The 70,275-nt window shown below is 49.7% G+C and overlaps 3 protein-coding genes across 7 annotated transcripts in view; 1 reads left to right on the top strand and 2 right to left on the bottom strand.

The window, feature by feature from the left end:
• The window catches only part of Capn9 (calpain 9), a 39,709-nt gene extending 38,888 nt beyond the window's left edge, over nucleotides 1-821 (bottom strand). For 3 of the 4 annotated variants that reach the window (XM_028767746.1, XM_028767745.1, XM_028767744.1), the window contains exon 1: nucleotides 578-790. In XM_028767746.1, coding sequence (XP_028623579.1) covers nucleotides 578-790 — 213 coding nt within the window. Of the gene's footprint in view, nucleotides 1-577 lie in introns of all 4 variants that reach the window. The other variant, XM_028767743.1, reaches the window with a different exon arrangement.
• An 8,770-nt stretch (nucleotides 822-9,591) lies between these two features.
• Agt (angiotensinogen) lies at nucleotides 9,592-23,255 on the top strand. Of its 2 annotated transcripts, none has more exons than XM_028767748.1 (5): nucleotides 9,592-9,755; nucleotides 15,070-15,919; nucleotides 20,300-20,567; nucleotides 21,924-22,068; nucleotides 22,703-23,255. In XM_028767748.1, the coding sequence occupies exons 2-5, from the start codon at nucleotides 15,100-15,102 to the stop codon at nucleotides 22,892-22,894; spliced, it is 1,425 nt and encodes a 474-aa protein (XP_028623581.1). In that variant the 5' UTR covers nucleotides 9,592-9,755; nucleotides 15,070-15,099; the 3' UTR covers nucleotides 22,895-23,255. The 2 variants fall into 2 exon arrangements, with proteins under 2 accessions (XP_028623581.1, XP_028623582.1); XM_028767749.1 differs by lacking the exon at nucleotides 9,592-9,755 and adding an exon at nucleotides 9,854-9,972.
• Nucleotides 23,256-25,968: 2,713 nt separating this feature from the next.
• Cog2 (component of oligomeric golgi complex 2) lies at nucleotides 25,969-53,579 on the bottom strand. The gene is made up of 18 exons (XM_028767755.1): nucleotides 53,402-53,579; nucleotides 48,708-48,869; nucleotides 47,492-47,557; nucleotides 45,414-45,494; nucleotides 44,491-44,594; nucleotides 42,060-42,168; nucleotides 41,195-41,374; nucleotides 39,251-39,375; nucleotides 37,859-37,985; nucleotides 36,854-36,993; nucleotides 34,895-34,956; nucleotides 33,471-33,622; nucleotides 32,344-32,517; nucleotides 31,611-31,683; nucleotides 31,211-31,353; nucleotides 29,112-29,251; nucleotides 27,605-27,785; nucleotides 25,969-26,576 (listed from the first exon to the last, which is right to left on the bottom strand). Exons 1-18 carry the CDS (start codon nucleotides 53,471-53,473, stop codon nucleotides 26,475-26,477), a joined length of 2,193 nt encoding a protein of 730 aa, XP_028623588.1. The 5' UTR covers nucleotides 53,474-53,579; the 3' UTR covers nucleotides 25,969-26,474.
• Nucleotides 53,580-70,275: the final 16,696 nt, after the last annotated feature.

Here is a 70,275-nt window from a genome sequence, read left to right on the forward strand (position 1 = left end):
TCTACCTAGGGCCCAGACATCACACACTGCCTGAGAACTTGTGCTAACATCAAGTACCCATAGTGCCCCCTCAGTTCTCCACCAAAAGCCTCAGAGTAAGGCTGGCTGGCCTCTGGGTACACCACACGCATCTTGTCACCCCATCACCTGCCATCTTGGCTAGTTTGCCTTTGTGTTCTGATGGAGCAAGTGGCCAGAGATTTATGCTTCGGTTAGAGCTCTGATCCTGCTCACAAGTCATAGGTGAGAGAATGTCTCTCCCTATGTCTGTAAACTCAGTGGAACTCAGAGCTTCTGAAAGGCCAGGAGGCTATGGCCAGATACACTGGGGACCATGTGAAGGTGTATCTAGCTAGCACATTACCAGAAACCCTCCTATAAAAAATGGGCTTACATGTGATTGGTTCTTCCCTTCCACCCTCTCCAGACTGAGCGCTCTCTCTCTCTCTCTCTCTCTCTCTCTCTCTCTCTCTCTCTCTCCCTCCTCCTCTCTCTCCCCCTCCCTCCCTCCTCCCTCTCCCCATCCCTATCTCTATCCCCCCTCCCTGTTTCTTTTCCTCCTCTACCCCCTACTTACCCCTGGCCTTTTCCACACAAAGGGGACCTGGGGCCTCTCGCTGTAGAACAGGGAGCCATTGCTGGCAGGGAAGTCAGCATCCTCGAACAAGCTGCCAGATTGCAGGCAGCCCTGCCGTAGCTGCTCAAAGCTCTGACCTGAGGAGTGGATAGTCCTGGCATCCCTGGGGACTGGCTGTGGCTGTGGCCTCAGGGACCGATGGAGGTAAGGCATGACTGCTTCTCGACAGTCAAGTAGAGGAAAAAGATGTGAGAGGCAAGGTGAGGGTAGCCAGTAGAGAGCCCTGACCTCCACCCGATTGCTGGGCACCTCCCTGGGAAATGAGATAGGGCCCTCCCGGATGGCAAATACTGAGTGAGACCTCTGCCCACTTAGGGCTCCAAGGAACCAGAGGCACCTCTGGAACATGGCTGAGTCTGATCAGAGGGAGGAGGTTCCTCTGTCAATGCACAGTGGAGTCCCTGAAGGACAGGCAGGGTGACTTCGTAGGGAAGGATAGCAACCAAATTGGTTCAGGAGGCGTTTGTGGTGTCTGAAGTCAGAGCAGAGCTTTGTAGTTTGAGGGAGCTAGGTGTATCACAATGTAACACTGAAGGCAGTGCTCCCTGGGATCTTTGAACCAAACCCCATCCTGATTTACATCAGGGCTCAGCACTCCGTCCTGTGACAGGCCTTTATGTCCCTGGACCACACCGTCTGTGTTCTAGCCACATACTCGAGTGACTGTCACAGTTACCAAAGCAACTGCGTGGACACAAAGATGAGGCTACATCCCCGCCAAGCCTTCAGACTGGGGAATCGGCTCAGGTGGGAAAGCGTTTACTGTACACTCATGAGGAAAGACCCAAGTTTTAACCTCCAGGATCTGCATAAAAAGCTAGGCATAGTGGCATCCACTTATAATGCCAGCACTGAGAAAGTGGATCTCTTTGAGCTAGCTCTGGGTCAATGAGAGATGCTGCCTCAAACGAATAAGGTAGCCAGGCTGTGACGGTACACGCCTTTAATCCCAGAGCTCAGGCAGAAGCAGGCAGATCTCTGGGAGTTCCAGGCCAGCCTGGTCTACAAAATGAGTTCCAGGACAGCCAGCCAAGGTTGTTACACAGATAAACTGTATCTCCAAAAATAAAATATAAACCCAAAACAAAAAACAAAAGAAAAACAAAAAGAACAATGTATGAGGATGGAGAGATGGCTCAGCAGCTAAGAGCACTGACTGTTCTTCCAGAGGTCCTGAGTTCAAATCCCAGCACCCAGTTGGTATCGCACAACCATCTGTAACTTCAGTTCCAGGGAATCCAATGCTCTCTTCCAGCTTCTGTAAGCATTACATACGTGTGGCACATATACATATATGAAGACAAAACATTCATACAGATAAAGCAACAACAACAGGGAATATGATATAGCACTGGACACACACACACACACACCCCCCCAAAAAAAGAAGAAAGGGGTCCTGGTCGTTTGGCTCTGAGTCAGGTGAGCTCAAGGACAGCTATAAGTCCCCCTCCAGGCCTCACCACAGCCCTCTCTGTAGGACCCCAAAGGGCTCCCATGCCCTGGCTGAGACTTTCCGTGTGCTGCTGTTTGCCAAGTAACATTCTGCAGTTTTCCTAAGAACAAAACATCCTGTTGAAGGTGTGACGCCCCAGCAGGGACTTTCCACCATACAAACCATTGCCCCCCAGTGGAGTTCCTGTTTGTGTTTTTCCTTCCCCAGTTTGGTGTAAATATTGAACCTGCTTAGTAAAAGCTTCGGAATTCTCTTATAACGAATGACCAGAGTCTGTGTCTTCCTTTAATCCCCCAGGCCTACGCCCGAGTTCAGTACCGTGGCAGCACTGGTGCTGTCACCTCTCCACATCAAACTCCCCAGCAGAATCTTACAGGCTCTTGGTGGCTTAGGCCTTGTCTGGCCCAGCCTGTCTTCCTGAAGCCAGGACAATGATACCTGAGAAGCTGACAGAGAGTCTGCGGCAGGGTTTCCAGGTCTAAGGTAGCCACTGGGAAATGCCAACTGGGTAGCTGGTTGAGCTGGAGATGACCTCTAACTTCACAGTGTCCTCGAGGGACCCCATCAAACCAATTTGCAAGAAATAGGGCGGAAACTATAGTTCCATCAACAGAGCATATGTCTAGCATGTGGGACACTCTGAGTTTGATTCTCAACACCACAGAAACAGGCATGGTGGTACACATCTGTGATGTCAGCACCCAGGTGGTAGAGGCAGCAGAAGCAGACGTCTAAAGTCATCCTTGGCTACGTAGCCAGGGCTGGAGACTCTGTAGAAAGTGGGATCAGGGTGGAAGGCGTGAAGAAAAGAGGAGAGAGAGAAAGAGGAAAAGGAAATTGTGTAAACCCCTCCTCATCTGAACTTCACGGTCGAGTTCTCCAGAACAAAGAGTCCCTTGGGAACCTTCTGTTTCCACCCACCAAGGATGACTTTTTTTGGTGTGCCTTACTGAGTTGCAGCCAATGAGACAATCTTCAGGAAGTGGGAAGACGAGAATGTATTGCCGACTATGGAAATCTGCCTTGTAGCCGAGGGTTGGCAGTGGGATTTCCTTCCGTGGGGATAGTTTCATGTTATGTGCTAATAACATCGAATTGAAACAGGGCTGTGCCGTAGGACAAGACAGGAGTGGGGCAAGGAGGTGGTCACAGAACTTTGTGCAATCATTCCGCATAGTGGGGACCACAAGCATTCCACTGTGTGGGGGACAGATGTGAGCTCAGTGTGTTGGACCAGGGGTCAGGAGACAGGCGTTGTGACCACAGAGAGGAGGAAGAGCGTGGCCTGCAAGGGGTTGCACACTAACTGGGAAGGCAGCCTCAGGAAAGCCGCTCTCTGGGAGTGCTTCGACGGAAGTTTGACCAGAAGGAAGAACTCACTCACTTCTGGTGGTGTAGCCCGGACAGGTAGAGAGGGCTGAACTCTGGAGTCATGAGAGCACCTGACCACCAGAGGGCACTGTTGGAACGAGACCTGAAATCAAGCCCAGCTTCCAGGCTTCCAAGGCAGCAGGTAAGTCTCTGCTCACCAAGGACCAGATGATGCAGGGCAAGCTTCTGGCCCTCCTACTGGACGGCTTGGTGCCTTGGGGCAGATGCCTTCCACAGAAGTGTGTCCCCTGTCCCCTCTATCTGTGTCTCCAGAGATGGTCCAGGACCCTAAGGAGCATTTCTGGTTCCTACAACGGGCTAAGCCTGCCTAGTCCTTGAAGAGATTTTGCGTACCTACAGGAGAAAGGTCCCATCATGACAGGCTGCACACTGTCACCCCCTCATGAAAAGGGAAATGGACTCTTCTCCAGTCTTCAATAGGAAGGGTTACAGCCTTATTTTTAATCTAGTACTTGTCTTGACCTGACAGCATTCACGAGGGGTTAATGTTGCTGCCTGGAGCTGGGGGAGGGAGACAGGAGGCTATGGTCCCCAGGCTCTGGCTTGGGTGAGTTTGGATGAAAACGGAGGTGTCAAAGGGCAGAGTGGGAGGGAGGTTACCTCAGCCACAGGGTCAGGTCACCTTTGCTCTTTAAAACAATACAAAAACTCAAGCATTTACTTGAGGGGGTGTGGTGTGTGTGTGTGTGTGTGTGTGGTGTGTGGTGTGTGGTGTGTGGTGTGTGTGTGTGTGAGGTGTGTGTGTGTGTGTGTGTGTAGTGTGTGTGGTGTGTGTGTGTGTGTGATCGGGAAGACCTACTAGGGAGTCAGTTCTCTCTACCCTGCGGAAGGCCGGGACTGAGGTCAGGGTGTAAGGCTTGGCTCCAGTCCTTTACCTGCTGAACTTTTCTTGCTGACTCACCTTTGTGCTTTAATTGAGTGAGGCTAATAGTTATAGCCTGTGTGGACACGCCTAATGACAGATGGCCTCTCTCAAGTAAGATCAGCCCACTCACGGCCACCACGTTCCAAACTCTCTCTTTTCTTCCAATTGTTTGTGTGTGAGTAGGTGCACACATGTGTGTGTGGTGGTGCATGTATGTGTGCGTGCATGTGTGTGTGAGTTGCATGTGTGTGTGCAAGTGTGTGTGTGTGTGCATGTATGTGCGGAGGTGCATGTGTGTTGGGGTAGCATTGTGTGAGTTCATGTATGTGTGGGGATGCGTGTGTGTGTGTGTGTGTGTGCGCATGTGTGTGTGTGCAAGTGTGTGTGTGTATGTATGTGTGGAGGTGCATGTGTGTTGGGGTAGCATTGTGTAAGTTCATGTATGTGTGGGGATGCGTGTGTGTGTGTGTGTGTGTGCATGTGTGTGTGTGTGTGTGCATGTGTATGAGGAAGTGCACGAGTGTTGGAGGGGGAGATATTGGGGCTGAACGTGCACACTAGAGGTCAGAAGTTCAGAAATAAACCATTGTAGTTAAGGAGCCCCAGAAAACAGTGTTGCCTGGCAGTCCTCCAGTGACAGCCTTTGCTCTACCCTCCTCCTCTTCCTCTTCCTCTTCCTCTTCCTCCTCTTCCTCCTCCTCCTCTCTTCTTTCTCCTCCTCCTCCTCCTCCTCCTCTTCCTCTCTTTCTCTTTCTCCTCCTCCTCCTCTTCCTCCTCTCTTCTTTCTCCTTCTCCTCCTCCTCCTCCTCCTTCTCCTCCTCCTCCTCCTCCTCCTCCTCCTTCTCCTTCACAGAGTCTTACTCTGTAGTCCAGCCTGGTCATGTCCTCCTGGCTCTATCTCCCTAGGACTGGAATTGCAGCTTGCTCCACTGTGCCCAGTATCCGCTCTGCCTCGCCCCCTCTCTCCCTTGTCTGCAGTGGAAAGACACTAGTATTTGTGTTTCCAAATTTCTTTGCTATGTTTTCCGTAGAAGAACTGACCATTAAGTAAATATTATTTCTAGAGCTCAGCTTTCGCAAGAGACAGCCTGCTGGACCCACAGGACAGCTCTTTGACCATCACTTGGAGCTCTGGTGACAAGAGGGTGATGACATTTTTCCATAGGAAGGGCCATGACTTATCTAAACTGACAGCCGGGGCAGAAGCACCCTTCCGTAGACTTTCCTAGTACCCGAGCCAAAGCAAACATGGAGTTTGGACGAGCAGCTCGTGGCTGTGTCTGTGGGTATGCAGGTGCTAACGAGCTAGACTGGAGAAAAGGTTAGGAAACCGAATTTCTGTCTGCTCTGTGGCCTCATTTGGCTCTGACGGAAATAGTACTTCATGTGCCAAAGGACCCACAAGGCACCCTGAGGACATCCCCAGAATCTGCCACTTTCAATATGAGACTCAGATTCAACATGTGTGACTGCTGAGGGATTTTTATTGACAAATACTTCCTGGAATAGACTCCATTAAGCTGCCTGAGAATAGCTCAGTGGGTAGAGGACTTCCTGGCATGACTGAGGCCCTGTGTTCACTCTCCATAAACCAGGCATGGACATGCATGTCTGTAACCCCAGCACTTGGGGAACAGAGACAGGAGGATCAGGAGTTCGAGTCATCCTCAGCTACACTACGAATCTGAGGCCAGCCTGGGATACATGAGATGCTGCCTTAAAAATAAAAAAGCCACTAAAGTGGTTTTCCTTAACTGTAGTGGGTGATGTTTAAATCTCCAACCTGAATAGGACCAGTCAATGAAAACACAACTCAGTAATTATGAATATATTCTGTAAGCCTAGATTGGGCAGATACCCTTACACTACTCTGTTCCCCAGCTATGAGACCCTTATAACTTGAGAGTTTTCCAGACCCTGCGTTTGTCCTTCTACCTCCTGCTTCCCTGTTGTCATCCTCTGTTGTCTTCTCTCTCCTCTATTCTCCCCAGTGGTCCTCTCTCTCTTCTCTCCCCAGTCTCCATGGTCTTCCTCCTCCATTGTCTTCCTCCAGTCCTCCTCCAGTTGTCCTCCCCCTGCTCTCTTCCCACCAACCTTTATATCTCCACCTCCCCTTCCTCTGCCCAATCACTGGCTCCAGCATTTATTTTACAAATTAAGATGGGCAGAGGGTTCACTAGAAATCACCTGTGTAATGACTCACACCTCCTCTGCAGCCCTTCCCAGGAAAGGGGAATTAGTATCAAAATACAAGGTCAGGGCTATCCACAACACTTAAGCAGTTTATATATTTTAACAATATTTTTTTCTAATTGACAAAGCATCTTTTGTTTTTATTTCTATCTGGACATCAGGTCTATGGTGGGAGCTGGGAGGCTGGCATAGTCCCATGGTACCTACCCAAATCCACCCCAACACCATAAAGAAAAAGCCCAAACAGGCAGAAGAAGCAAAGGACAATACATCCCTGACCTCCAAGCCCCTGGATAGCATCTATCCTTGTCATACACAAACATGCATACATGCATAAACAACACACACATGCAAACCACCACACGGATATGCATGTATAAACAACATATACATGCAAGCCACATGGATACGATACACACACAAACTAAGCAAGGAATGCAGGTATGCACAAGCCACACAGACAAGAAAATATCGGAAGTGCATGCTTGCACCAATCATACATAAATGCTTGTGGGTACAAACCACATACATGCACACACAAGCACACAGACAAACAGCATACGCATATATGCACAGCTTTTTCTTCCTTTCTTTCTTTCTTTTTTTTTTTTTGTTTTTTTTGTTTTTTCGAGACAGGGTTTCTCTGTGTAGCCCTGGCTGTCCTGGAACTCACTCTGAAGACCAGGCTGGCCTTGAACTCAGAAATCCGCCTGCCTCTGCCTCCCAAGTGCTGGGATTAAAGGCGTGTGCCACCACTGCCCGGCTGCACAGCTTTTTCTTAAAGACAAAAAAAAAAAATTCCCACTCAGTCCCCTTCTGGTGTAAGTCTCTCAACTGTATGCGCACTGACCTTGGAATTCAGGAAGGTCCGACAGTTGAGTGCAGGAATGCGTGTGAGCCTGTGTGTTCTGAGCATGAGCGCGTGGTTCCATAGACGTAGTGAACCATAGTGAGACCCTGGAGCTAGGAGAGCCGCCGTACCTGGCAGGCATGGTGTGAGGCAGGTAGCTGGCAGCTGTGAGGGGTCTACTGGGGAACACAATCCAATGGACAATCCTACCTGTGGACACAAGTTTTAGAGTAACTCCTGGTCATAAAGAGGTCTGGAAGACACCGTGGAGGAGTGAGAGAGACACTTGGTGTGAGCTGCCACATGCTTGTGTGGTGAGGGAAGCCAACCATGGAGGTCCTAGGATGCAGACGGAGAAAACTGCATCTCTCTCTCACACTGTTTCCTAGAGAGTGAAGGAACCGGGGACCGTGGGGACATCAGGCCACTCAGTTAACCCCCTCAGAACAGACAGAGTCTACACAGCCAAGAGCCCTGTTGTCTGACTTGCCACTACAGGGGTACTTGCTCAGGTGGATTAAACGAGCCTCTTATCTGTGTTAACTGGGATGGAGTGATGACCAGCCAGTAAAGACTGGCACAGAGGAGGCTCATGTTCACACAGCCTTCGTAGCAAGGGCTACCCACGCTCAGTACAGCATGGTTATACATCAGACTTGTCCCTGACTTCCTCACACTGGACAATTGGCTAGAACGGCTCCAGCACTCAGTTTGCCTCGGCTGCCTGGTTTCTTATGACACCCACAGAAATAGCCAGCTAAGGTGGTACACGGTGCAAGAGGCAGAGTGAGTACACAGGACCTCATCAGATGGAAAGTACATCTTCATTCCTGGCTGTGTTCTTCGGCTTGGGAGTTCTCCAAGGCAAAGGGTCTTTACTGAGGCTCCCCTGCGTACGTGACTGGCTAGCTCCATCTCCACCCTTCCCTCTTTGTAGAGGGCTGAGGCTGGAAATTCCTTTTGATCACATAGTCAGACTCTCTGGTCACTAGCCCTATCCTGAGCTGACCTTGAGGCCTTCACACAGAGGACAAGAAACTGTTCAGTGAGCTGAAGAATCCAGTCTTCTGGACTCAGAAACAGAGGAAAAAGTGAGAGTTCCTATCACTATATTCAGGAACTCTACTCTTGTGTCCCTAGCCCAGGGTTCCCTGCTGAACCCAGAAGCTACTAAGGCATCTACACACTCCTCAGGGAAATCTGTGCACCACTGGCCTTTCCTGAGCCCTTACTCCCTGCATACCCCCATGGGCTGCTGGTGTCCTCTTTAGTCCTGGGTGCAGACCCTCATGGCTGCAGCTGCCTTACATCCTACAACTGGGCTCCCACTGAGATCTTCCGGCAGGTATTTTACATCACCGCCCAGAGAAGGTCGCTTTCCAGAGCTCAGCTTAGACACCGTCAAGTTCTGCATGGTGCATCTGTCTTCTAAGCCAGGGACTGCTCTGCCCACCCTCTCTTCCCGCCTTCACTTTCCTGTGCCACTTTAGGGCGGAGGCAAGTTGTGCCTGTGTCAACTCCATTGCCAAGAGATTGCTTGATGTTCTGGATGCAATGCAAGTTGCCACTCATGGTGGACTGCGGGGGTGGGGACCATCTGCTCCTGCTGCCTTCTCAGCTCCCACCCTTCCTTGGTGACCATCAGTCTCATCCCCTAAACCTTCATGACTATTCTCCACACTCAGGGACAGCGCTCCAAAACCTCCAGCCTCCAAAACGGCCACCTTTCATCCACAAGCTCAGAACATTTTGTTTTAATATGACTTCGCCACAGTTGGAATTTCCCGGGCCTAATCAGCTGTGCCAGAAATTTCCAGAAGGTGCTTCCTTCCAGAAGGTGATATGTATCCACAGCCCACTGGAAGCCCCGTGCAGAACAGGCAACTAACGTAATTACAGCTGGTCGATGTTGCTCTCATCCATCCTGAAAGCAGCTGATGACGTGAGGGTCATTACCTGCAGGTGGGACCCTTCCCGGCATGTCCTGAGAGGCTTACGAGTGCATCACGAGGGGCTTACATCCCAAAGCCAACACGGCTGGCTTCCGGTTGTCACAACCCAGCCAGTCCTGTGACTGTGGTCCCAGCTCCAGGGAACTGGGGTAAATGTGTAACTCAACGCCAGCCCATTTTTGCACAGAGCTCATCTGCCATTGGGGCTTCCTGGAAGGGGTCCAGAGGAACATCGCCCTGGCCTTGCTCCATCTTGGCCAAGCCTGGATTCCCATGGTCCCCCGACCTGGGTCCTCCCTAAGCCTTTGTACAGAGTAGCCCGGGAATAGATCCATCTCCACCCCTCGAGTATAAATAAGCCTGTTTTGCTCACTAGGGGATAGCTGTGCTTGTCTAGGCTGGAGTTGAAGGTAAGCAGAGCCCTCTTGGTTCCTTTCTGCTCCTTCATGGGAACTGGCTGGGCAGGAGCTGAGCTGTGTACAGCAGAGAAGGCAGGGCTGGGCAGAGACACTGGAAAGGGTTGGATGGCTTTTGTTCTGAGTGAGGAGCCAGAAGTCTGTGGTAGCTGGTGCTTCACGAGACGTGACCACTGACTGCTTCTCCTCTCCCAAAAGGCTAGATGTCCAGGTACGCTGTCCCCTGCGGGTCACTACTCTGGGCTCACTGGGAATTGCTTGTCTTCTGGTAGGGGATAGCCAGGCCATCTGCTTCCTGTGAGCCCAGATGGGTCCTCAAAGGCAGGGAGACTTTCACAGGATCAGCACTAGGGTGGCCAAGTCCACTGGACCTCTCCCAGCTTGAAAGGAGAACAAGGCTTCACTGTTCAGACTGCAAGCAGCAAGAAGGGATCAGTCCTGTGGTCATCTCAAGTAGCATCTCTATCCAGGCTCGATGCTGGGGTCTGTGTCTTGTAGGTCCTCACCATGTCCTGTAGAGCCTCAACTTACCCCCCTGTAAACAGGCTTCCTCATGGTTCTAAGATTCTCTAGGGCTGGGACTAAGTTTGGAGCACCTGGTAACATGGAAGTACTTTGATATGTGTCAGGCTAAGCAAAAAGGTAGCTCCTTCTTTATTTTTGTGTGGTGTGTGTGTGTGTGTGTGAATGTTTATGTGTGTATATGTGATGTGTGTGTGCTGTGTACTGTATGTGCATATTATTTATTTATTTATTTTTATTTTTTGAGATATGGTTTCTCTGCTGTAGCCTTTGCTGTCCTAGAACTCACTCTATAGAGTGTGCTGGCCTCAGATTCAGAGATCTATCTGCCTCTGCCTCCTGAGTGCTGGAATTAAAGGCTTTTTTTTTCTCTAGAAGACAGAGTCATACTGTGTAGCTCTGGTTGTTGTTTCACCATCCCAGCCCAAAGTATGTGTGTATTTATGTGAATGTGGCATGTGTGTGTATGATGTGTATGTATGCATTGTGTGTATGTATGTATTGTGTGTATGTATGTATGCATGTGTATATGTGTATGAATGTATTGTGTGTATGTGTATATGTGTATGAATGTATTGTGTGTATGTATGTGTATATGTGTATGACTGTATTGTGTGTGTGTATGTATGTATGTATGTATGTAAGTATATAAGTGTTTGTATATGTGAAGTGTGAGAGAGGATCATGGAGACACGGAGCCATGAACACAGATAGAGACCAGAAGAGGACACCAGGTGTCCTGCCAGCTACTGTCCTTCTTAGTCCCTTGAGACAGGGTCCCTTACTGAAGCTGGGGTTGGTTGGCAGCCAGGAAGCCCTGGAGATCACCCTGTCTACTTCCTCCACATCTCTAGAGTTGGGGGAGTATGTGGTCGTGACTGTTTTTTCACAAGGGGTCAGGGGACATGAACCCAGACTTTCATATTTGTGCAACAAAAGTGATCTTCCGTGCGGAACCTGCCCCAGGCTCCTCAGTTCCGTGTTTCTTTCAAGAGGCAATGTACGTTGTGTCTAGCTGCCACTCGAGGAATCAAGCGTCAGGTCTGTGTCCCAGCTGTGTGACCTGGTGCAGGTCACAAGACTTGTCTGTTCCTCTACCAATGGCACTGATGACTCTATCCACGGCTGTCCCAGGATGACCTTAGGAAGGTGGGCTAACCTGTGGTACTCAGGTTCCTGTGGAAGGCAGACCAGTGGGACACATAGTAAATACACTGCTACAGGGTACAGGGTGCTTCTGGTGGCTGCTAGGTCCAGAAGAGGTGAGGGAGGGGTGTGGGGAGCCTGGGGTAGACTATGAGTGGTGAAGATGGTCTGGTGGCAGGAGAGAGCCCTGGAAATGCACCCCGATAATGACAGGACAGGCAACATAGCCCCGAGGGAACACAAGACAGGGACACAGAGAAATGGCTGGTTGAGAGGGGATGGTAAGGAGAGAGATCTCCTCTGTTCTCCTGCTGCAATCTCACTTCGGGTGAACTTGACAGGCAGAAGCTTACAGCTGAGAGCAAACAGTCACTTGTGCCTGAGGACAGTGGTGACGTACTTCCTGGGACAGCAGCCATGGCACAGCCCCCGGGACAGAGGCACCGGGACAGGAACAGCAATGTGGGAAGCGCTGTACCCACCCCCATGGCTCACCCTGCTGCACAGGCACCCGGGGCAGGTCCTGACCCTACTGTGCCTTGGTTTATAACAGCACAAGTGGGCAGCACACAGCCACTCCTCTGCCTAGGAAGGGCCAGGGGTAACAGGCAGAGTGTTCTACTCTGCTTTTCCAAACCAAAAAACTTTCTTTGAGATTGGTGGGTGGAGCCAGATGTGTAAGCCAGGAGGATGAAGTACTGGGTGGTCAGAAGCCAGAGGTGACCAGCGGGATGACCAGAGCAGAACAAAAAAGTACCTTGTCTGTCTGTGGAGGATATTCTCTGTGGAGCCCAGGCAAGTGCCACGACCCGGTGTGGGAGGCCAGGGTGACCTCGGAGCTTTGCAACACCATAGTGACATTCTGAGATCATTAACTTATAAAGAAGAAAGGTTTGTCTTGGCTTGTGGTGCTGGAGTTACAGGTCAAATTTAGACAGACTTGTTGCTCGGGGCCTGCTGGGGTGTCAGCTGGTGATGGCAACGGCATTTGGCCAAACAAGCTGCTTCCCCATACATCTAGGAACCAAAATCAATGAAGAAGGAAAGACACAGGTCCTGCCACCCGTCTTAATGGCATACCGCCAGTGGCCTTGGGACCCCCACTAGGACCTATACCCTAAATGTCCACAGCACTTTCAATGGAACAATGCTGGGCGTTAAGAGTTTCACTTAGGGACCTTGTGGGTGGTTTGTTGAGCACAACAGAAGGTGGAAGTTGTAAGTGTGAAGCAGCAGAGAGGAAGGGTCAAGGTGACCTTTAGCCAGGGTTGAGGTACCAACACCCAGCAGTAGTGGCCATGGTGAGGTAAGGGGTAGGAAGCCCCATGTCAGGCTGATTCCTTCTATAGAAGCAAGAACACGTGGTCCACTTGGTCAGAACTGAAAGATGGATAGAACTCGCCTTCCCACATCAGGACTGGGGAAGTAAGAGGTAGGTTTTGCAGAGTCAGCTCAGGAACCTTCTTCCTCTGAGATCCCAGGCTAACTATGTACTTACTGTGTGTGGTAGCTGAGGCTGGAGCAGGGCTGAGGTTCAAGGGAAAAGGCTATCCAGCTCAGTGGGCCACCCCATCCCCTGGTTCATGACTGGCCAGAGTCCCAAGCTCTTCCTGTGCCTTGTAGGGAAGTTGGCAAATCAATTCCTGGCCTACCAGAGATCACTGAAGCCAACTTAGGGTGAGCAGGCCGGGGAGACAGGTCAGTTATGGAGTCTTCTTTAGCTGCTGTGTAGGATCCAGCCTCCCTGGAGTAAATCACAGGTATGAAGGACCTAGGCTTGGGCAAGACCTTTGGCTCCTAATTCTAGCTGCAGGCTAGGATCTCATGGACACTAAAATCAACCCTAGGATACACCCACGTGAATACAAGGGCTCCACAAAGACCAGTGGGCAGTCCACATGTCCTTCTCCAGAGATGAACTCATAGCCTTTGTCACTTGCATGCCTGGCTCTACCAAGACTGTGCCATAGCCTAGTATGATAACAAGTGGACTTCCAGAAATCCAAAGCAAAGCATGGTCAGAGCCACGTTCTCCTGGGGCCTCTCTCTGCCTTTGGCTTGCGGATTCCCTCCTCTCCCTGCGACTCTAATAGATTTCTCTGTTCCTGTGTCCTGATATCCTCGTGTGTGTGTGTGTGTGTGTATATGTGTGTGTGTGCATGTACAAGTGTGTTCACATGTGTATAGAGACTGGATAACAACCTTTCATGTCATGTCAAAATGGTGTCCATCTCCTTTGAGACAGGGTCTCTGATTGACCTAGAACTCACCTATTAGCCTAGACTATCTTGCCAGAGAACTGTAGGGAGTCAAACCCCAGGAATCTACCTGTCTCCAGTGCCTGAGTGCTGAGGTTACAGGCATATGCTACCATACCTGGTATTTTCACATGGGTTCTGGGGAGCCAGGTCACATCCTCAAGCTTGCAATAGAAGCACTTCACCAACTTATCTGTAGCCCTGTCTCTTGCTGCCCTCTGTGTATAAGAATGTCACTCAATCTGCATCTGAGCCCACTGGCAGGGTGCTCATTTTACCTTGTCTTCAAAGGCCCTATCTTGCCAGGCAGTGGTGGCACACGCCTTTAATCCCAGCACTTGGGAGGCAGAGGCAGGCGGATTTCTGAGTTCGAGGCCAGCCTGGTCTACAGAGTGAGCTTCAGGACAGCCAGGGCTGCACAGAGAAGCCCTATCTTAAAAAAAAAAAAAAGGCCCTATCTCCAAATACAATTACAATCTGATGATTGAGGTGGAACAGGCCTGTAATCCCAGCTACGCAGGCGGCTGAAGCGGGAGGGTCACAAGCTCAACACTGCCTAGAATACAGAATGACTACAAGGTTAGCCAGGGTGACTTACTGAACCTTAGAGACACGGCTCGTTGGTAGAATGCTTTCCAAGCATGCGCGAGGGCCTGGGTTGATCCCCACCTCCTTACAAACTACAAGTGGTGGGGTGCACCTGTAATGCCGGAGGTGGAGGCAGGAGGATCAGAACTTCCAAATCATCCTAATCTGTACATAGTGAGTTCAAGGCCAGCCGAGGCTGCATGAAACCTTGTCTACGGTGAGCTGTAACCGTACAGCACCTGCCTAGCAACTCAAGAGGCCCTGGATTCTGTCCCCAAACAGTCACACTCCAGGGCTCTGGAGGTGGGAATGTAAACATGTAGATCGGGGAACAACTCAGCGGATGGCTTTCCATATGGATCGTCCTGGGTTCCCAGGGATCTCTGACTGCTCTCCTCCTGACTGACCCGAGCTGCAGGTGCCTTCTCCTGGGCTGTCTATGGCAGCCTTGCTTTTGGCTTTGAGTGAGTTCTTAAGTATATATCAAACAAAAGCAGAAACAGATAGCAAGGGATGGATAGAAACACCAGGCACACGACAAACTTCCGATCAGTCTCTCAAGACACCCAGGGGAGTCACCTGGACAAACACGCTTGCACACCCTGGAATGGGGGTGAGGGAAAGTCAGCCCTACTTCCAAAGCCAGTAGCTCAGAGAGTGGGAACAGCACATGGCAGTTTAGCTATAGAATGCAAATTACACACAGCTGCTGGGAACTACCAGGGCAACTAAAGGTTTGGTTGGCTTCAGGGCTCCAAATAACCACTTGTCACTCTCACAAAATGTTACTCCAGGGCACACAGAAGCAAGCATACAGATCAGCGATGACTCCCACGGGGGCAGGCCTGAAGGCCACCATCTTTTGCATCCTGACCTGGGTCAGCCTGACTGCTGGGGACCGCGTATACATCCACCCCTTCTCTCTCCTGTACTACAGCAAGAGCACCTGCGCCCAGCTGGAGAACCCCAGTGCAGACACACTCCCAGAGCCAACCTTTGAGCCTGTGCCCATTCAGGCTAAGACCTCCCCCGTGGATGAGAAGACCCTGTGTGACCAGCTGGTGCTGGCCACTGAGAAGCTAGGGGCTGAGGATCGGCAGCGGGCTGCCCAGGTCGCAATGATTGCCAACTTCATGGGCTTCCGCATGTACAAGATGTTGAGAGAGGCAGGAGGTGTGGCCATTCTCTCTCCACCGGCCCTCTTTGGCACCCTGGTCTCTTTCTACCTTGGATCCTTGGATCCCACGGCCAGCCAGCTGCAGGCACTGCTGGGTGTCCCTGTGAAGGAGGGAGACTGCACCTCCCGACTGGATGGACACAAGGTCCTCACTGCCCTGCAGGCCGTTCAGGGCTTGCTGGTCACCCAGGGTGGGAGCAGCAGCCAGACGCCTCTGCTACAGTCTACCGTGGTGGGCCTATTCACTGCCCCAGGCCTGCGCCTAAAGCAGCCATTTGTTCAGAGTCTGGCTCCCTTTGCTCCTGCCCTCTTCCCACGCTCTCTGGACTTATCCACTGACCCAGCTCTTGCCACTGAGAAGATCAACAGGTTCGTGCAGGCTGTGACAGGGTGGAAGATGAACTTGCCACTGGAGGGGGTCAGCACAGACAGCACCCTACTTTTCAACACCTACGTTCACTTCCAAGGTGAGGCAAACGCTTGGGTCACTGGCCCTGGCTTGTACCAGAGGTGGCACTGGGTTTCCATGGCATCCCTGTGGTTTATGTGTGAGACGGGCAGAGATGACAGGTTCCTGCCTCTGTGTCACTGGTGAAGCCCTGGAGGCTAAGAAAAGCAAACCTGGCTCAAGATGGCACAGCCTCTGCCGCCCTACCCAATTGTCCTTCTGGGCCGAGCCATGCTCCTGAGACTAGGGTGGCTGACCCCCCGCAGGAACACCCAGCTTACTCGCTCACATGGAGAGATGCCCACACATCCCAGTCCAGGAAGTTGTCCATCCATTTGATCATCTCCAACTACTTTTAAGACTGGGCAGGGGTCTTTGAGGGACAGAGATTCTGACCCTCCAGGTTTCTTATTAAACATCAGCAAGTATGGAGACCCCCCCCCCCCGGGCAAATGCCTGAGGCAGCACTGCATGGAGCAGCGCTAACTGTGAGGGGGAAAGGAGTGAGTTGTAACAGGCTGGAAAAGGCCAAGGGCAAGCATCGTGCAACGCTTCGGGAGATCAGGGTGGGAGTGTGGAGGGGCTGGGCTCAGAGAGGGCACACCCTGGGAGGATGCTCTTTCTCCTGTGGGCTGAACAGGACAGTTTTATTCCTAGGAGGTCGGACCTTGGCAGGTGACAGTACTGCAGGAGTGTGTGCGGGGGGTTGGGGGGGACGGGAGGGCACTATACCACCCAAAGGTGTGCAGTGGTCCAGGAACACCATCCTGGGAACATTTGTCGGGGTCCCAGATCTTTTGAATTGATGGTTACTAGGGGAGGGGTGCGTCGATGAGGGCCAGCAGGAAGACATCCCAGCATGGGGTAGAGGTAGAGGGATTAGGGATGACTTGGGCACTGTGACAATATCTTTGCAGTCTATAAATTCACATGGGGAAAGACCTTGGCCTGCCTTGAGACTGGGAAAGGGGGAGACCAGAATGTTGAGGGAAAGGGCCAGCCCTGAGGCTGGTGAAGGGTGGCTACACCTGTGTAAGTTGGAAAGGAGTCTAGAACTGAGCTATAGTCCTTATGAGAGACCCTGGGAAGACTATCACTGAGAAAGAAGCACTTCTAAAGGGTGACACTGTGGGTGATGGCTTGCCGTAGAGGATGCCTGATTTCACATACCCAGACTGCAGAGCCAGCCGTGAGAGAACAGAGGAAGGTGAAGGGAAGGAATGGGAGGAGGGAGGGGGGAGGGGGGGGGGGGGTAGAAGGAGGAGGAAAAAGAGGAGGAATGGGAGGATGGTGGGGAGGAAGGAGAGGAGGAGAAAGAGGAGGAGGACTTGGAGGAGGGAAGGGAGGAGGAAGAAGAGGAGGTAGAGGGAGAAGGGTAGGAGGAGGAATGGGAAGGAGGAGGAAAAAGAGGAGGAATGGGAGGAAGAAGGGGAGGAGGAAAAAGAAGAATGGGAGGAGGAATAGCAGGAGGAAGGGAGGAGGAGGAAAGGGAAGAGGAAGTGGATGATGAAGGGGAGGAGGAGGAAAAGGAGGTTGAGGAAAAAGAAGAGGGGGAAATGGAGGAAGATGAAGAGAGGGGGAAGAAAAAGAAGATGAGGAAGGGGAAGAGGAGAACGGAGGGGGTGGGGAGAAGGAAAAAGATGAGCTGCGTCAGCACTCAGAGGCCTGGATGCTCACCTGTGCTCTGTCCTGACCTCACTGCTGCCTCCCTTTTCCTGCCCATCTCCACCCGCTAGAGGCCTACCCTCTTCCTCACACCCGTGAGGTTGCAGATTGCCTCGGAAACTCCAGGTTCCCTTAGCAATAGCCTTGGGGACAGTTAAGTATGTGTATCTAGTGAAGCCTCGTGGCCTTGGGTTCATGGTCTCTCCAGTGTTCTTTGCCTAGTACTTGATGTCCCCAGAGCTTGAATGGCCCTGGCAGGTTCCATGAGACTAGGGGACATGACTGGGGTAAGTTTACTCAGCCCAGAGTGGTGCTGGTGAGCAGGGAGGGGTTTGGGGAGCATGAGGAGAATGGGGGACAGACAGCTTCGGTCTCTCTCAAAGCCTTGTCCTGTTTCTCATTTCTCTTTTTGCTAGAGATAAAAATTCAGTGCTTTTTCCTCTAAACTGCATAACCCCAAGGTTCCTGAGGTGATTGTCAGCTTCTCTCTCCCGTGAGCTGCGTGTGTATGACAGGGTCTCACTGAGTACCTCAGACTGGCTCGAACTCTCTGTGATACTTCTTACCTCAGTGTTCTGAGTGCTGGGATCCCAGGTGTGAGCCGCTCTCCCGGCCTTTAGGGGAACGGCTCTACTTTCACTCAGTCTGACCCCAGGTGGAGCCAAACTGTTCTCAACCCCTTCTTGCTGGAGTCACACTGGGGAGCCCTGACTTCATACAGCAGGACACACGCTCTGTGGGCATCCTCTGGAGAACTGGGCCTGCACCTCAATCTCAGCCCTATCTCCTTGAACTCCTAAACGCCCCTTTCATGGTAAATGGGAGGACTGGGGGCATGTGTGAGCCTGAAGTCAGGGTTAGGACAATTATAAGGAGACTCCAACAGCGTCTGAGTGCAGTGCAGGCTGAGCCTGTGGCGTCTGCCTGGGGTGGCTCAGCTTGGAGTGTGCTTCCTTCCTATCCTGTCCCTAGTTCACTCCTGCCCTCAGCAGTTGAGAGAAAAAGGGAAAGAGGGAAGGGGGGGGGGGGGGGGGGGGGGGGGGGGGGGAGGGGGGGAGAGAGAGGGAGAGAGAGAGAGAGAGAGAGAGAGAGAGAGAGGAGAGACTCATCCCTGCCCCTAAGCCCTGTGCTCTGATGCATTGGTCATAGTAGAGTTACACCTGTCTCTAGGGCAAGGGGTGCTGGACAGTGGAGTCTTGGTCCAGGAGTGTTAATGATAACATTTAAAACGGCGTGGCCCACTCTAGCTTGTTGTTATGGGGGTCGCCAAGCCATCTTCCCGACTAGGCAAGGCCTAAGGCCATGAGCGGTGGTGTGCTCCCGCTGCTGCTCAACTTTGACCACAGCTCATGCCGGCCAAAAGCACTGGTCCTGCCAGCCCATGAGATGCCAGCATGGGAGATGGCTCTGCCAATCTACCACGATGTATCCACAAGGCTGGGCTGAGCCCAGACCATCCTTCCATCCGCGGTACCCGGGAGAAATGAGACTCTAATGGTTAAAGATTATCTAATAGCGTTATATATTTGGTAATGCTCAATAACAAGATGCCCACACGATTGGAAGTGTTAACCAATTAACTAACCTAGATATAAGTTGTTACCCAGGACTGCTCTCCATAGGTGCGTGTTCCTCCACGGTTCCTACATCTCTCCTCTAAGCTCCTCCTCTTCCTCTCCTCACTCCGCCTACCTCTCATACGAGCCCAATCGCTGAGCTTTATACAAAAGTAGTGGGATGGTATCCCGCTACACAGGAGCTTGGGCAGCTGCAATCAAATACGTTGTATATGAGGCAAGGCCCAAAGTCTCTTAACAGGCTGCTGTAGCTAGGCAGAGAGAAAAGGCTCTGATGATGTCTCAGGGTTGGGAGAGGTCATGGCAGGTTTGTCCAATTTAGCTGAGTGTCCAATCAGAGCAGGCGCCATGTGAACCAAGGGCTCTGGGGGCAGATGGGGTGTCTGTGATGGCTCATTGACGGCTTCAAAAGGACTCCATGGTGAGACAGCCAGAGCGCGGGACTCAGGAAGCAGAACCAGCTGCTCCGTGTTGGTGGGAATCAAATGCTACTCTAAAAATATCTACTTTTTTTTTTTTTGTATGTGTGTGGTGTTTGTGTATGATGCCCTGTGCATAGAGGAACAGGTTGGGTGTCTTTTATTATTTTTCTCCTTTATTTATATATTTTTTGAGACAGTGTTTCTTACCAAACCTGGGACTTACCATTTTTGCTAGGCTGGCCTGTGAGCTCCAAGGGTCCCTCTATCTCTCCATCCCCAGTGTTGGTATTATGGACCTGCACAGTCATGCTCAGCCGTTACAAGGGACTGGGGGCTCTAGGCACAGGTCATCTGTCCCAGAGAACAAGTAGTTACCCATGGAGCCATCTCTCCAGACCATAATGTCTACGGTTTTAAAAAGTGAGTTTGCAAACCAGATCGGGTCTGGGTTGAGCTTGCCTGGTCAGGGAGGAGCAGACCAAGCCCCTCAGGTGTCAGTTGTGAGATCCTCATAGGCTGTGTCTTCTGTTGCTCTTGGGCAGTCTCTGTCGGGAACTCAAGTATCTGCAATTTGCAAAAGTGTCAGAGAGCCGCTGAGAGTGTGCAGGCCTGTGCAGCATCATGGCGGCGGGAATGCAAGCAAGGAGCTGAGGCAGGAGCCAGGGTGGAAGAGGCCCGCCCCTGCCTCCCCATCCTACCCCTGTTGAGCATTCCTCTGGTCTCTGCTGCTTTCAGGGAAGATGAGAGCCTTCTCCCAGCTGGCTGGACTCCATGAGTTCTGGGTGGACAACAGCACCTCCGTGTCTGTGCCCATGCTCTCGGGCACCGGCAACTTCCAGTACTGGAGTGACGCCCAGAACAACTTCTCCATGACGTGCGTGCCCCTGGGTGAGAGCGCCACCCTGCTGCTGATCCAGCCCCACTGCATCTCAGATCTGGACAGGGTGGAGGCCCTCGTCTTCCAGCATGACTTCCCGACTCGGATAAAGAACCCACCTCCTCGGTAGGAAGTGGGCGGGACCCTTGGGAAGTAGAGTTTCGTGAATGGCATCCGCTGCATGCTCATGCATCAGCCTGTCCTCGTAAACAGTATTTCCGGTTACCGCCCCCCCCATCACGAGCAATGTGGTTGTGGATATGGCTTGTTATTGGTGAAGCTATGGATACTACCTTCCTCCACAGGGAGGGGACGAATCAACTGAGGCTGTTTTAGGGTTACTATTGCTGCAACAGACACCATGAGCAAAAAGCAAGTTGGGGAGGAAAGGGTTTATTCGGCTTACACTTCCAGATCATATAGTCCGTCACTGAAGGAAGACAGGACAGGAACTCAAACAGGGCAGGAACAGGGGGGGCAGGAGAGCTGATGCAGAGGCCAGGGAGGAATGCTGCTTACTGGCTTGCTCCCCCAGCTTGCTCAGCCTTCTTTATTACAGAACCAGGACAACCACCCCGGCGTGGTACTGCCCACAGTGGATTGGGCCCTCTCCCATCAATCACTAATTAAGAAACCACCCTACAGGCTTGCCTGTAGCCTTATCTTATGGAGGCATTTTCTTAGCTGAGGCTCTAGCTTGTGTCAAGTCGACATAAGACTATATCCAGCACAGGGGCCATTATTTTATTAGCATTTTGGTTTTAGAGAGGGTCTAGAGTTTGTGGTAATTCTCACACCTCTGCTTCTCAAGTGCCAGGAAGATAGTGATGAGGCACTCTGTCTGCCTAATAGCCTGTTATTCAAAAGCATCTTTGACTTTTCCAGGAAAGGTGCTCCTTATACAGCCAGGCTGACCACAAAGGGCAGTCAGCTGTTCACCACCAGCAAGCTCTCCACAGTAGATGTTCCAGGTCCTCCTCCTGTTTCAGGAGGTTTTTGTTGTATTTGTTTCTGAGAAATTCCCTAGGGTGACAATGTCCTGTATTGTGTGACCCTTCCTGGGGAGACACAGCAAATGTGTATTCACCCCAGACAGGGCACGTGCCTCGCATCCAAGAATCAATTCCCTCTGAGTAGAATTCGGTCATTCAAGCTCATTCCTTGCAGTTATCTTCATGAGGAAGCAGGCAGCATGACGACCACCCATAAAAGCTGCATCCCCGGAGCTCCCTGCACAGCTTGGAGGCAGCTCTACCAGTCTCCTTTCCCCAGAGATCATTTCCTGTTTATACAACGCTGGGGGGAGCCTGTGAGGCTTGCAGCTTCCAGAGCATCTTTCTCCAGCTGTGTCTTATGCGCCTCCTTCCCACAGGAACTGTTTCAACTCAGGACATAGCTATACAACACTGGCCGGCTGAGAACTTAGTCTCTTTTCTCAGTGGGTGGGAGCTCCCCAGGCCCCTAAAGGTGTCATCTCCACAGGGCTATCCGCCTGACCCTGCCCCAGCTGGACATTCGAGGATCCTACAACCTGCAGGACCTGTTGGCCCAGGCCAAGCTGTCCACACTTTTGGGTGCTGAGGCAAATCTGGGCAAGATGGCTGACACCAACCCCCGAGTGGGAGAGGTGAGTGGCCCCTGGCTGTGTCGCAGGGGAGGGAGGGTGGATGGCCACTTGGAGGAAGCTGTGCCCAAGGCCAGCAGGGCAGGAAGGAAAAAACAGGCCCAGTAGGCACTGCCAGGGCTCTCTGGCTCCCAGTGACATGGGAACAGCGGTCTCCCTTAGTTCTCTTGGTATCTCTAGTTCCAGGCCCATCTCTGTTCCTGCTTAGTCCAGCCTTGCATCCTCCATGAAGCTGTAATAGATTAGGATGGGGGAAATCCCCATGCCCTGATCTGCAGCTTCTTTGGGGAGCATCTCAGCAGTAGATGGAGAACTACGTAAAATAGAAGATGTGCCCGGATACTGTTGGCATTGCAAAGGATGCTGGGAAACAGAGGGGAGTCACTGCAGAAGACATGACCCCACTGTGCCATTTAGCCAAATATGGGAGAATACCGAGGTGGCAGGTAGAGATGAGGACGTGGGGCAGGCTGAGCAGCAGCCTCTATGGGAGCTGGGTGTTGGTGCTCAGCCCCCACTTAGAGGACAGGTGTGTCCACACTTCCTTCTGGCAGGCTGGACAGTGTCCCCCCCGCTCAGGGCAGTTGAGCCCAGTCCCTGGCCTGTAATCCCTCCTGAAGGAGATTTTGCTTTGCAGGTTCTCAACAGCATCCTCTTTGAACTCAAAGCAGGAGAGGAAGAGCAGCCAACCGAGTCGGCCCAGCAGCCTGGCTCACCCGAGGCACTGGATGTGACTTTGAACAGCCCGTTCCTGTTCGCCGTCTATGAGCAGGATTCAGGTGCACTGCACTTTCTGGGCAGAGTGGATAACCCCCAGAGTGTGGTGTGAGGCCTGGGTCCCTTTGAGGCCTCGTGTCTAGCCACGGAAACAAGGCCGGCGTCGGAGAGCCATCCTGGGCAAAAAATCAGTACTGTCACCCCTGGCTTCCCATCACTCCTAGCAAGGCAGAGGCCATCTCCTTGGAGACTGCACTTGGAGACAGAGAATAAATGATGAACAGCAGAGCTGGCCTCCTGGGCTGTGGGTTTGTTTGGACACTGGGGTGAGAGCCAGGGGCTGGCACTCTGCACAGGACTGCCATTCTGGACAAAATTTGGACCAAACAACTGTTGTTGAAACCAAAAAGCATCCCCTTTTTATCCGAGAACAGAAATTGGGTTTTAACATTAAAATGAACATTGTCCCCTTATTCTGGGTTTGTAATTAGTTCACTGAGTGTGAGACCGTGACCTCCAGAGTCCCTACAACACCTTACGATTTCTTATCCCTGGCACCATATTTTGAAAACATCTTCCTCACTGTGCTGAGAATTGTCTTTCAATGATAAGCTAAACACAGTATTATCGGCAGAACAGACATGCTTAGTTTAGCTGACAGGCTGAGCAATGTTCCTGAAGTTCTTGATAGGGAGGCCAATGTGTGCCAGCCAGGAAGTGGAGGAGAGGACTGTCACCAAGTGGCACTGAGAGAGGACCTGGGCGGAGGGGGCCTTCTTTACACCAGACACAGGGTTGCTATTTGCTTGTCTACCTGTCCCCTTGAGATTAAATCCACAGCTCCTAGATCTGGGATTATGCTGAGGAAGCAGTGTGTGTGTCTGTGTGTGTCTGTGTCTGTGTCAGGCTGCCTCCTCCCTGTACAAACCAGGAAGCAGGTGAGCGATGTGGTGTGTTAGCCACAGGAAAAGACCAGAGAGTACAGCAGAACCCACAGGGCACAGTCGGTGGGAAATCCTGTGTTAAAACACCTCTCTGGCCTAAGCTGGAGTTTTGACTCTGCATGAGCATAGCCTAACCTCATAGATGGGGCTGCTCTGGAGCTTGGAGTTGAGACCACAGGGTCCCGTAAGGACAGGTGGAGCATAGAGTGTGTTCCTGTGACCGAGGTCCATCCTGGGCCTCGGCTTTTCTCATCCTAGTCCTGTTCCCTCCTGAAAACTCCTCTCTGGCTTTCAATACCACCACGATGGCACTTTACCCTGTGGGTGTGACAATCTAACTAGCCTGTCCCCCTGCTTGTGCTAGTCAGCATAGTGAGGGACCTATGTACCGTGGTTAACTAGAAGCCGACTCCTCACTCTCCCTGGCCTATGGGCTTACAGGGATGCTAAGAGAGGCCCTGGTCCAGAGGGAGGTGGAGCGAACTTCTCATTGCTGTGACAAAATAGCAGATGAAAGCAATGTAAGGGTTTATTCCGGGTCATGTCTGAATGGCAGGGAGGGGGTGGAGGTGGGGCACAAGACAGCTGGCTACTTCTAGTGAAACACACACATGGACACACTACACCCACACATACACACACACATACACACGGGGTTGGGGGAGGTGCTGGGGGCTGAGGCTGGTGTTCAGCTCCTTCTCTTAGCCCATGGGATGCTGCCTCACAGGCATGCCCAGGGGCTTGTTTCTTGGATGACTCTAAATCCCATCACTCTGACAAGATGAACCATCCTAGGAGTTGATGGGAGATAACAGTAGTGAACAGATATCCAGGCTCTGAGACTGGTCCCTTACGGAACAAACATTAGGGTTAGTCCTTACGGAAGACCCCCGTCCCGTATAGCAGCCAGTCATGGGTAGCTTTGCTCGTCACTCCTTGTTACAGGGCTAGAGCCTGGACTGCACCCTTCTGCTAATCCACCTGGTGTCGGTGCCATGGGGAGGCACAGCACAGCTGAGCTCTGCCTTGTGCCCGAGCTAGAAGCCAGCACAAGTCCTGCTGCTCACAGAACCCCACGGTCCTCAGCATGGACGGCTCTCCCCAGCCTCACTGGCTTGGCCCCTCAGTGCTCCATGGGTCCTCCCAACAGAGGACAGCTCGAGCCACAGACGGTAGTAACACGCACTGATTTTGCACTTCTGCCTCTGCAACAGAATCATTTCTTCACAATCAGCTGCCATATTTGTGGTCATGGGAAGCAGCTTGAAAAATGAATGCACACCCTTTGGTTAGTAGGAGGGACACGGTGAGCTGCAGGTCCCTGAATGACAGACTGGCCTCCTCCTTACAGGTCTCTTGTTTTTGTTTTTGGTTTTTTTTTTTTTTTTTTTTTTTTTTTTTTTTTTTGGTTTTTCGAGACAGGGTTTCTCTGTGTAGCCCTGGCTGTCCTGGAACTCACTCTGCAGACCAGGCTGGCCTCGAACTCAGAAATCCGCCTGCTTCTGCCTCCCAAGTGCTGGGATTAAAGGCGTGTGCCACCACCGCCAGGCTACAGGTCTCTTATAACAGGAAGCAGTAAACTTCATGGGAGACGGGTTTTCAGTGAAGCTGGGAAATGTATAACTTCAGCTTTAAACCTGTGTGAATAAAACGGGCTCTCAACAGGGAAACTAAGGAACAGTAACAAGGAAGCATTTTTGGGGAGCTAGACCCAAGTCTGAGACTGTTAGCTTTTGCCCAGACATCCTGCTCTCAAGGACAGAAATATCCTCGGGAGGCTGGAATGTAATGGTCTGGAGACAGAGCCAACAGGGTAAGAGATTAGGCCTCCAGTCTCACTCTTGACCTCCGACTCTCTAGGCTGAGACCAGTGTGTACGTTGGACTGGCAATATGGGTTTGGAACTATTTTGCCTGGGATTAAATCCCACCTGCCAGTCACCTACCCATAGACGGGAAATAGCAAGGCCAGAGTTGGGCTGGACACTGTGCTCTCTCCTTTCTGGGAGCAAGTGACAAAGCCACTGGACAAAGATAGGCAGGGCTCCTTGGGTATGACACGTGTGTTCAAGACACAGCCGTGACCTCTCATGACTATCAACAGCATAGCTCGGCAGAGGTCGTTCCACACACTTGAGGCAGCTGTAGGGAGAGCTGCAGACAGGATCCTTCCAGCTGTGCCACGGGGAATGCGTGTCACTGAAGGCAGGCATGACGAGGGCCACTGGGACTGAAGTCATAACTTACACGTTTGCAGCATACTTCTTTTATTTAGGAAATGAATCTTTACTGCCGGCTCTGGCTCTGACAGAGGTGTGGACAGCAAGATCAGAAGTGCTATTCTTCTGTGCCCAGATGGGCTGGCCACTTCATAGCCTCTAAGGAGGCGCAGGGCTGAGAGTACCTCCCAGGTCGGAGGGTTGGGGACAATGTTGTACTCTGCACTGGTGCATCCTGCCCAGGGCTTCCCCCAGGACAGCCCGATAGCCACACCTGTAGATTCACTTCACCCTATTGCAGACATCTGCTTGTCTACACTAAGATCTACAATAAAATAAAACAATTGTTCTGTAAACTACAGTAAAAAGGTTCGAAGGCCATAAAAACTATCTTCCATACAATGGAAAGGCTTTTGGTTCTTTCTTGGTGAAAGATGGCCCATGTACGCTGGGCAGAGGTACAGGCTGTTGCTGGACGACTCAGAGGGCAAGGGTTGCTTTCTTCCCCACTCCAGGTCCTGCCAGGACGCCTAGGGCTGTTCTGCAGTCGCCTGGTCCCTGGCAGCAAGGACGAGCTCCGTGAGGGCTGGGAAGCTCTTGATGTCACTGGTCCGCAAGCCCATCTTTTGTATCTGCAAAGGCCACAAGAATGAACTGTCACTGTGACTGAAGCTAGGATGAACCGACCCTGCCCCACTGAGGTAGGACGTGCTCCCAAGGAGGGAAGGGAAGGTTTTCTGTTAGAGCAAAGGGCTGGCCTAGTGCAAACCTGAACAGTGTGGTCACGTGCCTCACATTCTAAGAAGCTAGCATGTTTCAATCCCTTAGCCCACCACACTAGACTAGGCAGGGTAGGAGTTCCTTCTGTGGACTTCAGAAAATGCTGGGAGAAAAAACCCACATGCAGAGAACAGAAGAGCAAATTATTCCTTAGTTGAAGAGTTTTCCACAAAGCACCGCTGAGCTCTCAGCACCTTCTCAGAGAGCGAAGGACCAAGACACGCGGCACAGCAGCGCTCTGAGCTACCGGGTGTCCCACCTGAGCAGCAGTAGGGACAGCATGCCCCTCCTTCCTGCTCTGCCCATGTCCTGCCTGTGAGAGACTTCCGATTCCTTATGGGATAAACATGGCGGCAGATATGTGCAGACTATCTCACTTTCTTTTTTTGAAACGGGATCTTACAATCCCACTCCTGGCAATGCTCCTGCCTGGGCATCCTGAATGCAGGGATACCAGGCTACGTATGAACCCGACTGTCAAGGAAGGAGGTTGCCTCCATCTGTACCTGGTGGCGTCGCGGCTGTCACTGCTCCCCCATGGGAGGCCTACAAACCGCCATCAGCCCCGCCGTGATGTCACAACCAGTGCTTTATAGCACAGGGCGGGAGGCTGCAGGCCCTGCCGCCGGCTCAGGACTGTGGGCAGCAAGGGCAGCTCTGCTGACAGCCTGAGCAAGTGCTGAAGCACCCAGGACACCTGCTGTTGAGTGGGAGGGGACCCCGGTCCCTCTGACTTTTCTACCATCCACTTCTTGGCACACACCCTTCTTCACAGCAAGTTGGGCCTGACTCTTTTCTATCTCTAGGGAGATAGGCCCTACGGAGGTGACACCCCAGCCTTGGCTAGCCTGGCCTCAGAGCAGGCGCACGCTGCTGGCACCTGTTCTCCAAGGTGCTCCACGTCCAGGGCCAGCTGCAGCCGGATCTTGTCGTCGTCACTCATGCCGCCGCTGGAGCTGACAGGGTTGGTGGCTGGGGATCTCCTGGCTTGTTTGAGGCGCTTCAGACTTTCTTCCATCTTCCTCACTGAGTTCAGCACGTCCGACACAGTCTCAAAGTACCTTGGGCACAAGATGGTAATGACAGGTTGGTAACAGACACTGGTGACACCATGCTGGAACTTGCTTTGTAAGTCAGAGATTCTTAAGATGGCAATGACACACACGACAGCTCAACTGGGAAATGTGTTGTTGTCATGTTTCCTAAGTCTCCAGCATGACGTTCCCTGAGAGCGCACAGGTGTCTGCTTAAAGCACTAGTCCTGGGGCTGGGGAGAAGGCTCAACATGTGCAGAGTTTGCTGTGCACACATGAGGACCTAGGTTCAGATCCCACATCTATGATACTGGCCTGTAATCCTAGCACTGGGATGTAGAGATGACAGTCACAGGGGTTTTCCAGCCAGCACAGCTGAATTCAGGAGCTTGGGGCTCAGTGAGAGCCTGTCTCAACACGGTGGAGAATAACAGAAGAAGCCACAGATAACTGACCTCCGGCCTCCCATGTACATACAAATAAAAACGCTAGTCCTAAATACAGAACTGAGGGCCAGTGTCCTTCCCAGGTGCAGGTCCCTCTGCCGCATGGCAAGACCAGTTAAGCATTCTGCCTCTTAAAGTACAAACATCTCAGGATTTTCAACAAAGCTCACTTACTCCCAAACTTTCAACATAACATTACAAATCAGTCACTTTCTCGCCTGGTTGGCAAACTGGCTGTGTGGCACTGGGAACTTACCTGCCTACAAAACCACAGGATTAGGTACTCTTGTTTCTAAACTGACCCACAGCAAGGTGGGGGTTCGGGGCTGAACTCAAAATGAAAACCAACTTAGTGGAAAACCAATAGTAAAATAGAGCCACAGACCACTTCCCTCTCTCCTGTGCTGCAGATGGAACCCAGGACTGCAAGAATGCCAGACAAACACTCCATCAGGAGCCAGTGGCCATTCCACTAGCCATGAGGGAGCTAGGAAGAGGTCCAGCTAACTGTTCCTGCCTGGGCGTTCTGTGGCGATCACACTTTACAGGCGCAGTCCCTCCCTCCCTGCCTCCCTCCCTCCCTCCCTCCCTCCCATCATCTAGGGACCAGCTGGAGCATACTTTGTAATTCTACTGCATATCTAAATCTGCTGAGGAGAGGAACGACAGGCTGTGCTGAGCGGAGATGGCAGGAAAGGTGCCCTCAGGGTTCAGGGTTGGGGACTCACAGACCCCAGGTCAGCCTGACTGTACTGCAGGTGGAAGGAGGGTGAGGAAGGGAGGGATTGGATCAAGTGCCTGCCCACACCCTGCCCATTTACAGCTGTGGTTTCTACGTGCAACCCAATGCTTTAGGAGCCCTTGCCCAGGGTGCAGACAAGCAGCTCTCCAGAGGCCTCGAGCTTACTTGTGAGTGCTGTCAGACAGAGCTTCCTGCAGCCAGTGCTGCATCACTGCCGGCTGCACCTTGTCCCCATGTCCACTCTGAAGCTGGTACAGTGGCTTCAGTGCACTGTCCACATATGAAGAGGCTGTGCTGGGGACCTCCTGGAATGCCATTGTAAGCAGGAGTTAGGAACACAAGGAAATAAAGAGTCATCATACCAAACAAATAAACAGCTCCATCCCTCCCAGAAAGCAACCAGAGGACCACAGAAACCACCTGGGGCAGCAGTGTGCTAAGGAGACAACCCCCTGCCTCTGCTCCAGATTAGGCTTGATTCTGAGGCAGGAAGCACAGGGCTGAGTCCTGACTCCTCCCACTAGACAGATGCCAGGGCTGGTTCTACATCCTGTTTAAGTAGCAGGATGGCACAGAGGACTTGTTTCCATGCCCTGCAGGTGAAGACTGCCCCAGGGCTCAGTGGGGGCTGAGGTGCAGTGCATATTCACACACAGACCAAACGGAAGGAAAAGGAAGGAACCTGGGAATGTGCCCAGGCCCCGCCCACCTAAGAGACTTCAGGTCCAACAACAAACAGCAGCACAGCAGGATACTTCGTTACAAGTGGTAGTCCTACTGCCTGCCTAGGTCTGCTTGGTTTGCTTACTGGAGTCAGAGCCTGACTTTGCAGCTCTGGATGGCATCAAATTTGTGACCCTCTTCTTGGCCTGCCAAGTGTGGGGACTGCAGGTGTGACTACCATCCAGGGTTTGGCAAGTCCAAACTTTAACATGAAAAGGGACAGCTGGACAAGGTGGCTCACACTTGTAAGCCCAACACTTAGAAGGCTCAGGCCTAGGACTGCCATGAGCTTGAGGGTAACCTCAGGCACATAATGAATTCTAAGCTAGCCTGGGATACAGAGTAAAGCCCTGTTCTCAAGGTGACAATAGCGACGATGATGATAATGACAACGATAAACAAGAGGAAAGCAACCGCACACAAACAGTGGCCAACATAAGTCCAGTAGCACGGCTCTTCCTATACTCTAAAATTCTCGTAACAAATGGGTAATGCTAACAGGAGCTGCTTAGCACGTAAGCAAAAGGAAGGTCATGGATCACTGTTATAGTTCCTGTGGGTCTGGGGTAAACAAAAAGGCAGTAAACTACGTCTAGCACTTCACCATGACCGTGAAAGACAAGCAGAGGAAGAACCAATCACGAGAGCAGGAACAAGGAGCGAATGCATGAGGGTGAGCTGAAAAAGAATCCCCAGTGGCTCCGCCACTGCCCAAGCTGCCACCAAAGCCTCTGCAGCACCAGCCAGCCTGGGCTCTTGGCGACACGCACCCTACCCACTGGGCTACCTCACTGGCCGCTAACATAGTCTCAAGGCTGTTCTTTCTGTTGTGTTCACTAAAAGAACAAGGGAAATCAGGTGTTTCCAGTAATTTGCCGGAGTAAGACTAATTAAAACTTTAGTGAACTATACGAAGACAAAATGAGTTTTAAATGAATAAGACTTAGGAAATGCTATTAAATGGTTTCTTGGTGCTGGAAAGAAGACTCAGCAGTTAAGAATACTTGTTGCTCTTGCAGAGGACCCGGATTCCCAGCATCCACATGGTGGCTCACAACCATCTGTAAGCCCAGTTCCAGGGGATCCGACAGGCAGGCACACGGTGCTTATACATGCAGACAGGAAAAAGTCATATACATCAAGTAAAATAAAAAGTTAATTGCTTCATTTATTTATTTATTTATTTATTTATTTATTTATTTATTTATTTAAAATACCTTTCAGACGGGTATGGTACCACACACCTTTAATGACAGCATTCAGAGGCAGAGGCAAGCTGATGCCTGTGGAACTGAGGCCACTCTGGTTTATAGAGTGAGTTCCAGGTCAGTCTGCACTCACACACATACAAACAGTAGTTTTCCTTAAAAATCTAAAGCCCACAGGGCCAGTCACACACTGAGCTGAACTGGCTCCTGACCCTTCTGAATCCTTTACCTCAGACTACCCTAAGACTACCCTAAGACTACCCTAAGACCTGACTGTGGTCCACATTTCCCTGGCCCTGCCCACCACAGAGCTTTCTCCACAGTGACACTGACCTTATTGGTCCTGCGGTAAAGCCTGGGGACCTCCAGGGCACTCTTCAGATAACTGAAGCAAGTCTCACTCAGGTCCTGGACAATCTTGCTGCTCAGAGCCGGCACATGGGCAGCCAAGGCATTCTGGGAGTCTTCCAGGGCCGCTGTGACACAGGGCAGTGGAGTGAGTCACTGGTCCAGCTAGAGTAAGCTTCATTAAAATGTGACCAAGGTGTTCAGAGTGTGTTAATCAAGTCATTAGTACACAACAGCAATCTCATTTATAGAAGATAATCACCGAGCAAAACACAGAAACAGCTAAGGATTTACGACTGGAGTCGGGGTGTTAGTCTAAACACCCTGAGTCTACAGCATTGTACTTAACGTTATTTCCTATTCAGAGTCTGAGTTCATTTTTTACCTGAGATAGATGAAAAATTCTTAAAGCCGACTATTTCAAGTTTCAGCTTGACTGTTTCCAGGAGGTCTGGAAGCTGAAACACATTTTAATTAGAGCGAGCAGCCCCCAGAACCTCAGATATGAGTAACAAGTGTTGAAACCTGAGGTGGAGCCTGCAGGTAGGCTCAGCAGCCACTGGGCACAGCATGGGCCGCTGCATGACTGCTGAAGGCAGAAAAGCCAAACTCATTTACAGCTCTCCATGACAGCAAAAGTGCTCACAGTAAATAGGCCCCATTCTCTCAGAACACGTTTGTATTTGTTCAATTACACAAGATATAAACTGTGAAAAGAAAAATCTACCTGAAGGTGTAACCTCTAAGTGTGCCCCATAGAGTTCTCTAAATGCTGGGACCAAAGGGGCCCAACAGAGAAAGTGGGTGGGCACTCCCATTCCATCCACACTCTCACACATCTGGGCAGGGAAGTGAAAATAATCACAGGCCAGCCCACCGTAGCCCGTGCCAAGCATAGCTGAGCTGATGAGGAGAGTGGGGCCTGCTTACGCTGAGGGTTAGCTTTCTCCTGAGAGCAAGGGGCCATGGGCACAGTGCTTCACAGCAGGGACGAGGAAGCACGTGGACACTCAGAGGTTACTGTGGAGGGAAGCATCCAGTAGGGTAGAATGTCCTCGTTGGGTGCGTGGGACCCCACAATTCACAGTGCATGTATCGACCAGAGCAACGAAGCTCACCCATTCCTGCAGCCTGCCCAGGTCTGAGACCACGTACACCAGCTGAGTGCTGGAGATGGAGGCAGCGCCTGCTTCTGAAGGATGGCTTCCTTGGTCTTCCGAAGGGTCTTTGCTGCCAGTCAAAGGCTTTTTATTCTCCTTGGCACTTTCATTAGAAATGGGCCTGACAGAAAGCTGAAACGGGATTTCAAGGATCAAACACTCCCTCGGAGACTCAGGGCGTTTGTTTGTACATGCTCAGGGGCTCTGCACACACACTGGCTGCAGGGTACAGCATGTCTACCTCAGGCGGGCTTGGGCCCTGCTGTTCTTGGAATTGTGTCTTCTGGAACAGCCAGTGGGGTAAAAAATCTGTGAACAGGGAAGTAAGGAGAGACATGCCCCGACTTCCAGACTCTCCTTCCTCCTGGACCTCAGCTCACAGGTACATCTTTACCACAGCCACACACAGAAGCCATTTTGCCAATTTACAAACAACCAGAGACTCAGGTCCCCAGGGTGAAGGGTGGCAGAGTATGTTGGACCTCAGCTGCTCTAAGCCTGCTCTGTCCTGACAGCGGGTGTGCCCGCACTGCACTGCCCTCTTTGTGGTGTGGTTCTCTTTAGACTGTCTCCCTGTTTCTAGACTTCTGTATCATGAGGACTGGCTTGTCAGTGTCTGTCCCTGAGGGTGTCCCTGAGGCGGCTCTAAAACTGATGTCTGCATGGACTTAATGCTCAGTTCTCAGTGGCACCAAACTCCTGGGGACAGGAGCCCCGGGCTTCACTGTGTGTGGAGAGCTAGTGCACTGGCTGCAGAGGACCAGGAGGCCTCAAATGGACGGTGACCACTTCTGTTTTGATGATCATCTTGCTGTTTAAAACTTAAACCTATTTATTTACTTTTATTTCTAATACTTTCATTAAGATGAACATTTTATTTTCAGGGTGCTTTAGGAATCTGATTTTGAGGCGAGAAAGTCACTAGGGCGGGACTTCTCAGTAATTCCTCCTGAGCATATGGCCAGGTGCCCAAGGCTGGATCTGACACCATGGGACACTCTGGACGCCCTGTGGGTGTTTAGCCACAAGCCCCTCGATGTCCTCTCATGCTGGCCGGGTAGAGGGGCTGCATGGTGCCCACTCACCTCACTGACAAACACAGAGAATCGGGCCAGAATCTGCAGCGTGAGCCTCCACAGCCGGTGAGCCAGCAAAGGCAGGAACATGTCATCCGACCAGCATTTGCCCAGGCTGATCCATGTTCTGTGAGAAGCCAAAAGGCAATATGGACTTCCACCTGGAGAAAAAGCATGGACTCAGGAACACCATCCAGTCACGGCTGCTACCTAACCCTAGGCATTGACACGACTCAAAGGAAAGACCAGGGCATGCTGTGGACCTGCAGCCAACAGAGATGCTCGGATAGCCCTTCGGTAAGTCACCTGACAGTTTCCAGGCACGGGAGTTAGCATCAAACACGAGCTTCAACTGTCTTAACAGGTGCTTTCTACCACAGAATACACGAGATGGTGTGTGGCAGCGTGCAAGCTTACACTTCAGGGTTTACTCTGCCCTACCTCAGTTTGGCTACTTCCCACACAGAGGAGGTCAATCCTTATGACTACCTCTGTAGCGATGGACAGAAGAGACAACTCCATGACTCAATAAGGGTTTCAGGATAGACCTGGCAGACCTGGCAGAACAAGCAGGAACCTGGAACCTGTGTGCCACAAAAATACTATGCATCTCAATGGCTACCAAGAATGGTGTGTCATGAGTCTGAACATCTGTAGCTGCCACCCACCCAGAGTCCCAGGAGGCCTGGCTTGTGTTCCAACTGAGTCATTTTTAGGAGGAGACAGAAGCATGCAGGCCCATGTGCCGCCTTCCCATAGCTGGGTTGGGGGCAGGAAGGAGGTGAACTGCAGAAGCCTATAGATAGCTGACTGAATCTACAGTCATTCCACACAAATGCACCCAATCTCAAGAGTTGATCACAGAGTCTGGGGGGTTACAGTGACTGCACAAAGGAGCACAGCCCTGACATGCTGATCACAGAGTCTGGAGGGTACAGTGACCGCACACAGGAGCACGGCCCTGACATGCTGATCAGAGTCTGGAGGGTACAGTGACCGCGTACAGGAGCACAGCCCTGACATGTTGATCACAGAGTCTGGAGGGTACAGTGACCGCACACAGGAGCACGGCCCTGACACGTCGGTGGCATCCAGGAGGAAAAGGTCCATTTGTAACTTTATTATAAAGCATCCTTTGCCATCATCTCTCTAAAGCAAGAAACTCAACACATCAAGACTGCTTTCCATTTGTTGTATAAAAAAGTAAAATCTGTGAGAATTTAGCTTACTAGTAGAGTGCTTGTTTAGCATGTTAGGGGTCCTGTTTTGTTTTGTTTTAAAGATGCTGACCAGTGTCCTTACAGCACAAATCCCTGTGTGGTGAGAGAAGGCAGGTGCATGCTCAGGACCAGGGCTGAGCCAGCTCAGGGCTGAGGTGGCTGGTGAGCTCAGCCAGCCCTTTAGGGACACTTGCTGTTTCCTGCTGAGCTTACCTGGGGCATCTTCTAGCCCATCTGTGAGGGAAGCTTCTAAGGATCCCGCCACTTCTCTGAATCTGAGGAAGAAGGACATGGGTCAGTGTCGGTGTCTGGGCGGGTCTGTAAGATGCTTCTCCTGTGTGGTCTCCTCTCCTGCCTACTGACACCTGGTATTCTCAGGATGTCCAGATGCCCTTTCCCTTTTTACTGTATAGGAAATAAAGTCCCAGATGAAGCCACTGTCCTGTAGGGTTCTCTGCTTTCTGCAGCTAGTCTCAGTTCACGCCATGCAAGCCTTACTGAGAGGATCCCCTTAGTCCCTCTTTGCAGTAATGGCTCACGGCCACACAGTGTTATCTCCAACCCCCCAGTCAGCAATACCAGTGAAGAAACGCCCCAAACTAAGACAGAGAGAGCTGGCTAGGCACCTGCCTTTATCACTTGAGGAAGATCCCAGGGCCCCGGTCAACCCTGGGCTCACTGCACACACCCTTCATCCTCGGCTGACCCTAACTTCTGCAGCCTACACCCTGATGGCAGCCAGTTCCAGAGTCCAGCCACCCATCAGACCTGGGTTTCACTAACAGAGGCAACGTGTTTGACAACTGGGTGCTTCTGTGACCACTGTTTCTAAGCTGCAGTCTCTGCATGTTTTTGCCACTTGCTAACTCCCTCAGTAATGGGGAATCCTGACTAAGGTTCAAGATGAGTTCATCTCACTGACACCTGAGAGTCATCTGTGGAAATGAACTGAGCAGGTGCCAGGGAAGCCCACAGTAGGCAGGTCTTGGCAACAGCAGAGGGGAGACACAGAAGGAACAGGAAGCAGAGAGAGAGAGGTGGTGAGAGCCTGAGGGAGCCGCCCAGGAAGCAGCATCCAAGTGCAAGGACTGGAGAAAGGGCTATGGGCGGTATAGGTGCACACCAGCCTCGAGAACTCTGCCTCAGCATCTTTCAAAATCTACACAGAACACAGGAAAGCAGACCGATGGCAGAGGCTGAGGGCCTGGCTCTGCTGTCCACAATGGAAAGGATAGGAAAGCAGACCAACGGCAGAGGCTGAGGGCCTGGCTCTGCTGTCCACAATGGAAAGGATAGGAAAGCGGACTGATGGCAGAGGCTGAGGGCCTGGCTCTGCTGTCCACAATGGAAAGGTGGAGCCATGTAAGAAGCCCAAGGTGAGGACGTGCCATTGCCACGGTCGTCAGTGACTAGAACATTGCACCTGACAGACAGCATGAAACTGGAATGGAAAGCAGCTTTAGTCAGCAATCTAGATAAAGGCATGAGCCCCCAAGCTATGTGAATGCTTAAGATAGTTCATGGGAACAATAGGAACAGGGCCCTGACAGCCAGCACTTCACAGCAGTGAGACGTCTGGTGCTGAACCAAGGAACCCAGCTCAGAAAGGAAGGTCCAAGCCAGTAGGCCTAGCTGCCTTATGGAGGCCAGCATCTTGCAAAACTGCTGACCTCCATGGTGAGCCCTGAGCAGCCATGCGGCAGCCTTCAGATGCACTGTCTCTGTCTGTGGGAACTCAGGAGAGGAAACATCTAACCTTTAGCATTTGGGTTTGGGGAAAGACTCTATTCACAACTTTCCTTGAGGATCATGGTCTATAGGGAAGCAAAGCGTGCTTACAGCATGACCCCTGTAGCAGCCCAGCACGGAGGATGTTGCTTTTCTCTGCTCTAAGTACCAGATGGCATGAAGCACATATGCGCTGTGGACATGTAGCTCTGAGGCGGGGACAGGGAGAGGGAGTAAAGATACCTAAACCTTCGGATCATGAAGTCCACATCGTAGAAGGAACTGCAAACTGTACACTATATGAATGTTCTAGCAGTGTCTTCCAGAAACTCTAATTCCACAGTCTGAAGCTGTTTGGGTCATGTGTGCACTTACTTTCTCCACCAGGGACTGAACGTCTATTTTCCAACATCTACGGAAGGGCAGGATGGGTGAGTGACTGACCTTATCTGAAAGTAAACAGGCAGGTTCCACTTGTTGCTGAAGCTGTGGTAGGCGGGGTGTGCTCGCAGTCGCTTTACACTGGCCTGGGACCCACACTGCCGTTCAAACCTCCGCACAAAGTCCATGCTCACAGTGTATTTCTAGAACAGGAACAAACCGGGGGATTTTCTCCATCAGCAAGCTAGACAGTCAGGGGCACATGCTCAAGACTGCAGCTGAGACTGCAGAGGTCAACACAGAATCAGGAGGAGCGCCTGTCCTCAGGGCGGACTTCTAATAACTACAACTTCCCCTTCATTAGAGCTTCAGCATGACCACAGCGCCTCTGTGCTACTACCCAGGAGTGAGGGAAAAGCCCATCAGAAGCCAGGCGTTCCTCTGCAGGTCCAGGGCTTTCTAAATAACACACTCTGCTTCCAGGGCAGCCCTGGGCTTCACATGGGATCACAGACAAAAGATTAAGAAAAGGATTCATCTCTCCCAGCAGAAGTCTTTTTAAAGGAAATGAGGAAAGAAAATCCACCGGACACTGCATGGTTCCTGTGGATGAAAGATGACAGGACTGACGGACACGCTAAACATGTGCACCGTCACCATGACACCCTCCCCTTCAGACACAGCTAGGAAACACAGCAAGCTGCACTTGCCTTCTGAGGGGTCCCCTGCATGTGGTTCTTGTAGAGGGCCTGAGGCTGGTTCCCAGCACACACACCATGAAGGTGACAATACGTTGCACTCCAGCTCTGGGGGCGACGCTTTCTTCTGTATACTGCACTCAAGTGCACAGACCCGTCTACTCACACATACACATAAATAGACACCGTCTTCAGATAAAATGAGATCGTCCTCATTCCTCCGAGTGTCCACACTCGAGAGAAGCAGTGTGTGTCCAGTAAGAACAGTCCGTCAACAATCACAGGTCTGCCTTTCACCAGCCCGAGACTACACCAATCAAACTGCAACTTTCCCGAGGCACAGGGCACTTTTCAAATGACAAGCCATTACCTGGTGAAAAGCGTCGGGGTCCCCAGGGTTGAAGAGCGAGGGTAGCTTTTCCTCTAGTCCTCGAACTATTTCTGGCCACACAGAATTCACCAAGAAATCGTAGCCAGGAACAATAGTGCCTTTCTCACTGTGGGACAAGGAGGCAGGGTCCGTAAGTTCACCCAACTTCTACTTTCTGCACTGTGTTTACTTACAGAGCCTCAGCCTCATCGATCTGAACTGTTCTGAAGACCATATTTTCTGTCTGGATTATTTCGATTTCACTTCTGGGTCTCAGTGCTACACTGACCCTGACACCCCCACTCACCCTTCCCCCACCCTGTCAGGATACAGCTCTCCTAATCACAGACATCACCCAGACTCTTAGCTTGGGAAACAACGGCCATAAGCCAACAGTGGCCCAGGTCAGCTTCCTCAGCACTCAGGAGGCTGAGATAGAAGAGTTGTGAACTCAAGGCCAGGCTGGGCCACAAATCACGACTTGATATAAAGCCAGCAGCCTTATACTACAGGGAAGTAACCTTGCATTCAAGAGACTTACTATATAAGGTATGAAGGTTCACTAACTCATCTGTGCTTCGCACGCTTATGTGGATTCAGCTCTGAAATTCTATTACATTTCATGTAAAATCCTGGTCCCAATCCTGACTGAGAAGACACTGAGTCAGCCTGTGTGCTTTGTTGTTTAGTGTCCTACACTAGGTGCTGGATTTCTAATTTGAAAACTTGGAACCGAGATCAGAGCACACAAGCTCACAAAGAGGGTTCTGTACAATAGAGGTCAGCTGGCAGTGCAGACCAGACAGCTAAGGCCTCCTCCACTGTGCCGAGGAGGCTGCCCGTCCCCATGAGCACTCTGAAGTCCTGAGAACCGGGAGAAGGCTCAGTACACTGGTCTGAGAAAGTTTATGGCTAGAACCAAGAGGCCTGGAGCCTGGAGCCTGCTCAGGGTCCTCCTGAGTCAGAGCACAGAACGGTCAGATGGCAACGGTTAAAGCAAACTGGTATTTACTGAAGAATGGAAAGTGACAAAGGGAGGAGAACTAAGGACAGCCAGAGGTGAACTGTGGACTGGGGCAGCTGGGTGGCAGGGAGCAGCTCTGCCTGCCATGTACAAGGCCCTGAGTTTAAGCTCAGCACCACAAACCAGAAAACAACTGCTCTGGATACAGAATGGGATGTGGACCATGAAAAGAACACACTTTCAGTTTAAACTGGACTTGGGAGGAAGGCAGCTGAGAAAAAGAAGGAGGAGCATGCAAGGGGCCTTGGCTTCATCCTGCACTTGAGCTCAGAGCTGCTTTCCAGACATCAGGGGAGGAGCAGTAACAAACAAGACCTGCTCACTGAGCCAGCGCTGGGATGCAGCTCAGGCCGAAGCCTTTAGCTTACCTTGACACAGCTCCTCCTGTGACTTCCCGGAGAAGGCGGCAGTGGTGTGGAACAAATTCCAGAAGCTTGTTGTACATGAGCTGAAGGCCACTGGGATGAGACTCAACAAACTGTTCAACAATCACCTATAGACAAATGAAAACTATTTAAAAATGGGATTTAAAAGGAAACCATGAAGCCAGGCAGTGGTGGCGCACGCCTTTAATCCCAGCACTTGGGAGGCAGAGGCAGGCGGATTTCTGAGTTTGAGAGCTCGAGGCTAGTCTGGTCTACAGAGTGAGTTCCAGGACAGCCAGGGCTATACAGAGAAATCCTGTCTCGAAAAAACAAAAAAACAAAAAAAATGAAAGACTCTCACTGTGTGGCTAGACTGGAACTCACTAAGGAAATCAGGCTGGCCTCAAGCTCACAGGGCTCTGCCTGCCCCTGCCTCCCCCGTGCTGGTGGATCAGAGGTCTGGATCCCCACATGCAGGTTGACTGTGTATATTCTAATTAGTAAGACTATGCTGGTCACATTCAGAACCAGTTGCTGTGTCTACCCATAGCTCTGACTTGAAGTGGGGAAGGAGGAGGCTAGGTGGCAGAAACTGGCCTGAGGCTGAAGAACCTGCCTCCCCCAGAATAGGCCTAGGTCAGAGCAGGGGCCATTCCATTTCCCTACAGCCTAGCCCTGGCCTCTCCTATCACTACTGGGCTTAGGACAGCATCTGAGGCAGAGAAATAAAAATATACCTCATGTATATATTTTACTTTTGGTTATAAGATTGAAACTCAAATCATAACAAAAATCCACTAAGCTTTAAAAGACAGGAGGCTACAGGTTACTCAGTGGTATCCGTAAATGAGAAATGCTGTCCCTAGGTTCATGTTTGAGTGCTCAGTTCTCAGAGGCAGAGCCTTGTGGAGGACGTACTTCCCTGTGGGCATCGTTTGAGGGCTCCAGCCTCACCCTAGCTCCCGCTCCTGCTCTCTGCCTCCTGTATTGGAAAAAATGCGAGCAGCCATCTTCCTGCTCTTGCCAGCATGAACTGCCCTCTCAGCCATCATGAACTCTGTCCCTCTGGAACTGTACGTTAAAACAGTTCTTTCTTCTTTGAGTTGATTTTGATCATGGTGTTTCACCATAGCAACAGAAAGCAAACTAGTGCACTCAGTATACTACAAACTCCAAACTTCTTTACGTCAGCACTGCAGACTCAGTGGAGTGAAACACTCAGGCTTGCCTCTGTGACTGAGATGTCCCACTGACTGACAAATGCCAGCACAGTTTGTTCTCTTCCCTCCGCAGACAACTACAGAGTGTAACGAGGGAAGAACACAGGGAACTGAAAGCTCATTTTAGCAGTTCTAAGGCTGCCAGGATTAAAACTAATCTCTGTACTTAATGACAAATGTGTAGAGTGGCAGGCTGGAGGACAGGCCATCACAGATGCTGACAGTTCCCAGCAGAACACACCACCCCTATCGACAGCTGACCCAACAGGCGAAGGACATTGTCTCTGAGCATCCCCACCTTCCCAGCCCACAATTCCTCCCCGTTTCTCAAGCCTTGACCAACGTCTTCTGTTCCCTGAAGAGCTGTGGGCAATTATCCTACCCATCCTTCCACAGTGCCTCACTTCTCTGGACTCTGTGCTGTACCAGCTGTTCGTTTAGTCTATTCCACCAATAGGACTGGTGGTTAACTTGTTCTAGTGATGTAATCGGGTACAGCTGACCACATTAACAGAGCTAAACTGTTTTGACCCAGGCCTTCTTTCTGGGTGGAATTAACAGCAGAACTGAAGACACATATAAGCTGCATCATGAACACCCACCAGAACACACTCAGTTCCAGTCGCTAACTGTGAGCAGGGCCCTCTCCTGCATGCATGCAGAAACAAGCTCCTTGTGTAGCGTCTCTGGTGTACGCAGCTCTACCCCTTACACCAGCAGTACAGACCTCACTGACATATGGCTTCACCAGCACCTGGCCGACCAGAGCTTCTGCATCCCGCGTCTTGTCAATGGTGGCATAGGTGCGCAGGCAGTGCCGGACAATGTCCACGTTTGAGGTCTGCAAACCTTCCAGCAGGAGGCCTTCCAGAGACTGCTGCAGCATGGCTGTGATACCGGCTATGCGCTGTGGGGACAGCAGAAAGCTCACGCTCAACGGAAGCTCACGCTCAACAGCTCCCAAACTCCAAAGGGCTGTACGATGCACATTGGTGCGTAACCCCACAGAACACAATATGTAGACATTTAAGGGGGACCCCACCTGGGGTAACAGCCAATCTCCTCCCATGATCTGTTCTCCAAGTAGATCACTGGAAGAATTTATGGAGAGACTCTCAGATTGAGAAATGCCACTTTCCTCTGAAGTTACAAGGTAACTAGTTTCTGACAGAGAGGACAGATGCGAGGAGTTCAGCTCCCAGTACCCTCACTGCGTGACTTACACCCACCTCTAACTCCAGTTCCAGGAGACTTAAAGCCTTCTTCTGGACTCTATGGACATCTGCAGACATGCCAGCACACCCACGCCCAGGCCTACACTAAATGGTTAAAAAAAACCTCAGTCTAGGGCTTTGGGAAAATTCAATGTTATCTGTGCCATGTGGCCTTGGATTTAGAGTGGCTACCCCTACAACTTGGAGCATGTGACTTAGTCTTTTCACAAAAATCTGTAGGGATTGACACTTGGAAAATAGAAGTCTCAAAGCCCAAACCCAAGCCCTGGGGTGAACATCAGTGCCAGGCCTGCTGCCAGATTAAAGCACTGACTGAGAGTCTCTGCAACCCACAGCCCGGCCCCAATCCATACTTACGGGTCTCACTTTGTCCAAAAGGGGCATGCCCTTGCTTTGCACAGCATGAAACTGAAGCTGGTTAAATTCTGTGGCAATTCTCTCCAGAACCTGTCCTGTCAAGAGTGGGCTGGGAGAGACAAGCAGAGAACGCAGCTGCAAAGGTGTTGACTTCCCAGAGAACATGGCAGCTGACTGGCCATATGGGTTCAGACTGCAGTGCTCAGCTTTCAGAGAGTGGTGCTCAGCTCTGAGACAGTGGCCACCTTGCCACAAGGTCAAAATCAATATTTGTGCCATCTCTGTCTCCTCTCGGTGGGCATGCCCAGAGCATCCCAGCTGCAGTGGGCCAGTGCTAAAGCGCACGTACGTCACTGGTGCTGCCTCAGGTTCACAGGGGCTGACGGGTTCACAAGGGGCCATGTCCTAGCACCTCTCTCCGAGGCCACCCTCTCCAAGGCCTGCTCCCAACTGCCCCCTCTGTCCCTGTACTGACTGTGTCTCTGCTTCTTCATCCCTCAACCTTCTCGTTACCCGGGTAACTCCCTGCTTCTAAATGACCTCTGACACTTCTTAAACCCCTAAGACTTTTGTCATTTTAGTGAAACTGGCCTTCTGGTAGCAATAAATATAACCTCTGAAATACCTTTCAATTTAAATAACAGCTTAAAGTTATGTGACCAATAGCTAAAAGAGCACTGTCTGTGTGGTACAGGTCCTAGAGACAAGGCAGTCAGCGAGTATCTGGCACACAGTACAACGTGAGCTCCAGTCCCTTGACACAGGCTGTAAGCCCAATGCCACTCAAGGAGGGGACAGCAAAGGGACAGTGTGGGTTACTGGAGGAACTGAGCTAGGAAAGATGACCCTAGCAGAAGGACATGGGAAACAGCAGTGAGGCCACTGGACGGCCTGACCCCGGACCGTGCCATCAATGCTACTTCAGCACAGAGGAGAAAGGCTGCCCAGAAGATGTCCTGGAGTCTGGATTGCTTCTATCTGGTGTCTAACTACCTCTCAGCCTAACTGTTCACTAATATGCCTTCCCTCTGTGACAATGACAAGTGTTGATCTGAGCTAAGCAAATCTCCCAGAGGTGGCACAGAGCAAGGCAGGCACAATGTCACAGGTGTAGTTGCCAGGAAACCTACTCTTCCCTAGGGGCACAGCCTGGCACCTTTACTGGGAACCTGCCAGTGACTGGCACTGGTAATAAGGACCAGACCCTGATGCTAGGGACCCAACAATCTGACAGGAAGGGGCTCAAGTCAGCCAACAGCTTCTGCTCCTGCTGGATGGTTTGCAGCAGGGAGGTCAGGGGAGGCTTTCTGTGGTAACTTCTGTGTGTCTTGTCTGTACATTCTGATTCAGAACTGCATGAAACTTTCCAGAGCACGAGAGATCAACAGTCTCCAAGACGACAGAGGGAATGTCACCAAGCCCCACACTTTTAACTTTTACTTCCACTTACACAGTCACATCAGAAGGCCATGCCTTGTGCATTTCAAGTGGACTGGGCAGTCACGGGGAGACGAGAATGAAAGAAGCCCTGAGGAAGGACGGGGTCTGGACACTGGGCTCAGGCCCCAGACCTGCTGCCCACATGGAGCCACAGCAGGCTCCTGGAAGTCTGAAGAACTGTGTCATGAAGGGAGGCCTGGGGGTTTGAATTCACAGACTGACAGGGTGGGAGGCCAGGCCTAAGTCTGGCATGAAGGAGACTGTGAGAGGAGGCAGGTGCAGCTGTGACACAGCATCAGCCTGCAGTGCCAGCCTTGTGCACAGTGGGAGACGGCTCCTCCAAGGCACCAAGCTGGCACCGGGGGAAGCAGGTAGTTCTAGAGATGAGAGATGAGGAAAGGGCAAAGAGCTGTTCACCCTGGAGAGCAGGGAAGGAAGAAGCACTTGCTCTCTGAGATTCGGGAGAAAGGCATGAGTGGAGCTCTTCTGCCTTGGGAAGAGCGAGGAGAAATGCAAGCATCAGTGTCCCCTCCATGACAGCACTGTCTGAGGAGCAGCTGGAGGGCCTGGGTGGGTCACAGTGATCCCAGTCTGAGGCTGGAAGACCTCTTGTGCAGTGGACAGTTCAGAGTCCCTTGTAAGGTCATAGAGGCCTCCCAGGGTGTGTGCTAAGGGCAGAGTTCTGACACTGTGCCCTGGGCTGAGCAGGAATGTCAGGTAAGAAGCTGGGGTGGTGTCAGGTGCCAACTGAGGACAGGCCGGGAAGGACTGTCCCCGTAGGGTGCAGAGCAGGCAAAGCAAAGTCAGCACCACTGGCCCCTCAGCATAGCATCCAGCTCCCAACGCTGGCATCACAGGCATGAGCCACCACACCTGGCTGAGTCACTTAAAAACACTAAACTAAACTCAGATTTTCTCTTTATTTTCCAGAAATGAGTCCCCCTCAAGTAAGTTTTAGATTGGATGTGAAGTGCTCAGCAAAAACACTTACCTGCTTGCTTCATGTGAAGACACATCTTTAGAACTTTGGGAGTTTAAGATTTTTTCAATTTTCTCAACCGATCGAATAACTTGTATAAGTCTCAACACACTCATCTATAAAAGGACATCAAGCAAAAACCCAGACCAGATGAGACACTTGTCAGGCTGCTGAATCTTAATTACCTTATTTCCTCATTTTAATAAAGGAGAGGCAAAGGTCAACATCACACGTTTTAAATATTCTTACATAATCCTTAATTCCCAAGGGTGTAAATTCGACTTTCCTACAGTGAATTTCAAAATTCTGTCATAGTTAAATGACACAAAATAAGATGGCGCTATCCTGCCAGCCCTTATAGCTATTTTTTTAAAATGCCTCTCCGTGTTTTAGTTTTCAATATATGTATCTTCTCTAACTACACGAACATGGTAACTTACATCTTCAAGTCAAAAGACACACTCACTACTGACAAAAACGTCCACAGTGGGGCAAAGGGAGACCCGGCGTTCAGCGAGGTGACGCCCAGAAGGATGAGCTGCGGGCAGACACTGAGCTCCCATCTCTCACAGTGCACGAGCACACCCTCTGTGCTGGGGACAAACAGCATGCTGAGCTAAGCTTCGCTTTTACTACCTAGTTTACTTAAGCTAGTGTGACCACTCAGGCGCGTCTGCAATGCTGTCTGACTTCAGGAAGTCCTGACTGACTGAGGAGCATGAGCAGCCTCGGGGCCGGGGTGCTTGCGGCACGTAACACACTGCCTTCATCAACATTATCCACTCCTTAGTGAGACCAGCGATGAGAAAACCGTCTGCACAGCACTGATGTCATCGTTCTGCTCAGCACAGTACCCGGGGAGAGGGGACCACAGGCCCCACAGTGGTGATAAGAACTAGACTGAGCCAAGGTTTAGGGTAGACACCACAGCGTACCTTTTTCTTCCTAATGTCTTCTTGCTTGGACATTCGTTCATCTACTGCCAGAATTCCTTCACTGACAGAGGACCTAAGACTCTTGAAAAGAATAAAGAAAATATTTTGCAAATATTAAATGTAATATTATAAAACTGATCCATTCAATTCTATTTCATAAGACTTAGTACACCCAGGCCAATATTCAGACAAAGTTACAAAGCATGAGCTGGAATGCATCCCTGTAAGGCACCTAGGATATGCAGGCACAGTGAAACACAAGGCCACGGTCACAGCAGACTAGCTGCCAGAAGTAACAAACAAGAGACAGCACAGTCAGCTGCAGTGGAGGAAGGACAATCAAAGCCCATGTTTGGGAGCATCTTGGATTTAAAGAGGGTACAATATGGGGGAGACCTTGCAAATCTGCAAACACTCACAGGGGGAGATCCTTAGAAGGCCAGAGGGGCTGGAGAGATGGCTCAGTGGTTAAGAGCACTGACTGCTCTTCCAGAGATCCTGAGTTCAATTCCCAGCAACCACACGACAGCTCACAACCATCTATAATGGAATCCAATGCCCCCTTCTGGTGTGTCTGATGATAGCTACAGTGTACTCATATACATAAAATAAATAAATCTTTAAAAAAAAAAAGGCCAGAGAGAATGAGAACAGCCCCCTCCCGGTGGGAGAGGCACACCCTGGCATCTGTAGGCTTCTCTTTGAAGAGAAGGAGAATTTAGGGGCTGGGGGTGGGTGCTTGCTTCTTCAGACTAGAATCTACTCAAGCAGTATGGCAAAAGCCTGGTAAGAACGAGGAAGTTAGAACAAGAGGCCAGAAGAACAGAAACCCCAGCGCATCCAGGAGCTACTAAATTAGGCCACCTGGGAGACAGTCATGAATGAAGGTGATGGAAACTAGGGTAAGTGGGGAAATCACAAACATTCTAGAGAAAAGTAAGTTCACTAAATGCTACGAAGCTCTGTAACACTGGCTCCTAACAAGGGAAACAACAATTCCCCATCTCAGTATCTCAAAGACCAGCTTCAGGGTTGAGGATCAAACCCAGCAGAGTCTGGCTGATGTGTCTGGGATGTGGTGGCAAGGCAGACAGTAGGACAGAGGGAAGGGCTGAGGGAAAAACAGAGAACAAGCCGGCATGAGAGCTGGCCACTGGCAGAGTCCATAGACAGCTGAGAGACGGGGCTGTGGGAGCTCCAGGCAGTGAGGGATGTGGAACCCAGCAGTGGGCCACAGAATCACCCACTTTCATTCTGTGGAGAGTAACTCAGAAGAGCTTCAGGAAAACCAAGCAGCACCACAGCAGCCAGCACTCCTCGTGAGCTCCAGGCCAAGCTCAGGTGGCATGCAGGCCTCCTTCCTGTCTCCTCTCTTGAGGATGCCTGACATGGGCACTATTTCCCCAACACTTTACATACATGTCACATGTTCAGACATGGTTTAAGGCTTTTCACGATCAAGGTGACACACACAGGTCACCTTGGGACAGAACACCAAGCATGTGAAAACCTCACAGGACCAAAGGGCGTGGCAGTCAGGGGACCTGAGACTGTGGGATGAACCAGCAGACAAAGGACAGGGTGACACCAACCTCCACACTGTAACGCTCACCCAGAAGTCCACCCCCGGTGGCTTTCTTGTGCCTCACAGTACATCAGAGAAATATTTAAATTCTTGTGCGTAGGGTATTCTGTTAAATTGGTGTCTTCCTTCAGTTGCTTGGGGTTTAAAGAGCTTTGTTGGCTAGGACCCTAACCACACGTCACTTATCATCTGGGAAAATACTTATAAAAATGACAAATACTTAGGATACAAGCCAGTCCCAGCCAGGTGACTGTCACTGACAGGCTAAGCTGCCGGCTACTTTAAAGCCTGCACTTGAAGACTCTGCCCTCAGGCGTGCTGCGGACGGTGATACCACATGCTAAAACAGAGAAGCACTTAAGGGCAACGTTTGAGATGAAGACTAAAACAACTGACCACTAGACCCGACAGACAGACTAGAATCTTGGATTTCTAAGCAGACAGGAGCACTGTGCTTCATAACAGACCACTTAGTAACCGTTGGGCGACTTACCAGAACCTCTTCTCGTAATTGTCCCAAAGGCACAGAAAGTTGGTTGAGGGCTCTGTCCATGCCAACCTAGAGGCAAAATCATGACAGCTCAAAATCACCAGTCTAATCCAGTGTAATGATCTAAGTGAACCATGGTTGCTGTTGGCAGAGTATGGCTACCCGCGAAGACGGAGAAGAGACTCTCGGGGAAAATCCAAGCTACGCACAGGGAAATGATCTTCACGTTTCTAAGTCTACTGGAACCTTAGCAACTGCAGCACATTCACAGAGCAAACACAGCTCACCCATTGTCATGTTTCTTATGAGTCCTGGAGGTTGTGCTTTCTATATTTCTTAGGACAAACACTTAAAAGTAAAGTAAAATATGAATAAGACTTAAAAAAAACAACTCTCTGAGAGTACTAAAATCAAGCATTCCCACGCTGCTCTGCCTGGTTGCCAGCACGCTCCTCCCCGTTCATGAAGGCCAGCCCCCTGCAGATCACTGCTGCCACTCCCCGCCAGCACGTACAGGTATGTCATGCCAGTGAGTAGGCTCTCCCCAAGAGTGGCTGTCATGTGCTCTGGCACAATAGCCTAACCAATGGGACTTCCTGTAAACCTGTCAGGACCTAACAAAAATGAAAAATGGCCTCTTGGTGCCCCTCCATTTACCATGCTCACAGCTAATACCCAACACAAACTCAAGAATAATCAAGCCAGCATGGTAATGAACACCTATAACTCAGCACTCCAGAGACGGAGGCAAGAGGCAACTTTGTGCAAGTGTGTGACCAGCCTCGGCTACACGGTAAGTCCCAGGACAGCCAGGACAACAGATTAAGACCTTGTCTCAAAAGTCAGGTATGGCAGCACACACCTTTACTCCAGCACTTGGGAGGAAGAGCCAGGTGGATCTCTGAGTTTCGGACCAGCACGGTGCATACGCAGAGTGCCAGGGCAGCCAGGGATATATAGAGACTCTGCCTCAACAACGACACATCAAAGCCCATCTCAGGAAAGCCAAAAGTACAAACAGAATCATAAAACCACACAGTTTTATGTGAGCAAGAACTAAAATCAACAACGCTGCCCGGCCTCAGCTCTTCTGTGCCTGACTGACATTACTGAGTGCTTGGACCCTGAGACTACATGGTTTCTACAATGCTGCACTTTAAGAACCGGTCCACGGGGAAGAGGACCTACGTGTCGCACCGCTGGCGGGGAGGACGCTCACCAGGTTTGTGGAGAGGTTGACAAAGTCGGCATAGTCCTTGTTGATGAGCTCCACCATGGCTGTCTTCAGCAGCTTGTAGTACAGCTCCAGGTCATCCCGCAGCTCCTCCAGCTGCACCCGCTTCCTGCAGTCAGACACAAAGTGATCCACGTCGAAATCCTCCTGGGACGAGCAGGAAAGCCACGTTAGTGACACACGAGGACAGGAGGAGGGGACAGTCTGCCTACCACTCACAAGGCCTGTAACTCACCCAGGAGCCCCCGAGGGCCAAGGGCGCCCTCCTTGTGATCTCATTCCACGGGGAACTTAAGTTTCTAAATGGACACGATTCAGTTAAGGCTCTTCTAAAGACAGAAACGGCTTTCTTCCCTTAACCTTAAAAGTATTAAATGTTCAGTGTAAAAAAAAAAAAAAAAAGCCAATAGACTATGAAACCCAGTACAGAAAGAAAAAAGAAAATGCTATCTTCTTGCTTTATAAGATATACACTGGTCTATTTTCCTCAGCTTGACATTGTGGTTCGCGTGCACATCTGCACACACGAACCTAACTCTTCCCCCAGATAACAACGCACCTCCCGTGTATTTCATAACACTGAGTGTGCACTCAAGTGTCCACAGCATGGGCTTCCGTGGAACAGGCATGGAGCCCAGCCCTTCCTTCTGTGGTCTCTCAGGCCACCCAGGCTCTCAGCCCCTCCTCCTGGTATCAGAAGCTCCTGGTAGGCTGATGCACCTACAGCTAGCAGGTTACTGTCTATTCTGCCTGTGATTGAGCCTCTTACTAGTGGACCTGCTCCATCTAGTGTAACGGTTCCCAAACTTGTTAAGGCAAGAACCAGTCCCCAGAACGCACTGCTATGATTGCATAATTCCATTAACAGTGTAGAAATCCAGAGTGTGACTGGAAAGAGGTACCCATTTTCGTGAGAAGTAAAACAGAGCTTTGGAAAGACTGCAAACAGACAATTTGCTAAGGCCACTTTTTATTGAATCACATAAGCGTGGAGTAAAACCAGCAGGATGGGGTGGGAAAATCACAAACCCAGAAGACTCTGCAGCAGATCCTTTGCAAATGCCCACAGGTTCTCCTGCCACCGAGAGAAACAAAGTGGGCACAGAAGAGACCATCCCGTAATGGAGCCAGCAGAGTGACTTCAGAGTCATGGTAGCGAAGGACAAATGGATACACATACATCTTAAACTAAAATACTAAGGTCTGCACACACTACTTCTTCAGGTACCGGTTAACACTTCAGCGAGCCAACCAAATACCCACCATGATCATCTAAATAAAAAGACTTCCTCCAATCCAAAGCATTGCAGCCGCCCACAGAAAAGCCATCTGCTTCTCCTTCTGAAGCCACAGCCAGATGCTTTGGGAGAACATGGACAACCACCCCAGCCAAGTATAAGCAGGGATATGACCCTGGACAAGACATCTGACAAGTGAACTAAAGGTTTTATTCCAAGTGACTTTTATTTTATTGTTGTCCCAGCAGAGCGACTTGATGTAGAATCAAGGATAGTCTAAGTAGCTTGGTTCTAGCCTTGTCCGAAGCCAAAAGGCTAAAATCAGTAGTAACTTAGTTCACTAAGGTAGCAGGATCAAGAGTTCAACGCCAGCCTGGGCTAGATGGCAAATTACTGTTTAAAAGGGAAAAGAAAAAGAGAGCAAAGGAAAGAGCTTCCAGTCTGCTTGTCAAGCAAAAGGAATGTCTAGGTGACTGCCAGAGCTGTGAGGAGAAGAAGGGGCAAGGACCACCTGCTGTGATCTCACGAGGGAAGAAGAGCGGGAAGGTTGATCCTGTCGGCTTGACAGGATGAGACTCACTCTGGACACAAATCTCAGGGCATCTCTGTGAGGGAGTTTCTAGAAAGTGAAACTCAGCATCAGCATCCATCACCTTCTGCTTCCTAGCTGCAGGTACGAAGCAACCAACTAGAGGCCTTAAGCTCCGCCACCTTTCCTTTCTGCCATGATGGTCTGGCTGTAGCCCCTCAAACTGTAAGCTGAAACAAACCCTTTTCTGAGGTGCTTTCTGTCAGGTATTTGGTCCTAGGACTGAGAATAGAACACAGTGAGACAGCAATAACAACTCTCCAGCCAGATGCTGTGAGTGACAGGGATTATTAACGAGTAGAGAAGGGAGGAAAAGACTAGAACCAGGGAAGGCGTAGCACAGACCATCAGGCCTGTGAATGTAGAGGCGGAGTCTCAGGGCAGCTCCTGGGGCAACAGCCACAGGAGGGAACGCACAGATGTAGGACTGGTGCTGTCATCGGCAAGGTGAGGATGTTCTGTGTTTCCTGAACAGGAATGACATCACATGCTGACAGACGGGAAGGATGTGATGTCAGCATGCCCAAGCACGCGGTGTGACCTCTGACCTCTGTCAGCAATACCTTCTACTACCAACACCTTCTTACCTGCTTCTCTGGCTGGACAGGAATCTCCTTCACTAGTTCCTTTTTTTTTTTTTAAATAATTTTAAAGCAATATATATATTAAAGATTTATTTATTTATTTTTATGTATATATGAGTACACTGTAGCTGTCTTCAGACACATCAGAAGATGGCATTGGATCCCATTACAGATGGTTATGAGCCACCATGTGGTTGCTGGGAATTGAACTCAGGACCTCTGGAAGAGCAGTCAGTGCTCTTAACCACTGAGCCATCTCTCCAACCCAAGTTCCTTCTAATGATATAATCCTATAAGTTCCTGTTCAAAGGTGACCTCAGCTTCATGATGAACCCTGGGTGGAACATAAATCCCTCGTATGACACTCGGGGCACACTGCAGTTCCCATCCCGTCCTGCCTACATTTCCAGTCTGGGTCCTGACATCCCTCCGCACTCCAACCACCACTGACCAAGCTTGGTTTCTGAACCCGCACGTGCTTCCTCATGCTCAACAGCCAAGTCACACCTTTCTGCCCTTGTCTCTTCAAATCTGGACTTGTAGTTGGTACACAGTAGGGTGGCCAATGAGTGAGCAAACAACTGCTACCACCACTCAGGAGGTTGTCATCTCATCTTGGCAAAATAACACGTTTCTAACCAAACGACTGCAGTCCACGTAGCCTCAACTCTCCTAATGTGCATCTGATATCCTAACTTTGTAAAAACAAACAAACAAACAAACAAACAAACTATGCCACTGAAAAATATGTTGAATAAAATACAAAGGTATACATACAATTTGGATAACAGGCACTCCTCCTGCCCTTTCTGCCACCAAACTAACTCATAAAACGTTTCTTTAAAGGAAGCGCAAATAACGAAGGACCTTAATTTCTGGCTCTACCTAGCAAAACCAACATTACACACAACGGCTGTTCCGTGTCCTTTCCACTACAATCGAACTGAACTGGTCACATGAGCAGAACTACAAACTGCGTGGCCCAGAGAGCTGACTGCATGAAAGAGCACAGAACAGCCCGGCCATTCCGTCCCCAGTTGGCTGATGTCTTTTTGCTAACTATTCTCGGTTTGTGCCATCTACTCTCAGTCGCTGCATTGAACAGAGCCATCAAGTCAGTGTGAGTGAGGAAGTCACAGGCAATGCCCAACCCTGAGGCAATGGCCCAGAAAGGCTGCTGGCCACTAGGCATACAGGAGACCTGCGTTAAACAGTGAACACAGTAAGTTTTCTCACCTAAAGTCAAAACAGGCCATGATCCCTGGGCAAGCTTTCTTCCTCCAGACACCTGTCCCTGATGTCCTGTACCTTCTGTTCTTTTTACCCTCTTTCTAAGGTGTCCATAAGTCACAGGATGAAACAGGGGCTTTCTGAATCAGTCTTTCAAGTATCCCATATGAATTCATTTGTTGGGGACTGGAGATGGCTCAGCAGTTAAGAGTGCTTACTACTTTTACAGAGGACCAGAGAGTTTGGCTCCCAGCACCCACATGGCAGCTCACAAGCACTTGTAATTCCTGTTCTAGGGAATCTGAAGGCTTCTGCACATAAACTCAGAAAGGCAAACACACACACAGTACTTCATCCCTGGCTCTAGAAAAGCCTTTCACATACATGAAAACCTATGTGGGCACAGTAAAGCAGATACATATCAATTAAAACCAAACACCAAAACCTCGGAGCTTTCTTTGGTCATGTAACTAAATGCAAATACCAAAACAGAGATAGGCCGGTTAATTCAGAGGGAAAAATTACCACGTGAAAGGGAAGCAGGGTGCATACATTCAAACACACAACACACACACTATTCTGTAAGATCTACACTCATTTGCTTATCTCAGCCCGTAGGAGGCTTGAGACAGGAGGGATGGAGACCTGCCTGGGCTACAACTCAAAACCCTCCCTGTCTCAAGAAAGAAACTGGGTGTAAATATGTTTGGGGTTGTTTTAAGTGACAACAGCGGAGAGGTGCAATTAACAGGCCAAGCTCCTTCGGTTTCGGCTCAAAGCCTGCGCCGTTCGGAGGCTGTGCCTGCTCGGTGAAATGCTATCAGCGAAGTCTTTTTGGTTTGGATTTGTAAGCAGAGTCGCTGCTGGGCTGCAGGGTAGCGAGGCTGTCAGGCTCCCACTCCTTAATGTCAAAGCGATTTCAGCCTGGACACCCCCGCCACCTTCCATCCCGCGTCCCTGACACCGGCCGGAGCCTCTGGGAATCGCAGGGCCTCAGCGTCCGGCCAACTCGGCGGCGGATCTGCCGGGTGCCCTCACCTTCATGAACTCGTCCTTATCGAAGCACAGCGTGTCCGGCCCGGTGGGCAGGTTCATCCTGCGTTTCTCCATGACGCCGGCCGCCGCCCATCAACGCCAAGACCGCAGGGGACGCGGCAGCCCAGCCCCCCGACCGTCCCAGCTCCACTTCCGCTTCCGCCAGCAGCAGCGAGCGGCAGCCAATAGACGAGCATCGCAGGCGACTGCGCACTGTTGGCGATGAGAGCGGCGCGCTTGGAGCCTGACGCTCGCAGCCTGGCGCTACTGCCTCTGGTAGACCAGCACGGTACTGCAGCCTCACGCTCGCACCGAAGCCGCTGGCCCGGGAGAAAAGTCAAGAACCAGGACAGCCTTGTTCTTTTCTCCTGGGGAGAATCCCAGAGTGGCCGCCTCCGAGGAGAAAACGTCACGGTCCTTAAAGATGGTCAGAGGAAGGTGAACCCTTTGCATTTCAGTTTAGTCCAAACAGAAAACCATCCCTCTAACTGAATGTTGGGGTAAAATTCAGAGACCCTATCGCCTGAGCTTGCGCTGGATGGGCAGGCCTTCCAAGAGGGAGAGTGGGAAAGGATACACTAAGTGGCTGCAGCCTGTGTCTCTAACATGTTGGTTTGTGTGTAGCAAAGAAATCCTTGTTTTCTTGTTAATATTTTATTCTTATTACCAAGTCCAAGTCTAGGCAATGCTAACTCTCCATGAGCTGACTACGCTTTAGTAACCCCAGCAATGATCTGAAAGTCTCCAGATCCTCTTTACCCAGCACGGCCACCAGCATGGCTGTCATTGGAAGATATTGTTAGAACCCTTCACCAACACCTTATGTAGCAATTCCTCCTGGAAAAGAACAAACACAGCCATTCTTGCCAACTCAAAATATTATCCTCGTACCTAATAAAGTGAACAATTCTCTGCTGATACCGGACTGAAAGATGTAGCCTTCTATAGCTATAATTCCAGAGTGGCAAATTGGAAATACCAAAGGAAGGACCCAGGTGCTGAGAGACCAGGACCCGAGAGAGAAACAAAGACTCCTGGGAAATCTGCCTGATTCCTAGAAGCTTGGAGCTAGAACTTGACATTCCCTTCTGATATTGTTCTCCATCCTTTTTCAAAGAAAGTAACCCGAACATGTACAGCCTAGTGTGCTAATCCTGGAATTGCTGAAGGGATCCAGTCCGTGGTGTACTGGCTGGCTTTTCTTGTCAACTTGACGAAAGCTAGAGTTATCACAGAGAAAAGAGCCTCAGCTGAGGAAATGCCTCTATAAGATCCAGCTGTAAGGCATTTTCTCAATTACTGATCAAGTTGGGAGGGCCTAGCCCATTGTGAGAGGTGCCATCCCTGAGCTGGTGGTCCTGGGCTTTCTGTATGAAAGCTAGCTGAGCAAGCCAGTAAGCAGCACCCCCTCCATGGCCTCTGCATCAGCTCCTGTTCCAGGTTCCTGCCCTGTTTGAGTTCCTGTCCTGACTTCCTCCAATGATGAACTGTGATCTGAAAGTGTAAACCGGATAAACTCTTTCTTCCCCAACTTGTTTTTTTGGTCATGATGTTTTGTTGCAGCTATAGAAAAACCCTAACTAAGACAAGTTGGTACCAGGAACGGGGTATTTCTGTGACAAGCCTGACCTCAGTGATGTTGTGACCTTTCTGTGACCTCAGGGAGGATTGTGGGAGGACTTTGGAACTTTGGGCTAGAAGAATCATTGAGTGTTAAGAGCTCAGTGGGTTGTCCTGTAGGAGCTTGGAAGACAAGAATGTTGAGATCAGTGCGGAGGATGGAGGCCTGGCTTGTCAAGTTTCAGAAGGAAGTTCAAAGACTAGCAGGGCTGTTGGCTATTTTGATTTACGTCTATGGTTCTGGTTAGCTGGGGCTGAAGAATCAGCTGCGATTAATAAGATACCAGAACTACCAAAGTGAAACCTTTACATTTCTGGGACTATTGATGCTGGTTAGCTGGAGCTAAGAAATCGGTGGTGATTAAGAAGAGACCAGCATCACTGAAGTGAAATCTTCCGGGAAGTGTTTTCTGAGAACAGAGAGAATCTGTGTTCCAGAGGTGACCAAGGCTGTACCTCACGTTGCAGCTGGATTTGGAAATGTGTAGGAATCACTCAGGTGGTACTTGTTTTAAAGACATGAAGAGGTCATGGAGAACAGCTGAGGCTTAGCACTGTGAGAGGCCATGGAGGGCCATTGGTGAAGGTGCAGCCTCAGTGGCAGTTGAAGTTGAGGCTTGGAACTATGAGGTGCCAACAGGTTATTGATCAAAGTACAGCCTAGTTGCAGCAGAAGACCCCAGCATTTTGGAGATACCAGTACCGTGGAAGGACAACCAAGAACAGCAGCAGCAGTTGAGTGAAGCCAGCCAAAGCCTACAAGATTGTGTGTGTGTGTGTGTGTGTGTGTGTGTGTGTGTGTGTGTGTGTGTGTATTACAGAGGGCAGAGCTGGAGGAGTGAGCCAAGCCACTTGGTGGAAGTCCAGAAGATCATGAGTGGATCCCAGACATGGTACAGTTGGAGTTTAATTTTGTTTTGCTTTGATTGTGACTGTGCCCTGATTTTTTTCCCCCCTTGAAGTAAGAAAGTTATTTTACTGGAGCCCACAGTGGAGAGACTTCGATTTTTAGAAGACTTTGAATTTTAAAAGAGATCAGGTATTTTAAAGGGACTGAAGTTTTAATGCTGGAATTTGTAAAGACTGTAGGGCATTTAAAGTTATTTATGTTTTTAATGTGAGATCTTGGGGATGCATAGGAAAGGAAGGATTGAGGCTTACTTGTGACGTGTGTCGAGTTGACAAGGGGTCAGCTGTACTGGCTGGCTTTGTGTCAACTTGACATAAGTTAAAGTTATCAGAGAGGAAGGAGCGTCAGCTGAGGAATTGCCTCCCCGAGACCCAGCAGTAAGGCATTTTCTCAATTAGTGATCACTGGGGGAGGGCCCAGCCCATTGTGGGCGGTGCCATCCCTAGGCTGGTGGTCCTGGGTTCTAAAAGAAAGCAGGCTGAGCAAGCCATGTGAAATAAGCCAGTAAGCATCACCCCTCCATGGTCTCTGCATCAGTTCCTGCTTCCAGGTCCTGCCCTGTCTTGAGTTCCTAGCCTGACTTTCCTTGATGATAAACTGTTATACCAAACTGAGTGAAGTAAACCCTTTTCTCCCTAAGTTGTTTTTTGGTCATGATGTTTCATCACAGCAATAGAAATCCTAACTAAAACAAATGGCAGAGGAGAATGGACCACAGTCCCAGAATTTGGTAGGAAACAGCCTAGAGCCCCTCATATAGACTGTCATTCTGTCTCAACCCAACACCCCAGCAGGAACAGCAGATCAACTTTGGTGCTAAAGAATCCGATGGCAGTGAGAGAGGGTGGAGACAAGACCTGCCCAAGAGCACAATCTTGACATCCACTCCGAACCCACACTTTGACCATCTTCTGCCGTGTGACACAGTGCATACTGCACCTCCTCAGAGGTCAGTGGGAAGCCTCTCTCCAGAGCTGCCTGCATCTCTGCTGTTTGTCCTTATTCCTCTCGCTGTGTGCAGCCATGAGGGGGTCATGACAGCCTCCCACTTCCTGGTGCCTACTCTTAAGCCGTGCATCCCTTCATATTTAAGTACATGGTGAATTCTTCATTGTCAATGTGACTGGATTTGCAGTCACCTACGAGACCCACCTGCAGGCGAGTCTGTGGCAGTGTTTCCAGAGGCGTTTAACTGAGGTTCAACCACCTGGATGGAAAGTGAGTGGCACCGTTCCACAGGCTCCTAAACTGACTAAAAAGGAAGAGGTCGAACTGAGTACCAGCATTCATCTCTGCTTCCTGACTGTGGAGGTCATGTGACCAGCTGCCCCGGGCTCCTGCTGCCATACCTTTCCTGTCAAGATGAACCAAACGTTTGTACCTCCTCCTTTAGTTATTTATTTTTACAGACGTGGCCATAGCAACAAAAAGATTAATGAACACAATACAATGTCATAACGAGGCCTCGCTCACTGCACTTGAAGAAAGAGTAATCAGGACAGGAATATGAAGTTAACCGAGCAGTGGCAGACCCGGTAAGTGGCTGACATTTCTCATCTCTCGTCCCGTCTCTGATCTACATCTTTTCCTCAGGAGACCTTATGCTGACACATTTTTCTATCTGTCTCCTCTGTTCCTTGATCTCTTCCATTCTCATGAAGCATGCACCTGCTGCTTTATTTCTAAGTAAACAGTCACCCGGCTTCGACTTGCCATCTCTGGAAAATTCTCAGTTCCCCGCTTCCAGTGGCACTGTGACAAGTCCCATTTCTTTCTTCCCACTCCGCCCTATTTATAGGCTTCCCGGTTTTGGCAGGTTTGCAACTGAACACTCAAAAATCGCAAAGAGAAATGTCACACTCGGGAAACTCATGTGGGCGTTTTCTTTGGTCATCACCACACAGAACAAGTGGCCTGCTCGCTGCTGATGACCAAGGATGTTCCGATTTTAAAGGGATTGTATACACACCCAAAGTCTGAGTGTGTAGCCTGACCTCAATGTCCTTAAAGGAAATCGGGCAAAGTGGGGTTGTCATAGTTAGGGTTTTACTGCTGTGAACAGACACCATGACCATCATAACTCTTATAAAGGACAGCATTTAATTGGGGCTGGCTTACAGTTTCAGAGGTTTAGTCTGTTATCGTCATGGTGGGAAGCATGGTAGCAACCAGGCATGCATGGTGCAGGAGGAGCTGAGAGTTCTACTTCTTGATCTGAAGGCAGCTAGGAGGACACGGGATTTTCACATTGGGTACAGCTTGAGCATTTAAAACCTCAAAGCCCCTCCTCCACAGTGACACACTAACATGGTCACGCCTCCTAATAGTGCCACTCCCTATGGCCAAGCATTTAAATACATGTATCTGTGGGGGCCATACCTGTTCAAACCACCACATGGGGTTATTAGGGCGAGGAAGATCACTCTCAGGTCCCATGTCTACAAAGACTTGGGGAGTTCATGAAGATGCACGATGCATCCTATCAATATTTTAAAAGCCTTTCTTGAATCCTTTACCCAGTCCAAGCACCGGGAATTAAATGAAGGCCCCCCCATGAATTTATGGGCTGTGTCAGTAAACTGTCTATATCCTCGGTCCTATCTCTACTTTTTAAAAAAAATGTGTTTTATTTTTAATTGTGAGTGTCAGTGTGTACATATGTGTCCAGGTACCCACTGACTGAGGCTAGAGGCATCAGATCTACTTGGAGCTGGAATTACAGGCAGTTGTGAGCCGTCTGACATGGGCCCTGGAAATGAACTTGGGTCTTCTGCAAGAGAAGTATGTATCCTCAGCTACTGATCTATTCTCCAACTTCTCCAAACCCCCCCCTTTTTTTTTTTTTTTTTTTAGTTTGAAACAAAGTTGTACTACGTTTCCAAGGCTAACCATGAACTCACTATGTAGCACAGGTAGCCTTCAACTTGTGATTTTCCTGCCCCAGCCTCCCAAGTAGCTGGGGTTACAGACTGTTTGTCATTAGACTTGACTTGACCCAGTGTGTTTCCCCAGTCACTCCTGTATTTCTCTCTGCCCTCCTTTACTCAGAGAGCAGCTGCTAAAATAGGCTGTAGTTGCCAAGCTGAGCTCTCCCTGCAAGCTCCCTGAAGAATACTGTGCAGAGATGCATCTGAGTGAGTCCCACGTCAGAGCTTCTGATTCTACGTACAGTTGTCAGGAAAACTGGCAGAGATGAGGCTAGGCGTCTGTGTGGTGGTACACACTTGTGGTTCTGGTACTCAGGAGTTTGAGGCAGGAAAATTGGGAGTACCAGATCAGCTCGAATTACATAATGAATTCGAGTTCAGCCTGGATTTGCAGAGAAAGATCTTGTCTCAAAAAAAGAAAAATCATAAACTAACAAAAGGATTTGCCAGAGAACAAGCAGAATAGGGGTCTGCCCAGCTCATGTCTTGGGCTGATACCAAAGGATGAATTGAGGCTACACTTCAGGTAAACGCCCTCTAGAGGATGATGTCAGTACTGGCAGCCCTTCTGCATCTCTCTTTTTAAAGTGATAAACAAGGATTCTTTTTTATTTTATTTTATTATTATTTATTATCTTTAATTTTTTTTACAGTCCAGTCATTACCCCCCTCTCGTTCTGCCCTCAGACAGTTCCTCATCCCATTGCTACTCCCCCATCTCCAAGAGGATGTCTCTACCCTCCCAACCATCCTCCACCCTACCAGCCCCTCCCCCATTCCCTGAGGCTTCAAGTCTCTCATGGGTTAGGGAATCTTCTCTCACTGAGGCCTGACCAGGCAGTCCTATGCTGCCTGATTGGTGACTCAGTGTCTGAGAGATCTCAGGGGTCCAGGATTGTTGAGACTGCTGGTCTTCCTATGGGCCTGCCCTCCTCCTCAGCTTCTTCCAGCCTTTCTCTAATTCAACCACAGGAGTTTTCAACTTTCTCTAATTCAACCACAGGAGTTTTCGACTTCAGACCATTGGTTGGGTATAAGTATCTGTGTCTGTCTTAGCTGCTTTGGTTTGTTAACCTTTTTAAGTTCTGTGGATTGTATCCTAGGCATTCTGTACTTTTTTTGGCCAATATCCACTAATTAGTGAGTACATACCATGCACGTCCTTTTGGGTCTGAGATACCTCACTCAGGATGACATTTTCTAGTTCCATCCAGTTGCCTCCAAAACTCATGATGTCCTCATTCTTAATAGCTGAGTAGTATTCCATTGTGTAAATGAACCAGATTTTCTGTATCCACTCGTCTGTCATGGGACATCTGGGTTGTTTCCAGCTTCTGGCTATCACAAATAAGGCTGCTGTGAACATAGTGGAGCATGTGTCTTTGTTATATGTTGGAGCATCTTTTGGATATATGCCCAGGAGTGGTATAGCTGGGTCTTCAGGTAGATCTATTTCCAATTTTCTGAAGAACCTCCAGATTGATTTCCAGAGTGGTTGTACCAGTTTGCAATCCCACCAGCAATGGAGGAGTGTTCCTCTTTCTCTGAATTCTCGATCACATGTGCTGTCACCTGAGTTTTTGATCTTAGCCATTCTGATTGGTGTAAGGTAGAATCTCAGGGTCGTTTTGATTTGCATTTCTCTGATCACTAAAGACTTTGAACATTTCTTTAAGTGCTTCTCCAACATTTGAGATTCTTCTGTTGTGAATTCTGTTTAGTTCTATACCCCATTATTTAACAAGTTGTTTGGTTTTTTGGAGGTTAACTTCTTGAATTCTTCATATATTTTGGATATTAGCCCCCTATCAGATGTGGGGTTAGTGAAGTTTTTTTTTTCCTAATCTGTAGGTTTGTCCTATTGACTGTGTCCTTTGCCTTACAAAAGCTTTTCGGTTTCATGAGGTCCCATTTATCAATTCTTGATCTTAGAGCCTGAGCCATTGGAGTTCTGTTTAGGAAATACCCCACCCCCACCCCTGGACATGTCCTGAGTTCAAAGCTCTTTCCCATTTTCTCTTCTATTAGATTCAATGTGCAATCCCCATCAAAATTCCAACAAAATTCGTCAAAGACATGGAAAGAGCAATTCTTCGTTTCATATGGAAAAACAAAAAACCCAGGATAGCCAAAACAATTCTCAACAATAAAAGAACTTCTGGGGGAATCACCATCCCTGACCTCAAGCTATACTAAAGAGCAATAGTGACAAAAACTGCCTGGTATTGGTACAGGGACAGACAGATTAATCAATGGAATAGAAGTGAAGACTCAGAAATAAAACCACACACTTATGGACGCGAGATCTTTGACAAAGAAGCCCAAAATATACAGTGGAAAAACAGAAAGCATCTTCAATAAGTGGTGCTGGTCTAGCTGACAGTCGGGATGTAGAAAAGTCATAATAAATCTATATTTGTCACCTTGCACAAAGCTCAAGTCCAAGTGGATCAAGGACATAAAACCTTCTGCATTTCTTATATGTCCACATTGAAAATTCAGTGTTCAGTGGCAAATGTTGAAATGCTTTGATTCGGGTGATTGGCAGCAGTCTTTTAAAATTAAAATGAATTTTTTGTTTGTTTTGAGGGATTACCAAGTTATCATATTTTCGTACACAATAGAAAATGCAAGTAGCAATTTTGATAATTTTCAGAGTCTGGGTGGTATAGTATGTGAAATAATTGGAATATTGTTAGTGTCTTTTTAAAATCCTAATTATATTAGGAACATTTTATCCCAGTGAAGTTATTTTTCCTGTATTATCTTGATAAAATCATATTTTCAATCTTGTGTTCGTTAATACTGATTGTCAGCTTCTAGGAATCACCTAGGAAACAAAACCCTGGGCATGTGAGGAATTTCTGCACAGGATTAAGGGAGGTGGGAAGAGCACCCAACCGAATGCGTAGTGCCCTCTTATGGACTTGTGTCCTGGGCTAAATAAAGAGCAGAAAGTCAGCTGAGCACCGACGTCAAGTAGCCAACCTCTTCTTTTAGTAGGGTGGGTGACTCCCCCACCTTGGGGTGAAAGGGACCCCATTGAAATGATTTCTTCCTTTCTCTGTCCCTGTGTCTAGACACAGTGGGTCTTGTTAATGTTACTACCCAACAGGACCCGGTCTCACGGTTCTTCATATTTCCTAAATCTGAACCTGTGTGCAAAGCTGAGGATCGAACCCAGGGTCTCATGCATGCTGGGTGAATGCGTTACCATCGAGATTTGGCCTCAGCCGAAACCAGACATCTTTCTGACCTAGGCTCAAGTATCCGGCTTCTGTGTGGTGTTATTCTACAACAGCCTAACATCACTGGTAAGGCTGAGGTGGCCGAATCTGGTCTCCGAGTTCCAGACCCCCAAATCATCTGTCCTAAGGAGAGGGGGCAAGAGGCATGGACAGGAACACGTTGATACTCCGTGCTGTTAGAACACATTCGTGCTTCATATTGTAGGAGGCCATCAGCACTTAGACCACGTAAATACCTCTGTTTGCCCTGAGTTAACTCGTCTGTATTAATCCCTGGTGGCACCGCAGGAGGATTCCAGGGCACAGTGGCCTTGGGTTAAGCAAGTGGGAGTATGCAGACCTATCTGCACACAAAGTAAGAAGCAGTCATGAAGGTAAGGTGCAGGAGACACACTGAGAGAGGCCCCAGCACATGAACCTCAGCGCCCTGGCTGACCACCTGACCAGGGGTCAAGAGTAAACTGTGGCATGATTGACAGACCGTCTTTGTTCCCATTGGTGTATAGACTGCTGGCTGGAGGTGCAATTAAAGGCAGTTCTTAGGGTGCTGGCGCACTGCCTTCTCTCTCTGGCTCTCTGAAATACAACTGAAGGATTGAATTCCTATCTTTACTCGTTGGCATTTGTGGCAATGGGCAACGTGAACTCTAGGGTTGTGCATTGACTCAGCAATAACTCCATTTTCCTAACAGCACCCCTTAGCTTCTGGCTCCACCCTGGGTGCTGGAGGCCCCCCTGGGGTCCTCCCTGTGAGCTTCTCTAGAAATTCCCCTTCAGCCTCAGTACTCAGACCTCTGGTTCCCATGTGCTGTTGCTGTGTAATAAATGACCACACATCAAGTAGCCTTAATGCACACTTGAGGTGGGAATTCCTGGTTTCTTTGGAAACTCAATTGTGTCATGTGATATCTCTCTGGAAGCTGTCTTGGGAGAGGATGTTTTGCTGAAGCAGACACATGAGAGGGCATGTGACATTTTGCTGGAGTAAACACTTGAGAGGGTGCATGATGTTTAGAAAGAATATAACTATAACCCCACGGACAGTGAGAGGATGGTCTCGCATTGCTACACCTTACGACACTTCGCTGGTCTTCCCTGATCTTTGCTGGTCTTTGCTTCATAGAGCTAAATGCACCATAGAACTTGTTGTGGTATTCCGGCTGATTCTTGCTGCTTCCACAGACTTAGGCTGATTTGGTGGATTGGAATCACCCCCAAAGAACTAACTTCTAAGCAGGTCCACAAACCCGTTGTCCTGTTAACCTTCTTTCCCCTCTACCTTTGGTTGGTGGGCTGGAAGGGAGGTTGAAGCATTTGAGAACCTTGTTAATATAGATTTTGAGAACACTAAGCCTACACATACTCACTTCTTGTTCCAGTTTCTGTATGTCAGGAGTCTTCACAAAGTTTCTGGACCCACTCCACTCGGGAGCTCTGTGACGCGCGTGTAATCTTCTCGCCAGCAAGAACGCACGCGGACACATCAGGATCCTTCCGCAGAAACACGTTTATTCCAAAAAACAAAATGGTGGAAGACACCAGGGCTGGGAAAGCATTGCTTAATATACCCTTAGAGCGGTGTATTCACCTCTGATTGGCTGCTTACTCGTTGCGCGCCAAAACGCCGTGGGATGGGCTTTAACTTTGGCGGACTTTTACCATGGCACATGCGCAATTCACTTGTTTACTAGGAAGACTCCCAGACATCAGTGCCATCTTGCAATGGCGGATTCTGCCAGCACAAACACGGCTTCCTACAGAGCTCTTGAGAGACAGAAGTGACTCTGTCTTCACCTGCAGGTTCAGCCAAGGAAGACTCCGCTTCCACACATACCCAGGTGTGTGTGGATCAGCATCTTTCTGACTTTTCACTGGGGTCCACATGCAGCCTCTAAGATACCTGTGGTCCTTGCAATGCCTCCTCTCTGCTGTGGTGACAACTTGGCCCTGTCTTTTCTTCAAGGCCAGCTGGAGAGTTCCTCAGCCAACCAGCAGAGAGAATCCTAGTTGTCATCACATGCACAGGTGCAAAAGCATCCTCACCCTGCTTGTTCCAGAAGCAGATCCTAGGTCCGGCCCATATTCAAAAGTTGTAGCCGAACCACCTTAGTGGATGCAGAGACGGCTCAGAGACTGAGAGAATTGTTGTGTGGTTCACACCTGCCTATAACTGCAGCTTCCAGGGGTCGGACACCCATCCCCACCTCTGCAACCTCTGCAGATGCTACACCTTTGTGTATACACATTTCAGCAGACCCACAATTGAAAGGCCATCTTAAAATGTCATCAGCATGACATTCTTCCCTGCAGCATCCCAGGGCTCTGACCATTATCTTGGTCTTAACAACTGTGGTTTAACAACTTGCCTGGATATCTCCAGAAGTTAGACTGGCACATTTAGCTACTGTGGTGGTTTGAATATGCTTAGTTCAAGGAATGGCACTGTTTGGAGGTATGGCCTTGTTGGAATGGGGGTGGCCTTGTTGGAGTAGGTGTGTCACTGTAGGTGTGGGCTTTAAGACCCTCATCCTAGCTGCCTGGAAGTTAGTATTCTGCTCGCAGCCTTCAGATGAAGATGTAGAACTCTCAGCTGCTCCTTCACCATGCCTGCCTGGATGCTGCCATGTTCCCGCCTTGATGATAATGGACTGAATCTCTGAACCTATAAGCCAGCCCCAATTAAATGTTGTCCTTATAAGAGCTGCCTTGGTCATGGTGTTTGTTCACAGAAATGAAACCTAGCTACCCACTAATCCCCTCCATGTGGCTTCAAAACACGTCTCAGACTTAACATACCATAAGCCAGAGCCCTGGCTTCCTCTCACTGTTTCTCCTTCTTTAACCCTTCCTGTCTCGGTAAACGACTGCATTTCTGTAGCATCTCAGGGCCCAAAACCTTAAAACCACACCAGCCCTGCTCACCCACACGCTCCTCCTCTCACATCCCCACAGATCCTGTGCTGCTGCTTTGGCATACAGCTGAAATCTCACCGCCCCTCCCAATCTGCTTATCCACCACCCTCACACTGGCTCCTGTTCAGTGGGAAGGGTGGTGTTCCCCCACCTCAGAGTTTTGTCAAAGACTGGAGACATTTAGAATCAGTGTCACTGGAAGTCAGAGACCAGAGATGCTGGCTCAGGCCCCCTGAGGAAAACTTGCCTGACCCATAGTCCCATAGCACAGCATATGAGTAACTCCTAATGGCTCCTGCCCTCCAAGTCAGCCCTCCACAGGAGCCTGAAAGATGCACTCTAATCCCCCATGGCAGTCTTCACCTGATTCAAGCATCACCCTCGTGCCCTCCATGGCATTTCTTCTGCTCTTACCTGCTCCCAGCACTGTTTCTCAGGCTCTCTCATCTCTCCTACACTGGCCCCTGTGGATTTCATCACTGCACCGGCCTTCCCTGGCCGCCTCTCTGCCACCCACTCTGGGGTGTGCTCCTCCAAATCTCATCATGGCTTAACCTTGTCTCCCTTGGACGTTATGTAAGTAGTGAAAATCTCTAACTCAATTCCATTTTGCCCCCTTGTGGTCTCTCTGTCTCGAGTTCTGCTTTCTTCTCTTTTCAACTCCTGAGATAGGATATATATAGGAAATAGATAAACAGATACATACATACATACATACACACACACACACACACACACACACACACACAGATACATACAGATGGCTACATAACAGGTAGATAGATGGCAGGGCTGGAGGCATTCAGAAGTACATGCTTAAGGCCTTGGGTTTAATCTCCAGTACTGCAAAATAAAACAGAAAATATGATAGCCAGATGATAGGCAGGTAGCATGATAGATAGATGATAAATAAATGGATAGATAGATGGATAAAGAGATGGACAGATACATGGACAGATAGATGGATGAATGGGACAGATAGCTGATGGATGGATGGATGGTTGGATGGATGGATGGATGATGGATGGACACATGGATGGTTGACAGGTAGAAAGGTTGACCAGTTGTCTGACACCTTCAGAAGCTAGCAGCTCTGCCAGACAGCACCTTGACCCTCTGCCATGTTGTCCTTCTCTATGGTCTGCGTGGCAGCTGGTGCCCAGCAGGTACCCACAAATGTTGACCAGCATCCAGCCTGTTTGTTTCTGCTTCATCTCCACCCCACCTACTCTCCACAAAGCAGCCAAATTGACCTTTTATAAAGCAAAGGAAAAAGGCCCCTCCGTCTACACACTGAAAACAGTTTCGATGTCCTTTTCCTGTTCTTCAGCTGCCTGTCTGCCAGCCAGATCCCACTAGACTCCATCCCAAAGCCCCCAAACGATGCTGTCACTGCCACCAGATGTTATTGGTTTTGATTTTTAAACATTTTTTTTAAAAAATGTTAAACTCTAAAATAAATGCACAAGAAGCTTATTAGCCTACTGGTTTCTGTCCGCTCACTCTCCCCTCCTGCTCAGGCGTGCACCCCCTCTGCCAACATGAGTCCGCACTTCCAATTCGCCTCCCGCCTCCAGCCATCTGCCTCCTTTGCCTCTCTCCCCACAGACTCCAAAGTGATGATTCTAGAACCTATGCCCTTTACTGTCCTTCTGCCCAAAGTCACTCTGTTCCTCCTCAGGTGTCCATGTCTCCTTGGTTAAGGATCTTTAAAAACACAAACAGAAAAACATCATTTGCTGTAGCTATGTACTGGTTATTTTTCCTGTTGCTAAGGCCAAATCCCTGATGAAGAGCAACTGAAGGGAGGGAGAGCTTATTTTGGTTAGCAGTTTGAGGATGCAGTCGGTACTGGCTATGGCAGGAGAACAGCTCTCAGCTCTGGTGGGAGAGGTGGGAGGCTGCCTGCTCATATTTGGGTAAGCAGGAAACAGAGACGTGAACGATGCTACTTAGCACCCCACACTGCCTCTCAGAACAGAAATAGTGTATTGAGGAAAAGAAAGCATTCCTGAGGCTGAGAGTGGACCAATGCACCGAGAGACAAGCTTCCTGAGCTACTGTCCTTTATTCAGGCTGGAACCCCATGGGATAGTACCACTTCCCCTGTGTGGATGCCCTCGGAGGCCGACATGTGCCTCATTAATGCTATAGGTTTTTGCTCTTATAGTGTATTTGTATGAGTGTGTATATATATGTGTTTATGTGTGTATGTATGTATGTGTGTGTATATATGTGTGTGTATGTGTGTATGTTGTGTGTGTATGTTGTATGTATATGTGTGTGTTGTATGTATATGTGTGTGTGTGTATGGTGTGTATTTGTATGTGTGTGTGTGTATGTACATGGGTGTATGTGTGTATATCTATGTGTTTATGTGTGTATATGTGTGTATGTGTGTGTTTATGTACGTATATGTATGTGTTTGTGTGTATATGTGTGTATGTGTGTATATGTACATGTGTATATATATGTGTATGTGTATATGTGTGTATATGTATATATGTGTATATGTACGTGTGTGTATATATATGTGTATGTGTATATGTATGTGTATATGTGTTTATGTGTGTGTGTATATGTGTGTGTATATGTCTATATGTGTGTATATGTACATGTGTGTATATATATGTATATGTATGTGTATATGTGTTTATGTGTGTATATGTACATGTGTGTATATATGTATGTGTATATGTGTTTATGTGTGTTTGTTTGTGTGTGTGTGCATACAGAAGTCAGAAGTTGGTGTTGATAGTCTTCATTCTCCACATTGTTTTTTGAGATGGAGTCTCTTCTTCAACTTGGAGATCACTGATTTGCTACACTTGTTGGCCAATGAGCTATCTGCTTGTCTCTGCATCCCCTCAGGGTTACAAGTGTGCCATACCACACCTACATGGATGTGGGGAACCCAAACTCAGAGCCTCGTGTTTTCATCGCTGGGAGTTTTCCCATTGGAGAGTCTGCCCACTGTTGTGGATAGTGTATTTTGATGCTAATTCCACTTTCAGTACACAAGTGACTTTGTGAACCTTCTGCCCATCTTAATTTGTAAAATAAAGGCTAGAGCTGGTGATTGGGCAGTAGAGGAGGTAGGTGGAGCTAGGAGTTGGGAGGAGGAAGGACCAGGAGAGGAGAGAACATGTCTGCAGATGTCCACGTGGCTCTAGCGTCTAAGGTAGTTATTCATTCAAGGTTAGGCAATTGGGTTTACAATTCTAATTGTGTGGGCATCTTGTGTATTGAATATTTGCTAGTATATAATTCCATTGGAAAATCTTAAGCATTAAGAGTCTTCTTTCTACTGAGAACCACAGGGATGGCGGTTACTGTCTGGGGTTGAGCCGAGCACTATGAGGGTGGCAGAGTTGGCCCAAGGGCCATGCTTAGAGCCATGGAGTCCATGGAGCTGACTGGTGGAAGCAGCAGCCACGACAATGTCTCATGGGTTCCAGGCCAGTACTCCTGGCCAGCCCGTGCCACATTTAGTATGGGATTTTAAAGTGGGAACATGGTGGAGCCCGGGAGCTACCAGGGTCATGTAGCATTTTCAAATACCTCCCACTACACCCCAGCCCTAGGAATTTGTTTTCCTTTCTTCCTTCTTTCCTTCCTTCTTTCCTTCCTTCCTTCCTTCCTTCCTTCCTTTCTTCCTTCCTTCTTTCCTTCCTTCCTTCTTTCCTTCCTTCCTTCCTTCCTTCCTTCCTTCCTTCCTTTCTTCCTTCCTTCTTTCCTTCCTTCTTCTCTTTTCCCTCCCTCTCTCTTTCTCTCTCTCTTTCTTCCTTCCTTCCTTCTTCTCCTCTCCCTCCCTCTCTCTCTCTTCCTTCCTTTCCTTGCTTTCTTTTTCTTTCTTTCTCTTCCTTTCTTCTTTTCTTCCTTCCTTTCTTTCTTCCTTTCTTCCTTTCTTTCTTTCTTTCTTTCTTTCTTTCTTTCTTTCTTCCTTTCTTTTTTCTAAGACAGGGTTTCTCTGTGTAGCCCTGGCTGTCCTGGAACTCACTCTGTAGACCAGGCTAGCCTTGAACTCAGAGATCTGCTCACCCCTGCTTCCTGAGTGCTGGGATTAAAGGTGCATGTCACCACTGCCTGGCCCTGAGACTTTCTTAATCCAATCAAGCTGACCATGGAAGGCCACCATCACAGACCCCACCCTTTATCTACATCAATTGCCATCCAAACATACCTCTTCGAGTGATAACATTCCACTCCAGGTCTTATTTTCCTTTCATAATATAAGAAGTATTGAGCCCACCTTCAAAAGTCTCCCAGGTTTTTATGTGCCAACACTATTCAAAATTCCAGTCTTTTCTATGACTCAGGGTAAACTCCTAATTGTGAGTTATAAGAGAAAACCAAGATAATACGTTCAGGCATTGGAGAGATGGCTTGGTGGATAAACGGTCATACCACTCTAGCAGAGGACCAGAATTCAGTTTCCAGCACCCACATCAGGCAGGCCACAACTGCCTGTACCTCCAGCTTCAGGGGTTCAATACCCCATCCTGGATGTCTGAGGGACCTGCACTCACATGTGTACTTAGCCATGTCCATCACTCATATCCGACAGTCCAGAGCAAGTGTCTCCATTCCAACAGGGAAGAAACACAGGCTAGCGAGAGCACACAAGAGGAATGCTGCAGCCCAGCAGGGCAGACCCCAAACCACACAACCCCAAGCCTGGCATCAGGACCTCCTAATGACATCATCTCTAGCCCAGCTGGCTTATCAGCTGCATTGCCTGTGGCACATGCTGCTTTGCTATTGAGCCCAGGTTACTCAGAGCTTGTAGTTTCTTTCAGAGAATGTCCCATATCTCTGGCATTTTTGATAAGAGTTAAGCTTCAAGCTTAACCCCCTGGGGAGGCTGATGTAGAAGCCAAACCTGTGACATTCGGGACTGGGATGGATGGAAGGATCATAATTCAGTGGGTTACATAAAGCAGGGGGAGCCATGCTGAGCTGGAGCCCCAGGATAGTTGGAAGTTTTCAGTCCTAGACACACGCACCAGGTGGTCCAATGACAGGTCAAGTGGGACTGTTGCCACTTTGTCTTAGTTAGGGTTTCTATTGCTGTGAAGAGGCACCATGACCACAGTAACTCTTATAAAGGAAAACTTTAATTGAGGCTGGATTACAGTTCAGAGGTTTAGTCTATTGTCATCACAGCAGGAAGCATGGCAGCCCACAGGCAGACATGGTGCTTCAGAGGTAGCTGAGAGTTCTGCATTCAAATTGGCAGACAGCAGAAGAGAGTGCCAC

This window comes from Grammomys surdaster, unplaced genomic scaffold, assembly GCF_004785775.1.
Source record: "Grammomys surdaster isolate TR1022 unplaced genomic scaffold, NIH_TR_1.0 181, whole genome shotgun sequence".
Classification (NCBI taxonomy): Eukaryota; Metazoa; Chordata; class Mammalia; order Rodentia; family Muridae; genus Grammomys; species Grammomys surdaster.

Excerpts from the sequence above, each read along its gene's own strand:
- Agt (XM_028767748.1), top strand. The coding sequence starts at position 15,100 with ATGACTCCCACGGGGGCAGGCCTGAAGGCCACCATCTTTTGCATCCTG. Across the intron at positions 15,920-20,299 it reads CACCTACGTTCACTTCCAAG|GGAAGATGAGAGCCTTCTCC; the intron begins GTGAGGCAAACG and ends TGCTGCTTTCAG. Across the intron at positions 22,069-22,702 it reads CCAACCCCCGAGTGGGAGAG|GTTCTCAACAGCATCCTCTT; the intron begins GTGAGTGGCCCC and ends TTTGCTTTGCAG.
- Cog2 (XM_028767755.1), bottom strand. The coding sequence starts at position 53,473 with ATGGAGAAACGCAGGATGAACCTGCCCACCGGGCCGGACACGCTGTGC. Across the intron at positions 47,558-48,707 it reads TCAACCTCTCCACAAACCTG|GTTGGCATGGACAGAGCCCT; the intron begins GTGAGCGTCCTC and ends TTTTGCCTCTAG. Across the intron at positions 39,376-41,194 it reads TGAAGCCATATGTCAGTGAG|GTGATTGTTGAACAGTTTGT; the intron begins GTCTGTACTGCT and ends ATTTGTCTATAG.